Source organism: Primulina tabacum, chromosome 11 (genome assembly GCF_025594145.1).
Source record: "Primulina tabacum isolate GXHZ01 chromosome 11, ASM2559414v2, whole genome shotgun sequence".
In the NCBI taxonomy this organism is placed as follows: domain Eukaryota; kingdom Viridiplantae; phylum Streptophyta; class Magnoliopsida; order Lamiales; family Gesneriaceae; genus Primulina; species Primulina tabacum.
Window position 1 is genome coordinate 26,520,612 of NC_134560.1, and position 72,089 is coordinate 26,592,700.

Here is a 72,089-nt window from a genome sequence, read left to right on the forward strand (position 1 = left end):
GCAGCTCCATAAACGCAAAGATTACCTCGATGGACTTAATCCATCCTTCTGCTATCATCGGGTCAGTAGTCCCCGAGAACTCCTTAGGATCCATCCTCCTAAACCTCTCGTAAACTGCTTCCGGTCTGGGCCTCGCCCCTGCATCCACTGTAGCTTGGTTCCCCGCAAACTATGCGACGAACTGAGTCATCCCTACAAGCTTCTAATCCTACATATCTGGCGGTGGACGAGGAGGAGTGGCCCTCTCCCCATCCTGGGCTTCCCTATTCTCATCTCCTGCTTCACACACAATCCTACGTCTAGGAGGTATACTTTTCCCACATTTACTTAACACGTAAACCCAACATGCATGAACATGATATAGACAACATAAGATGCACGTACTTGAACTTAAAAACATGCACATGCTGAAATCAGAACTACATGCTTACTACATAACATAAATTTAAAACTTTGAAACTTACAGACTTGAGGTGTGACTTCGTGAGCTTCTTGCGACTGGCAGTTGGCGTAACCCTTTACAAGAACACCGCTCTGATACCAACTGTAACGAACCGTACTCTTACTACTTAAAATTTGCGGAAGAATTAAAAATTTTCTTGAATACGAAAATAAAATCAATACGGTCGTCACTACATCATCCATTCACCAATAAAACTTTGCTAAAAGAGAGGCTTGTTCAAAATGTCTAGCAACCAAAGCATAAAATCAGAGTATTAATATTTTCATGCTTAAAATCTTAAAATGACGTGGGCGGTCCTCGGGTCTAGCCTTCTGCTCAGTCCAAGCCGACTCCTTGGTCCCCACCCCTCGTCTCGTCATGATCATCCTCACCTGTATCGATCAAGTCTAGTGAGTCTAAAGACTCAACACGTATAAACTGGAATAGCAAGTAATACAAAATAAAATCGCATGCAACTTTAAAATAGAACATACATACTTGAAACTTGGATTTGAATTTAACTTGAACTTGCATACATACATAGGCGTGCCATAACTTAGAAGCTTTCATAAACATGCCTGCGTGCTTGTTCATACTTAAACATACATGATTTCATTTTGCGTAGAGGATGTTTCAAAGCAAGTGACCCATACATAATAAACGCCTGATCAGACAAACCACAGTACTGGGCTGACAGGGACGTATCCACTGCCACATACATGAGATCCCCGTTCATAATTTAACGGGCTGATTGGTCCCCGTTCATAATTCAACGCTTTCCAACCACGATCTAACCCGTTCATAATTTAACGGGGTGGAGAGGTCCTCGGCCACGTTCACCGACTTCCAAACCCATTCAATTTGGTCACAAGACATTTAGCATACCTCAAAAACTTAAAATATTTTCTTGCACGTCAACATACTTACTTGGCGTTGAGGGATTCATTGGACTACGATCGGGGCCGTTACTGTACATTCTAACATGAATTCATAAACTTAACGGAGTAACTTAGATGTAACAAACAAGCTTACTCACGAGTTCATACATTTTCCTAGGGCGTTCTAAAATTCCCGTGACTCGACATTATTAAACATTACACTAAACCAAGACATCAACCTCGAAGCATATCATAATATTTCCCAAAAACTCAAGTACACGGACCCCGTGCCCATGTCCAGCTCCGGGTCCGTGTAGGTGCGGTGGAATGACTCGTGAAGAAAAGGGAAAGCACGGACCCCGTGCTGAGGTCCGGGTGGGGGTCCGTGTGGGTGCGCAAAAGTGACACTTGGAAAGAAGTGAGGACACGGACCCCGTGCTAGGGTCCGTGTAGGGGTCCGGGTGGCTTCGCAAAAATGGCTACTCGAAGGAAAACAAAGGCACGGACCCCGTGTCAGGGTCCGTGTATGGGTCCGTGTGGCCTCGACTTTTCTGAACCTGCGAGGAAAGCTTACAAACTGTCTATTTTCCCAAACGAACAACTAATGGAACGAAATTAAACACCTGGAGACCATCCTAAGACACCATAGCATTGAACTAAACTCGTACGAACGCCCCAAAAATAACGACGTCCATCCTACGACACATACAACCCGAAAACACGGCAATTGACACAAAATCTTTTCTTACGACTTCTAATGAATTAAAGAGCCTAAAGACATGAAACGAAACCTCAAAAATACTCCAAACATCATTACAAGAGTTACCTATACGCAGCAATGATCACCCGTCGATCCCCAACGAAGCCTGCAACAAATAACTTCAAGAACACAATTCACTTAAAATTCGCAGTTTGAGCAGTCCTACGAAAAACGCCATAACTCACTCAATTTTCATCCAAAAATTTCGAATTTTATATCAAATCGAAGGTATCAAAATGTTCTACGTATTTTGCGTTGAAAGTTTTCCCAAAATCTTGGCCGAAAATTCGCAGTTTTAATTAGAACAGTAAAACGTGATTTAGATCCAAACTTTTCCTTCAAAATCGATCCAAACAAATAACCGCTCAAACTATGAACAACATACATGAATTTTCACGCGTAAAACAACGCAACACATAATATGACATGATCGACGCAGCAAAAGAGAGATTATACGTGCCTTTTGATGATAAACGTTACCGAAACGGCGATACCGAAGCGGAGATGGCGCGAGGATTGATCCGGAACGATGGTGGCTTGATTATCTTGAAATAAAATCGCCGAAAACTTGCTGGAAAATAGAGGAGAAGGGGGCGGCTGCTTGTTCTCTCAAGAACCCTAAGTTTTCTTTCTTTAAAAATCTGAAAATGAATGTGTAGATGTGTTGTGTGTTTTAGTGTGTGTAAAAATGTGTAAGTGTGTGTGAGTGTGTGTGACGTGTGTGAGTGTTTTTAATTAGGAGGAATTAGTGCTAAATTAACTAAATTAAATACTAATCAAAAGTTAACACACACTAATTTAATCAAACTCCCAATTTAAAATGATTACACACTAATTTTAAAAGTTCCAAACTCTTAAATTACTTAATACATAAATAAGGCTTTAAATTGCTAAAACTATATAAATTATTTAAAACGCCTCATCCTTGACTTAAAATAAAATACCATCTTTTGAAATAGCCAAAAATCGTCACCGGGTCTTTTCCTCAATCCCGCCTCGGATTATCGCCTGAAACATGAAACTCGTAAAACATTTTAACGTGCATTACATAAACATGAATAATGCAGTTTATATAAATCATGCATCACTAAATCATTTTAAACTTAAATAAAATATTTAACAATTAAATAAATGCATGGCTAAAACTCATTTAAAATTAATTAAACGATTTAATAATTAAACGAATGCATGGGTTATACGCGTACTGAATTTGGGCACTACAGTATGTTCTATAAAATCAATACGGTCGTCACTACATCATCCATTCACCAATAAAACTTTGCTAAAAGAGAGGCTTGTTCAAAATGTCTAGCAACCAAAGCATAAAATCAGAGTATTAATATTTTCATGCTTAAAATCTTAAAATGACGTGGGCGGTCCTCGGGTCTAGCCTTCTGCTCAGTCCAAGCCGGCTCCTTGGTCCCCACCCCTCGTCTCGTCATGATCATCCGCACCTGCATCGATCAAGTCTAGTGAGTCTAAAGACTCAACACGTATAAACTAAAATAGCAAGTAATACATAATAAAATCGCATGCAACTTTAAAATAGAACATACATACTTGAAACTTGGATTTGAATTGAACTTGAACTTGCATACATACATAGACGTGCCATAACTTAGAAGCTTTCATAAACATGCCTGCGTACTTGTTCATACTTAAACATACATGATTTCATTTTGCGTAGAGGATGTTTCAAAGCAAGTGACCCATACATAATAAACGCCTGATCAGACAAACCACAGTACTGGGCTGACAGGGACGTATCCACTGCCACATACATGAGATCCCCGTTCTAAATATAACGGGCTGGTTGGTCCCCATTCATAATTTAACGCTTTCCAACCACGATCTAACCCGTTCATAATTTAACGGGGTGGAGAGGTCCTCGGCCACGTTCACCGACTTCCAAACCCATTCAATTTGGTCACAAGACATTTAGCATACCTCAAAAACTTAAAATATTTTCTTGCACGTCAACATACTTACTTGGCGTTGAGGGATTCATTGGACTTTGATCGGGGCCGTTGCTGCACATTCTAACATGAATTCATAAACTTAACGGGTGTAACTTAGACGTAACAAACAAGCTTACTCACGAGTTCATACATTTTCCTAGGGCGTTCTAAAATTCCCGTGACTCGACATTATTAAACATTACACTAAACCAAGACATCAACCTCAAAGCATATCATAATATTTCCCAAAAACTTAAGTATACGGACCCCGTGCCCATGTCCGGCTCCAGGTCCGTGTAGGTGCGGTGGAATGACTCGTGAAGAAAAGGGAAGGCACGGACCCCGTGCTGAGGTCCGGGTGGGGGTCCGTGTGGGTGCGCAAAAGTGACACTTGGAAAGAAGTGAGGACACGGACCCCGTGCTAGGGTCCGTGTAGGGGTCCGGGTGGCTTCGCAAAAATGGCTACTCGAAGGAAAACAAAGGCACGGACCCCGTGTCAGGGTCCGTGTATGGGTCCGTGTGGCCTCGACTTTTCTGAACCTGCGAGGAAAGCTTACGAACCGTCTATTTTCCCAAACGAACAACTAATGGAACAAAATTAAACACCTGGAGACCATCCTAAGACACCATAGCATTGAACTAAACTCGTACGAACGCCCCAAAAATAACGATGTCCATCCTACGACACATACAACCCGAAAACACGGCAATTGACACAAAATCTTTTCTTACGACTTCTAATGAATTAAAGAGCCTAAAGACATGAAACGAAACCTCAAAAATACTCCAAACATCATTACAAGAGTTACCTATACGCAGCAATGATCACCCGTCGATCCCCAACGAAGCCTGCAACAAATAACTTCAAGAACACAATTTACTTAAAATTCGCAGTTTGAGCAGTCCCACGAAAAACGCCATAAATCACTCAATTTTCATCCAAAAATTTCGAATTTTATAACAAATTGAAGGTATCAAAATGTTCTACGTATTTTGCGTTGAAAGTTTTCCCAAAATCTTGGCCGAAAATTCGCAGTTTTAATAAGAACAGTAAAACGTGATTTAGATCTAAAACTTTTCCTTCAAAATCGATCCAAACAAATAACCGCTCAAACTATGAACAACATACATGAATTTTCACGCGTAAAACAACGCAATACATAATATGACATGATCGACGCAGCAAAAGAGAGATTATACGTGCCTTTTGATGATAAATGTTACCGAAACGGCGATACCGAAGTGGAGATGGCGCGAGGATTGATCCGGAACGATGGTGGCTCGATTATCTTGAAATAAAATCGCCGAAAACTTGCTGGAAAATAGAGGAGAAGGGGGCGGCTGCTTGTTCTCTCAAGAACCCTAAGTTTTCTTGCTTTAAAAATCTGAAAATGAATGTGTAGATGTGTTGTGTGTTTTAGTGTGTGTAAAAACATGTAAGTGTGTGTGAGTGTGTGTAACGTGTGTGTGTGTTTTTAATTAGGAAGAATTAGTGCTAAATTAACTAAATTAAATACTAATCAAAAGTTAACACACACTAATTTAATCAAACTCCGAATTTAAAATGATTACACACTAATTTTAAAAGTTCCAAACTCTTATATTACTAAATACATAAATAAGGCTTTAAATTGCTAAAACTAAATAAATTATTTAAAACGCCTCATCCTTGACTTAAAATAAAATACCATCTTTTGAAATAGCCAAAAATCGCCACCGGGTCTTTTCCTCAATCCCGCCTCGGATTATCGCCTGAAACATGAAACTCCTAAAACATTTTAACGTGCATTACATAAACATGAATAATGCAGTTTATATAAATCATGCATCACTAAATCATTTTAAACTTAAATAAAATATTTAACAATTAAATAAATGCATGGCTAAAACTCATTTAAAATTAATTAAACGATTTAATAATTAAACGAATGCATGGGTTATACGCGTACTGAATTTGGGCACTACAGTATGTTCTATATTGAAGTAAACATTTCAATTAACTCTGCTTCTTGGGTATTGGATACCGGCTGTAGCTCACATCTCTGTAATGAGTTACAGATGATGGGAAGAAGTAGAAGGCTTAGGGAAGGTGAGACCTTCCTGAGATTGGGCAATGGAGCAAGAGTTGCTGCAAAGGCCGTGGGAAATGTTTACTTATTGTTGAAAAATGATTTTAAGTTGATTTTAAGAGATGTTTTGTTTGTAAATGACTTGGTGAAAAACATTGTTTCCATTTATATGCTTGATAAAAATGGATATTCTTGTTTATTTAGCAAAGTTATTTGCAATATTTACAAGAATGAATGTTTAATTGGTACTGGAGAACTTGAAAACGATCTCTATAACTTAAAATTGAAAGATATTCCACTAAACAATGTCCAAGCTATAACAACAACAAACAAGCGAAAACAAGATACTCTAAATTCGGCACAATTGTGGCATGCTCATTTAAGGACATATTTCCTTAAGAAGGATGAACAAGCTAGTGGGAGTGGGCACGTTTGATATGTCTGATATTAATGCTCTCACGTCTTGTGAATCTTGTCTGAAAGAAAAGATGACCGAAATTCCCTTTAAGGTCCATGTGGAGCGAGCCAAAGGGTTATTGGATTTGATCCATACCGATGTGTGCGGTCCGCTTAGCATCACCACTAAGCATGGACATGCCTACTTCATCACCTTTACTGATGACTTTTCGAGGTATGGGTATATGTATTTGATGAAATACAAGTTTGAAGCATTTGAAAGGTTCAAAGAATTCAGAAGTGAAGTAGAGAAACAGTTGGGACGAAGCATCAAGACACTTCGATCGGATCGAGGTGATGAGTACTTGAGTGCCGAGTTCCAAGAGTATCTTAGGGAGAATGGGATTCTCTCGCAGTGGACTCCGCCCGCTACACCACAGTTGAATGGTGTTTCGGAGCGTCGTAACCGGACTTTGATGGACATGGTTCGGTCTATGATGGGGTTCATGGAGTTGCCGCAATCTTTTTGGGGATATGCACTTGAGACAGCGGCACTGTTGTTGATCAATGTCTATTCAAAGGCAGTTGACAAGACACCATATGAGATATGGATGGGTAAGCCTCCCAAATATTCTTATCTTAGAATATAGGGGTGCCCTGCTTATGTGAAGAAGGTAGTGGGAGATAAATTGGATAGTCGATCCATTTTATGTTACTTTGTGGGATATCCAAAGAATTCTGTTGGATAGTACTTCTATCATCCCCAAGAAACAAATGTGTTTGTTTCTAGGAATGCAACCTTTTTGGAAAGAGAATTTCTATTGGATAGAAAAGGGGAGATGATAGAACTCGAAGAGGTTCGAGAGACACCCACAATTATAGAACCCACAGCCGAAGAACCAAGAGAGAAGATACAAGCTCCTAGAAGACCCGAGAGAGTCTCGAGACCACCTATGAGGTATGGTCTGCTTCTTGAAGAGGGCCATGATGAGCCTAACCATGGATGTGATCCAAGGACCTCCAAGGAAGCGTTATCTGATGCCGATTCATCCATGTGGCTTGAAGCAATGGAATCTGAGATGAATTCCAAGCATTCAAACCAAGTGTGGAATCTCGTGGATCCACCTGAGGGAATTGTTCCCATAGAGTGTAAATGGATTTACAAGAGGAAACTTGGGGCGGATGGGAAGGTATTGACCTTCAAGGCGCGATTGGTGGCAAAAGGATATACTCAAAGACAAGGAGTTGACTTTGAGGAAACCTTTTCTCCAGTTGCAATGTTCAAGTCTATAAGGATATTGCTAGTCATAGCTGCATGGTATGACTATGAGATATGGCAGATGGATGTCAAGACAGCCTTTCTTAATGGGGATATTAAGAAAGAGATTTACATGTCTCAACCTGAAGGGTTTACATCTGTCGGAAGTGAGCATATGGTATGCAAACTTCAGAGATCTATTTATGGTCTAAAGAAGGCATCTAGGTGTTGGAACCTCAGATTCGACAGTACAATCAAAGAGTTTGGTTTTACTAAGAATCCTGAGGAACCCTGTGTGTATAAGAAGGTCAGTGGGAGTGCTGTGTCATTCCTGGTGTTGTATATTGATGGCATTCTACTCATTGGGAATGATGTAGGAATGTTGCAATCAACTAAGATATGGTTAGCGAGTAAGTTCTCGATGCAGGACTTGGGTGAAGCATCTTTTGTATTGGGAATACAGATCTATAGAGATAGATCAAGAAGATTGCTTGGTATCACCCAGTCCACATACATTGATACCATCGTGAAGAGGTTCTCGATGGATGAGTCCAAGAGAGGACATCTACCAATGTGTCATGGCGTGTCCCTATCCAAGTCTATGTCTCCCAAGACTGATGCAGAGATAGAGGCTATGACAAGCATTCCTTATGCATCTGCGATTGGTAGCATCATGTATGGGATGATATCTACACGTCCTGATGTGGCTTTCACACTAAGTGTAATGAGTAGATATCAATCGAACCCTGGTCTTCCACATTGGAAAGCTGTGAAAGACATCCTCAAGTATTTGAGAATGACCAATAAGTTGTTCTTGGTCTATGGGGTTGGAGAACTGAAATTGGAAGGCTATACCGACTCTAGCTTCCAAAGCGATATCGATGACTCGAAGTCAACCTCTGGTTTGTATTCATGCTCAATGGTGCTGCTGTCTCCTGGAAGAGTTCCAAGCAAGACAGTACTGCGGATTCCACCACTGAGGCCGAATACATTGCTGCATCAGATGCAGAAAAAGGAGGCTGTTTGGATAAGGAATTTCGTCCAAGAGTTGGGCGTCATTCTTAATAGAGTTGCTCCTGTCCCGGTGTTGTATGACAACACGGGAGCTATAGCTCAAGCAAAGGAGCCAAGGTCTCATCAGAAATCCAAACACGTATTGAGAAAGTACCACATCCTCTGAGAGATTGTGGAAAGAGGAGAAGTGTCGATTGACAAAGTCGGCTCCGCAGATTATGTTGTTGATCCACTAGCTAAGCCTTTACCTAGACCATTATTCGAGATGTATCGCGAATCAATGGGTTTGAAGCATTTGGGTAGTTGGCTCTAGTGCGAGTGGGAGATTGTTAGAGTAGGTGCCCGTCGAGCCAAGTGTTGGCCGAGTGTTCACAATGAAACTCTATGTATAAGCAATCTTTATTTTAATAATATTTGAAATTATTGTTTTGGTACATCTTTATCTGTATACCCTACAAATAGTACAAAGAATATGAGATGCTCATATGATGAGTATCATGAAACTCATATTTGGAATACTGTATATTCTAAAAAGTTCCTAGTCGATTCAGCCGCCGCTAAGAAGGATATAGGCCGCTAGAGTTCGAGACTAGTATCTGCGATGTGAGTACCATGATTCATTGGTAGGGGACATTGTGATGTCCGAACATGCAGATAGGTGCTCCTTGTAGAGTGCACTGAACAACCCTCCATAAAGGACTTTCCAAGTGATTCTTACTTATCGAGTGGAAAAGTCTTAGTTTATGGTTGTACATCATTAGTCCTTATGACCTAGGACAACATTCAGACTCTATATGCTAGAATTACACTTTGACTTGTTTATCGACTCTCAAGGGGTCATCCGGTGGCAAGGTTGGGTGTTTTGTCGAAACATATAGGAGTCGATGCATTGTAGTCGGGGATTCACCGCTTACCTTCGGGTATGGATATCCTATGTGTTCTCATGTGTATGTAGGTTGAAATCTCTGATCAGAGTATGGTGGTAATTATGAAAGGGGTTTCATAGATTACACCATCGATGCAACATGACACATAGTATCGATTCATTGACAACTCTCGATATACCAATTGTTGTCGAATCGGTCGGGATATATGAGTTGAAGGGACCGTACTGTACGCTAACCATAATTGAATGGTTCTTGCAGGCACTATCATTTGATACCTAGGGAATCATGTAAGCGATGCTGCTAGGCGTTTAACATGATTGGTTGGGTACTATCAGACTTGAGTTCTGACGTTCTTGTTATCAAAGAGTTGATAAGTAAGAATGGAGCAATTTGGGTATGCTCATATAAGGACATGTTTAGTCCGAATCACATGGAGATGTGAACCCACGGCTAGTTGTATCAATGAACCATTGAGGGCCATACAAGTACTAGCTTTCTAGATCCCGTTGAGAAGTAAAATAGTTCAATGTGTTGAACGGCTTATAAATGAGTTTATAAGCATAAGAAAAATAGAAGTATGACTTCTATGAGAGAAATGTAATTTTTAATTTATAGAAGTGTTCCTAAATTAAAAGTTGGCCAAATAAATAATGTATTTGAAAATTGTGATTTTCATAAACATTATTATAGACTAAATTAAATTAATTCAAGTGTTGAATTAATTAAACACTAGTGGGCCTAGTATAGTCCAAATAATTAAATTAATTCAAGTGTTGAATTAATTAAATCATATTGGGTCTTGTAGAGCCCAATAGTAAAATAATTATTCAACTAGTGACTTGAGCAAATTCAAGTAATGTTTAATTAGTCTCTATCGTATGTTTTACTGTTTTTGAGTGAAAAAGTATTTGAGACTCTTGTGATCGGAAGATAACTTGCATTTCTCAACGTACAAGTAGTGCCTTCATAATTTCAAGGCAAAGACAACGGTGGCTAACTCAAGATCATGAGTCGGATAATTCTTTTCATGCACCTTCAACTGTCTAGAGGCATGTGCGATTATTCGATGATGCTACATCTAAATGGCGCCTAAACCAAACTTAGATGCATCGGTAAATAACACAAAGTTACCTTGCCCTAATGGTATGGCTAAAATTGATGCTTTTATAAGAGCTTGCCTCCAAGTATCGAAGCCCTTCTGTCATTCAGCACTTCAAACAAACTTAGATTTTTTTTTGTCAGCGAGGTAAGTGGCACAAAAATCAAAGAGAATCTCTTAACGAATTTTTTTAATAACCCACCAAGCCAAGAAAATTGCGAATCTCAGATGCTTTCTTCGGTACAATCCATCCTTCATAGCTTTTACTTTGGACGAATCAACCTCAATACTACTTCTAGAGATAACATGACCCAAAAATGCTACTTTCTCCAATTAAAACTCACACTTGCTGAATTTTGTTGACAACTTTTGACTTTGCAATACCTGCAACGCTGTATGAAAATGCTGGCTATGATCATCTTGGCTCTTCGAATAAGTGAGGATGTCATCTATGAATACAACGACAAAATGATCCAAGTAAGGCTGAAACACCCAATTCATGAGATCCATGAAGATTGCTGGAGAATTGTCAACACGAACGGCATTATCAAAAACTCGTAATGCCCATAGAAAGTTTTGAAAGTTGTCTTATGGACATCTGCATCCTTCAGCTTCAGGTGATGATACCCAGAGTGGAGATCTATTTTTGAGAACAGAGTCGCTCCTTGTAACTGATCGAATAAGTACTCAATCCTTTGTAATGGGTACTTGTTCTTCACTGTAACTCTATTCAACTCACGGTAATCAATACAAAACTTCCGTCCTTTTTTCACAAATAGCACTGGTGCAGCCCAAGGTGAAAAACTAGGGCGTATAAATATCTTATATAGTAGCTCTTATATCTGCAGTTTGAGCTCTTTCATTTCTGCAGGCGCTAACCGATACGGTGGCTTTAAGATTGGCACGGTACCTCGCATAAGTACAATAGAAAACTCCACCTCATGTTCGGTTGGAATACCAACAACGTCGTCCGAAAACACGTCAGGAAAGTCTCTGACCATTGGGACAATTGATGTCGATTGACTGGTTGAAAAAGGGGCTTAAATAATGCTTACTAAGAATGCCTGATATCCTTTATGCATAAGCTTCCATTTCTGAATGCATAATATCGTCCAAGTGGTCTAACTAATACCGATCTTCGCTACAATTCGATTAACAACCCGTTCTTCTACAATCAATTCATTCACAGAATAATGTCAAACTCTGGCATCGACAGTACAGTAAGATCAGCATAGACTGTGTGGCCTTGTAGCTCGAGATCCTTGTCTCTGACCACACTGGTAGCTGAAATTTCTTCCCAGATGGGACTGTGATAGAATAATTTACGTCAAGCCTGATGGGCTTGACGCGCAAACAGTTGACAAAGTTGTCTGATATAAATGAACGAGTAGCCGTGAAATCTAACAAAGGATTCATTTCTACTCCCGTTATAAAGATCCTTCTTGAGATAATATTAACATAACAATAAACTCAACAATTCTCAAATGACTAGACTTATTGACATGCATAGAATAATCCACAAACCATAATTTTTTTATATAAAAAACATATTTTTAAATCAACATGCTATTAAGCAAAAAGTTTGAACCATGCACACAAAATTCAAATAAAATATAATGTTTTGATTTAATTATAATACATGTAAAGAGAGTAGTGTCTTGGTTTGCCTCTTCGGCATACATAACAAAGACTCGCCCCTGAGTCGACTGCTTCCACTATGGGAAATATTTGAGCATATGACCAGGAGCTCCACACTCAAAGCATTTTCCTGTACCCCATAAGCAAGCTCCCTAATGCTGGCGATTTCACTTCGAGCACACTTGATAAGCATTAGGCTTCTATGTAGCCTTTATTCTGGAATTTGCTGTCCCTTGCCTTTGAATTGTCCGTGAAATGGCTTCTTACTCGGCTGTTGAGGTAGATGATGATGCGCTTGAAAATTCCTCTTGCCATGCCTGTCATTCTCAATGTCCCTCTGATCTTGCTTGGATGCTAAGGCTCTAGTCACAGCAGCAGAAAATGTCGTAGGAACAGCCACACAAACATCACGGTGCATTATCAACCGCAAACCATCTATAAAGTGCCTCAACTGGTCTCTTGGATTATTTGCAAACATGGGCACAAAGTGACACCTGTAGAACTCGAAAATCAGATTACGTATAAGCCATGCATAATTGCTACTATTTAAATTAAAAATGAATATTTTATATAAATATGAAGTGTTTGAATTATTTTAATAATTTTAAGTCATGATTATTTATTTTAAAGATAGATGTTTACGCGAGGCCGGACCGGAGTTTGGAGGTTAAAGATAAGATTAATAATAAGAAAAATATTCCTAAATTTAATTTAACTCAAAGAATGATTTAATTTTAAGAAAAAGAATGTCTTTGGGATTTAATAAATTAATTAGAGCTAAGTTGGTAAATAAGTTCTTTAGGTTAATATTTAATTAAAGCTTAAATTAAAATATGTAAACATATGGGGGATGAATTAATCTAGGTATAATATATTCAAGAAATTAAGCATAGCATTTGAATATTTAAATTTGAGGTCATACATGCCATGCAAAATGCTAAGAAGGATTCTAAGCTAAATAAATTTGTTAATGCATAAAAATATATATAATGGAAGTTTAAAAACTTAAACAATTAAAATGCAAAGTTAAACCATAAAATACCATTCAAAACTGAGTAGCAAATTCGGTCAAAACCTTAAACCATTTCTAAAGTGATTAGTAACTCCCCATTCAAGTCAATGTTAATTGTATTCTATGGTGTGTTCATCTCCCCATTTTAATGTACTAATTATAAGTAAATTCAAATACAAAATACACCTTAATTCTTCTTTAATCCATCATGCTAGCAAATAAAACGAAAATATGCAGCAAAAATAAGAACAAGACAACGGCAACAAGAGGAAGGAGAAGCAATTCAAAACCAATCAAATTCTCACTTGTAACTGTCAACTAAATGCATGTTATGACTCATTTAACACCTCCTATAATACTCCTTTTCATTGCCTAGCAAACCTATGCTCTTAACTTCGAAAAACACCAGAAAAACAGCAGCATAGAATCGAGAGAATAGCAGCAGGAATAAGAAAAGAGATTCAACTCCGTGACGTCGCTCGTATTCATCGTATTGATTTGTTTTTGTCAAAACAAATTTACAGGCTTGTATATATTGTTTCTTTTCTCTTCAATCCAGTCCTATAGATATTTTAAAACATTATATGATCAAGATTCATGAGGCAAAACGAAATTTGACAGCAACAATTTTGAACAAAATCTGCACAAGTTCTCTCCATTGACTTATGTTTTGTTTGAGATGTTGCTTGTGGTTTACAGGTGGTTGCTCGGTTCCAGGCTTCCAAGGCTGCTTCTAGGCATAAATTAGAATGTGTTAGGGTGTTTTTGGTTCAATGGTTCAAGTCCATACACGCACACACGAAGAAATGACAGCAAGTTCTTCTTAATTGCAGAATGAGACACGATTTCTGCCATTGAGTTGTTTAAGTGGAGTGTTCGAACCTTGGCTGTCCTAGGGACTGTAGTCATGGTTAGAACCCTCCCTTAACATGTCTAGGGTGTGACCAAATCGGTATTTACAAGCTTGGTTCATGAATCCATCAGATTTTTACACCAACAATGCAAGAATCACTCGATTTTTCCCTTTTCAGTTTCTGTGTGAATGTGGTTTCGGTCTTGGTGTGTTGAGTGGATTATGGTTGGCTCCTAGCCCATAGCCATGGTTCATACAACACTCCTTCATGTCTAGATCGAGCCATGGTTGATTAAATGGCCCTTGGAACGAGACAAGACAGTAAAATATTTCAATACAAACCATCACACACCAAGTGGTGCTCTCAAGTTGGGCTGTGATTTGTCTTCGGTGGTGGCTAGGTTTGTGGTTGGCTTTTAGCCCTCCGACATGGTCCAAGTCATGCCTTAGGATGTTGGTAAGGATCTCTGAGTGGTGGTTCAAGCCAATGTCCATTTGTTTCAGAGATACACCTCACATACGCACCACAGCTGCTGCTGAAATTCTGTTTTTTTTTACAGCAACTTTGAGCTTCGGTTTTGGAGGTGGTTTGAGTTCTTGGTTGGCTTTTAGCCCATGGCCTTGGACTGGACAGTACCTCAATGAGTTAGGAAAGTCATGTTTTTGGCCGTTCGTGATTTGGTCGAGTTTAGAGGTCGTACGAGAATTTACGGTGAAAGGTGCCAAAATGACTCTCGAAAGAGTGTTTTATGTTTTTGGATTCCTTTCACCTATTTTCGTGTTTTACAGTTATTATGCATATTTTTCAGTATGTTTGGGGTATTTTTAATCATGGTTAAACGTCGGTTTAATGTTGGTTCGGGTTGGTACAAAGCCATGGTTAAAAATCAAGTTGTTGGTCCGAATCGTCTCGTTTTTGGTTCTATTGTTAAAATTTTGTCAAGTTAAGATTTATTGCATGTGTCACATATTAGTATTATGTCGCAGCAAGCCTGGGAATGATCCAACTCATCCGGTAAAAAAATAAGGTTATAATTATACGTACATAAAAATATAAAATGTTTATTTTTGAGATATATGCTATATGTCTTGTGGCCACCTTACGTTTATGGGTTTGGAAGTCGGTAGGCGCAACCGAGGACCTCTCCGCCCGGTGACTTACGACCGGTTTATGATTATGTATGGGTACGGACATCCAGTCCAAGGGCTGTGATTGATCTCTACCGCCCAATATACTGTGGTTTAGTCTGATCAGGCGCTCACGTTATGTTATGGGCCACTTACTTAGAAACATTATCTCCACTAGAAAAATTATTATATGTTATGACAGAGCTCTATTGAGCAAAGCTTTTATATATGAATTTTCAGATATGCACGTAGTTATAATTATTCATGATACGATTTTCACCATACGCTCTACGATACTTTATTTTTAAGATGCATGCGATTTTATGATATATTTACTTGTTATTCACGATATATACATGTTGAGTCTTTAGACTCACAAGACTTGATTGTTGTAGGTATTGACGAGGTCGAGACAGCGGGCGGAGACCAGTGAGCGATCTTGGGACAGCAATAGTAAACCCGAGGACCTCATGATTTAATTTATGCACCTTTTATTATTCAAACTCAGTTTTAATACGTTGGATTATTTTTAAGTTGATGTTTACGTTGGATTATTTTTAAATTGGTTGTTGAAAACAATATTTGCTTCCGCTTTTATTTGAAAGTTAAAATTATTTACATATTTATTTTAATTAAATAAGACAAGATAATTATTTATTTAGAAATATTTTAATAATTTCGCAAAATTATGAATACGAAATACGGGCCTTTACAGTTGGTATCAGAGCCTATGTTCTTGTAAAGGGTTGTACTACTACTGCTCTCGAGAAGCTCATGAAGTTACGTCTTCGGTCTATAAGTTTTACGATTACGCATTTTTTTTAAAGCATGAAATATTTTTACATCATGATTGCATGAAATATTTTATGTCAAGATTATGATTATGCAATATTTACTTAAATTTAAAGAAAATAGTGGAATTATGCATGTTAGTTACGTATGGGTTATAATGATGGAACAACATACCTCCAAGACGCCGTGTTGGACGCCCAAGAGGTGATGATGAGCGCCGTCATGAGGATGGTGAGAATCAGAGACAAGGGGAGAACGAGGAGAGAGATTTACCACCACCCCTTCCACCAGACATGAATGCCCAGATGCTAGATGGGATGACTCAGTTCTTTGCACAGTTCGCGGGGAACAATGCAGTGGGAGCCAGACAGACGGGACCGGAGGCTATCTATGAGCGGTTCATGAAGATGCAACCAAAGGTGTTCTCAGGGACGTCCGATCCTATGGCTGCTGAGGGATGTATTAAGTCCCTTGAGGTTATTTTTGACTTCATGGGGCTCGAAGATGGAGACAGGGTTCGTTGTGCTACTTATCTGTTGGGAGAAGACGCTCGCCTGTGGTGGGAAGGAGGATCTGTGGCTTTGTATTTGACTACTTTGAGCTGGGCACACTTCACAGAGAGGTATTCTATTCTAAATATTTTACTAAGGAGGTGTGTTCGAGGTTGACTACGGAGTTCATGACCCTGAGGCAGGGAGACTTGACTGTTACGGAGTTCATCCGTAAGTTCGAGAGGGGATGTCATTTTGTACCCCTAATTGCTAATGATGCTGGAGCTAAATTGAGGCATTTTTTGAATGGCCTGCGGCCGATCTTACGTCGTGATGTTAGGGTGGCTGGCCCTACTACCTATGATGTTGCTGTTTCCAGAGCGCTAGCGGCAGAGCAAGACCATAATGATATTGAGCGCGATCGCCAGGGTAAACGACCATTTCAGGCACCACACCGTCCTCCTCATCAGCAGCAACAGAATAAGAGACCTTTCCACGGTCCACCCAAGAATAGAGGGCCGCAGCAGCAATAGCTGGGACGAGCAGTCCCGAGGACAGTGGAGTATCCAGTCTGTGCCAAGTGCTCACGTCGTCATGCTGGGACTTGTATGTATGGTTCGGGAAAGTGTTACAAATGTGGTAGTATTGACCACATATTGAAGAATTGCCCTCAGAAGAATCTGCCTATCAAAGGCAGAGTTTTTGCTCTACATGCTGCGGAGACTAATCCGGAGACGATGCTCATGACAGGTATCCTAAATCCTTAAGTTGTATTTGAAGTTTAATGTTTTGGGTTAAGATTTCGAACTTAAAATTTATAATAGGAGTGCATGTTCTAATCAGTGTTAGCTACGGGAATTTAGGTTAGAAGAACTTTGACCTTTGCATGTCTACAAGCATAGTTCACTTAAAACTATTGGGTTTAGCATAATATTCCAATCTTTCAGGGAGAATTTTTATAGCCGGTTCAGCTACGAAAGCCTTGATAGATTCAGGGGCTACTCATTCGTTCATTTCAGAAACCTTTGCAAATTCTCTCAAGATCAAATCAATTGGGCTAGACATAGCGTATTCAGTAGCATTGTCTTCTGGAGAGGAGATGACAGCTACTAATGTGATCCGAGATATAGACTTGAACTTCATGGTAATCTTGTGTATGCGGATCTGATCGTTCTGCCAATGCCGTAATTTGATATAATTCTGGGGATGGTCTGGCTATTGAAGAACCGAGTTTTGATTGACTTCCAACAGAGATCTGTTCTAGTCCGACCGCCTGGGATGGAACAATTCTTATTCGAGCCAGACAGGTATTTTAATTTACCGCGTATGATATCTTGTGTCCAGGCTAGGAAGCTCATTCATCGAGGGTGCCGAGCAATTTTAGCTACTCTTGTATCAGTTCCTGAGAAGCCCAAACAGTCAGCATCCGATGTTCCTATTGTCCGGGACTTTCTAGACGTTTTTCCTGATGACGTCTCTGGTTTTCCACCGGTGCGAGAGGTGGAATTTTCTATTGAGCTTATGCAAGGTACCACACCGATATCGAAAGCACCATACCGATTAGCACCAACAGAGATGGCAGAACTTAAGAAACATATTTAGGAACTTCTTGAAAAGGAGTTCATTCGCCCGAGCTTTTCGCCATGGGGCGCACCGGTCTTCTTTGTGAAGAAAAAGGATGGTTCGATGAGGCCTCTGCATTGATTACCGGGAGTTGAACAGAGTTACAGTGAAGAACAAATACCCACTCCCGTGGATTGAAGATTTATTTGATCAGTTGCAGGGAGCTTCCGTATTCTCCAATATTGATCTGCGTTCTGGTTATCATCAGCTGAGAGTGAGAGACGCCGATGTTCTCAAGATTGCTTTTAGGACTCGGTATGGCCACTTCGAGTTTCTTGTGATGCCATTCGGTTTGACGAATGCGCCAGCGATTTTCATGGATCTCATGAATCGTGTATTTCAGCCATATCTTGATCAGTTCGTGATAGTATTCATAGATGATATTCTCATCTACTCAAAGAATCAAGAGAATCACAGCCGACATCTAACCACAGTACTGCAGACTTTACAAAAGCATAAGCTATTCGCAAAGTTCAGCAAATGCGAGTTCTGGCTAGAGAAAGTGGCGTTCTTAGGCCACGTCGTTTCTAGCAGTGGTATTGAGGTAGACCCGGCAAAAGTTGCAGCAGTCAGAGATTGGGTTGTGCCGCAAAATGCATCAGAGATCCGTAGTTTCCTTGGGTTAGCAGGATACTATCGGAAGTTTATTCGGGGATTCTCTTCCATCGCAGTTCCACTCACATCATTGACAAAGAAGAATGTTAAGTATGTGTGGAGCGAGGAATGTCAGAAGAGCTTCGATATATTGAAGCAAGCTCTTATTTCAGCACCAGTGTTGGCCATGCCTTCAGGCCCGGAGATTTTGTTCTGTATACCGATGCTTCGAAACTCGGGTTAGGCGCAGTATTGATGCAGCATGGGAAGGTGATAACATATGCTTCCCGTCAGTTGAAGATTCATGAGAAGAATTATTCTACCCATGATCTAAAGTTGGCAGCTGTAGTATTTGCATTGAAGATTTGGAGGCATTATTTGTACGGAGAGAAGTGCCAGATCTTTACCGACCACAAAATTCTCAAATACTTCTTTACACAGAAAGAGTTGAATATGCGGCAGAGGCGTTGGTTGGAGCTAGTGAATGACTATGACTGTGACATTAGCTATCATCCTGGCAAAGCTAATGTAGTTGCGGATGCGTTGAGCAGGAAAGTCGCAGGGATGGCTCATTTGGTGGTTTCGAGACCTCTTCAGTTTGAGATGCAGAGGTTTGATTTAGAGACATATCCTCGAGGTAGAGTTCCTCGTCTATCTAATTTGACGATCCAGTCTTCTCTCCTAGACCGTATTCGCAGTGGGCAGTTAGCAGACGAGCAGTTAGCTAAGTGGAGACAGAGAGATGAAGCCAAGGGCAGTATCTTGTACACAGTTAGAGACAGTATTGTCAGATATCGAGACAGAATATGGGTTCCTAACAGCGATTCTATTCGAGCAGATATTTTATATGAGGCCCATATGTCGTCGTACTCTATTCATCCAGGGAGTACGAAGATATACAAAGATCTGCAGCTATTATATTGGTGGCCAGGAATGAAGAGGGATATCAGACGTTTTGTGTCCGATTGTCTCACATGTCAACTAGTGAAAGCGGAACATCAGAGACCAGCAGGTTTGATCAAGCCTCTTCCTATTCCCGAGTGGAAGTGGGAGAATGTCACCATGGACTTCGTTGTCGGTCTGCCGAAGTCAGTCAGAGGGTCGAATGCTATATGTGTGATTGTTGATCGTCTTACGAAATCAGCTCATTTCTTGCCTATTAAGACGACTTTCTCCATGATCCAGTATGCAGAGTTATATATCCGGAAGATCGTTAGACTTCATGGCATTCCCGTTTCTATAGTGTCTGACCGAGATCCTAGATTCACTTCATCGTTTTGGAAGAGTCTGCATTCAGCCATGAGTACGAAGTTGTTGTTTAGCACAGCTTTTCACCCACAGACAGATGGTCAGTCTGAGAGAGTTATCCAGATATTGGAGGATCTTATTCGTGCATGTGTTCTTGATTTCTCCGGGAGTACGGAATCAAAATTACCATTGGTGGAGTTTACCTATAACAACAGTTTTCAGTCGTCTATAGGTGTGGCTCCATATGAAGCACTGTACGGTCATAAGTGTAGATCGCCTATTCATTGGGATGAAGTAGGGGAGAGAGCAGAATTGGGTCCGGAGATTGTGCAGCAGGCTGCTGATGTAGTAGTCAAGATCCGTGATAGAATGAGGACCGCTCAGAGTAGACAGAAGAGTTATGCGGATCAGAGGAGGAGGGATCTGGAGTTTGCTGTTGGTGACCATGTTTTATTGAAGATAGCACCGATGAAAGGTGACATGCGGTTCGGGAAGAAGGGAAAGCTCAGTCCGAGATTCATTGGACCCTTTGAGATCCTCGACAGAGTGGGGACATTAGCTTATCGTGTTGCTCTTCCGCCGAATCTGGCCGTAGTACACAATGTGTTTCATGTCTCTATGTTGAGGAAGTATATGGCGAATCCATCGCATGTCTTGAACTTTGAACCGTTACAGTTCACTCCAAACTTGTCTTATGAGGAATGACCAGTGCAAATATTAGACATGCAGGAGAAAAAGCTTCGGAACAAAATGGTCAATCTAGTGAAAGTCAAATGGCTCAATCATTCGGAGGAGGAAGCTACATGGGAATCTGAGCCAGAGATGAGGAGTCGTTATCCCGAGTTATTCGTTAAGTTTTAATTTCGGGGACAAAATTTCTTCTAAGGGGGGTAGAGTTGTAGAACTCGAAAATCAGATTACGTATAAGCCATGCATAATTGCTACTATTTAAATTAAAAATGAATATTTTATATAAATATGAAATGTTTGAATTATTTTAATAATTTTAAGTCATTATTATTTATTTTAAAGATGGATGTTTACGCGAGGCCGGATCAAAGTTTGGAGGTTAAAGATAAGATTAATAAAAAGAAAAATATTCCTAAATTTAATTTAAGTCAAAGAATGATTTAATTTAAAGAAAAAGAATGTCTTTGGGATTTAATAAATTAATTAGAGCTAAGTTGTTAAATAAGTTCTTTAGGTTAATATTTAATTAAAGCTTAAATTAAAATATGTAAACATATGGGCGATGAATTAATCTAGGTATAATATATTCAAGAAATTAAGCATAGCATTTGAATATTTAAATTTGAGGTCATACATGCCATGCAAAATGCTAAGAAGGATTCTAAGCTAAATAAATTTGTTAATGCATTAAAATATATATAATGGAAGTTTAAAAACTTAAACAATTAAAATGCAAAGTTAAACCATAAAATACCATTCAAAAATGAGTAGCAAATTCGGTCAAAACCTTAAACCGTTTCTAAAGTGACTAGTAACTCCCCATTCAAGTCAATGTTAATTGTATTCTATGGTGTGTTCATCTCCTCATTTTAATGCACTAATTACAAGTAAATTCAAATAAAAAATACACCTTAATTCTTCTTTAATCCATTATGCTAGCAAATAAAACGAAAATATGCAGCAAAAATAAGAACAAGACAACGGCAACAAGAGGAAGGAGAAGCAATTCAAAACCAATCAAATTCTCACTTGTAACTCCCAACTAAATGCATGTTATGACTCATTTAACACCTCCTATAATACTCCTTTTCATTGCCTAGCAAACCTATGCTCTTATCTTTGAAAAACACCAGAAAAACAGCAGCATAGAATCGAGAGAATAGCAGCAGGAATAAGAAAAGAGATTCAACTCCGTGACGCCGCTCGTATTCGTCGTATTGATTTGTTTTTGTCAAAACAAATTTCCAGGCATGTATATATTGTTTCCTTTCTCTTCAATCGAGTCATATAGATATTTTAAAACATTATATGATCAAGATTCATGAGGCAAAACGAAATTTGACAGCAACAATTTTGAACAAAATCTGCACAAGTTCTCTCCATTGACTTATGTTTCGTTTGAGATGTTGCTTGTGGTTTACAGGTGGTTGCTCGGTTCCAGGCTTCCAAGGCTGCTTCTAGGCATAAATTAGAATGCGTTAGGGTGTTTTTGGTTCAATGGTTCAAGTACATACACGCACACACGAAGAAATGACAGCAAGTTCTTCTTAAGTGCAGAATGAGACACGATTTCTGCCATTGAGTTGTTTAAGTGGAGTGTTCGAACCTTGGCTGTCCTAGGGACTGTAGTCATGGTTAGAACCCTCCCTTAACATGTCTAGGGTGTGTCCAAATCGGTATTTACAAGCTTGGTTCATGAATCCATCAGATTTTTACATCAACAATGCAAGAGTCACTCGATTTTTCCCTTTTCAGTTTCTGTGTGAATGTGGTTTCGGTCTTGGTGTGTTGAGTGGATTATGGTTGGCTCCTAGCCCATAGCCATGGTTCATACAACACTCCTTCATGTCTAGATCGAGCCATGGTTGATTAAATGGCCCTTGGAACGAGACAAGACAGTAAAATATTTCAATACAAACCATCACACAGCAAGTTGTGCTCTCGGGTTGGGCTGTGATTTGTCTTCGGTAGTGGCTTGTTTTGTGGTTGGCTTTTAGCCCTTAGACATGGTCCAAGTCATGCCTTAGGATGTTGGTAAGGATCTCTGAGTGGTGGTTCAAGCCAATGTCCATTTGTTTCAGAGATACACCTCAGGTATGCACCATAGCCGCTGCTGAAATTCTGTTTTTTTTTACAGCAACTTTGAGCTTCGGTTTTGGAGGTGGTTTGAGTTCTTGGTTGGCTTTTAGCCCATGGCCTTGGACTGGACAGTACCTCAATGAGTTAGGAAAGTCATGTTTTTGGCCGTTCGTGATTTGGTCGAGTTTAGAGGTCGTACGAGAATTTACGGTGAAAGGTGCCAAAATGACTCTCGAAAGAGTGTTTTATGTTTTTGGATTCCTTTCACTTATATTCGTATTTTACAGTTATTATGCATATTTTTCAGTATGTTTGGGGTATTTTTAATCATGGTTAAACGTCGGTTTAATGTTAGTTCGGGTTGTTACAAAGTCATGGTTAAAAATCAAGTTGTTGGTCCGAATCGTCTCGTTTTTGGTTCTATTGTTAAAATTTTGTCAAGTTAAGATTTATTGCATGTGTCACATATTAGTAGTATGTCGCAGCAAGCCTGGGAACGATCCAACTCATCCGGTAAAAAAATAAGGTTATAATTATATTACGTGCATAAAAATATAAAATGTTTATTTTTGAGATATATGCTATATGTCTTGTGGCCACCTTACGTTTATGGGTTTGGAAGTCGGTAGGCGCAACCGAGGACCTCTCCGCCCGGTGACTTACGACTGGTTTATGATTATGTATGGGTATGGACATCCAGTCCAAGGGCTGTGACTGATCTCTACCGCCCAGTATACTGTGGTTTAGTCTGATCAGGTGCTCACGTTATGTTATGGGCCACTTGCTTAAAAACATTATCTCTACCAAAAAAATTTTGATTTGTTATGACAGAGCTCTATTGAGCAAAGCTTTTATATATGAATTTTCAGATATGCACGTAGTTATAATTATTCATGATACGATTTTCACCATACGCTCTACGATACTTTATTTTTAAGATGCATGCGATTTTATGATATATTTACTTGTTATTCACGATATATATATGTTGAGTCTTTAGACTCACTAGACTTGATTGTTGTAGATATTGACGAGGTCGAGACCGCGGGCGGAGACCAGTGAGCGATCTTGGGACAGCAGTTGTAAACCCGAGGACCTCATGATTTAATTTATGCACCTTTTATTATTCAAACTCAGTTTTAATACGTTGGATTATTTTTAAGTTGATGTTTACGTTGGATTATTTTTAAATTGTTTGTTGAAAACAATATTTGCTTCCGCTGTTATTTTAAAGTTAAAATTATTTACATATTTATTTTAATTAAATAAGACAAGATAATTATTTATTTAGAAAAATTTTAATAATTCCGCAAAATTATGAATACGAAATACGGTCCTTTACAACACCCTTGATCGAACTTCCTCACCAACTCCGCCACTGTGCGGTCCCCTTGCCTTAGCGTCATAAACTCCCTAGTCAGACTGGAGCGAACATCATTAGTGAAGAACTTCGAATAAAACACTTTGTTGGAGTCCTCCCATGTAAGGCTCTCGAGGTTCACATTCACAAATACTCCTTCCCACCACAGTCTAGCATCATCCTTCAGCAGATAGGTGGCACATTTAACTCTGTCGGAATCCTGCAATTACATAAAGTTAAAGATAGACTCTATGGACTTAATCCAACCCTCTGCCACCATAGGATCCGTCATCCATACAAATTCCTTGGGGTCCATCTTGCCAAAGTGCTCATAAATGGCTTCCGGCCTCGTCCTGTTCCCCACCTCAGCATTGTTCCTAGCAAATTGTGCAAAGAACTGGGCCATACCAGCAATCTCTGTGCTTGACAGTCTTGTAGTGGACGTGGAGGGGAAACTCTCTCCTCCTCATGATCGTCACGATTCTCACGATCAACCATACGTCTGGGAGGCATACTGTTCCACAACCCAAACCAACACGTAATCAACATGCATAACAATAATATTCATATAACATACTAAATGTGATATATAACTTAAAAACACAACCAAAGAAACTCGTACTTTAATACTTATTACATTTAAAATAGTAAAAACTTACATACTTGAGACGTGATTTCCTGAGCTTCACGTAACCGTCAGTAGGCACAACCCTTATCAAGACCTTGCTTTGATACCAACTGTAACGACCATCACTTACTACTAAAAATATGTGGAAAATAAAATTTTTCTATCTAACTAAATCCATAATTCTTAACTTTTAAACTCAATAAAAACATACACATCATTCTCGAAAATTCCGAACAAATAAACCTAAAATTCGAAACTTTAAAAAAATATGAAAAATTCAAAATATTAATATTTTGAGGCGTAAAAAAAATGATCCACGTCGACATCCATAAAATATTTTAAAACATCTAAAGAAATAATTTGTTTCCCAATCAAAATGCAATAAAATAAATTAGAGTATTAAATCAGTTTTAACGTGTATAAAGCTCATAAACCGTAAGGCCATGGGACGTGCATTGCCTATGGTCCGAGCCTGTTCACTGGTCATCACCTCTATTCTCCTCAACAACGTGATCTGCATCAATCAAGTCTAGTGAGTCTAAAGACTAAGCGTGCATAAAACTTGAATAACTTATACTACATAATAAAAATTCATGCAATTTAAACATACTTTATACGTAAATTACATAGGTATAAAAAATATGAAGTGACTTTTCAGCATAAATATTTTCATAAAACATGTTTTGCTTGATATAATATAAACTTAAACATTTTGCACAAAGTTCCGCTCTTTGAAATGTGGAACCATACCATTATTCGTTTAATCAAACTAATACCGCAACGCTTTGCCGGCAAGGACCACCTAGCCCTTGGACTGGATATCCACTACCAAACATAAGATAATCATAATTTATGTTGGAAAGATCTCTGGACACGTTCTCCTGCATCCATACTCGTATATGCATAATTTGGCCTCAAGACAACTTACATACCTCAAAATAAATATTTTGCACGTCATATTTTTTTAAGAACACCGCGGACCTCATTGGATTGACCGCCGGACCCGCTTTCACCACTTAAAACTTACAATTCAAAGCATCCCATAAACTTGAATCTTACCCGTACGACTCCCGAATAAAATAAAACGACTTGTGACTTACCCCCATGACTTGGGACTCCACTCAACCTTGAACAACAACCTATTAGACTTTCCATAGCAATAGAATCACCTCTAGATAGTCCCAAACCATCCCGAGACAAGACAAGAGACTCTAGGCTCTATTCGGCCCCTTTTCGACACGTTCGAGTTTTATACGGCTCCAAACTTACCACGGATTGAACCAGACCTTAACCAAGCCTTATACCATGACCTTAATACCCAAAGACACGGTCCAGACCCTAGCCATGAGCCTTAGCTTAGATCAAACACACCCCATGTAGAACCCGTAAATCAGTCTACGTATAAGCCATGCATAATTCTAGATTTTTAAATTTAATTGACTTCATTGCATGATTATTTTAAATGCATTTCTTTGAAGTTAATTATTTTATTATTTCAGTTCAATAGTTTGATTTTTAGCATTTCAGTTATTTCATTGAGGCCGGACTGGAGTTGGAGTTTTGAGATAGAATTTAAGATTTGAGAAATATTTTCAGAAGTTAATTTAGCTAGCTAGTAAGTTCATTTAAGTTAATAAGAAGGTTTGAGGATTTAATTTAAGTTACTTGAGGTGAGTAGAAAATAAGCTCATTTAAGTTGCATAATTAAGGGGTTAGCTCACAAAATTAATTAAAGGATTAGTAAAGTTTTTAAGGGTTATTAATTCACTAGATAATTATTTTTCCCTTCCTTTTATTTAGTGAATTTCGGCCACCCCCTTAGACTATTAAACAATTCATTTGCCTTGCCACCTTTGACCCTTTCTTGTATTTAATTAGGAAGATAATTCTTTGATCTTTCTAGCACTATTTAATGATCTAATTAGCATTATCCTATCCTAGTCTAGCATGTTAAAATCGGCCATCACCATTCTAGAAACACCCAACATAGACTTGATATCAAACAACCATTCAAAATTCAAAAAAAAAAAGGGAGACTTGGTCAAACATTGAACCCCTTTATTATTCGATCTCCCCCTCACTCTCCTAACCATCATTCCCCCTCCATCATTCACGAAATTCAGAGAATTTTTCAGTAGAAAAACCATGGGAATTCAGTAGGAAGCAAGGGAGGAAAATCGAGAGTAAAGAAAAGAAAAGAAGCGCTCCATCTCCTCCGTGCCGCGTCGTCGTCGTTTCGTTTGTTTTCTTTCGAAACGAAACCAGGCATGTATAGATTCTTTCTAAACCTCAATCAAGTCATATTATCATTTATTTTTCAGTACATGATCATGTTTATTCAAGCAAAAAACCGAGATACATGTCAAAACATTTTGAAACAGCACATGCAGAATTTTCGATTTTTCCTTGGCAAGCTTCACGGTTTCTCTTGGTTTGTGAGTTTCAGGTGATTGGTTCGACTCCAGGCTCCCAAGGCGACTCCTAGACACGTAATAGGATGCATTAGGACCATGTTGGCCCATTCATTCAGCCCCCATGCTTGCTGGAAAACCGAAATGACAGCAAGTTTCCCATAGGCGCAGATTGGTGTTCGAAATTTCAGTTTTTATGTCAAGGGGTTGGATCTGATCTTGGCTGCCCTAAGGGCTCTTAGCCATGATTGGAGCACTTCCCTAGCATGTCTAAGACGTGACTAAGTTGCCCTTTTGATGGCTTGGTCCATGGCTCATCGGTTTTTAAATAAACAACAAGAACAGCCTCTCCCCTCTCGGTTTCCCTTCTTTTGACAGCAATATGTATTTCGAATTGTGTGGTTTGATGTGGATCTTGGTTGGCCTATGGCCCTTAGCCACGGTTCATACCATGCCCCTAGATGTCTAGATCGTGCCATGGTCAATCAAATGGCCACTGGAACGACACGAGACATCAATCGAAGCAACACACTACACACGCATACAAAAGCATTCTCGGTATGAGTTTTCAGTTGTTGCTGGAATGGTGCGAATTATGGCTGGCCAAAAACCCTTAGTCATGGTTCAAATCATTCCTTAGGATGTTGGTAAGGGTCTCTGGTGGGTGGTTCACGCCCAAATGGCCGATAGACTCGAAACCAACACAAGACGCACGGGTGCGTCTTGTTTAGAAGGCTCGTTTGAGTTCTTGGTTGGCTTTTAGCCCATGGCCTTGGACTGGACAGTGCCTCATTGAGCTAGGAAGGTCATGTTTTTGACCGTTTGTCATTCGGATCATTTTTGAGGTCGTACGAGAATTTACGGTGCGATGTGCCAAATTAACTCTCGAAAGAACGTTTCGTGTTTTGGCCTCCATTCCATCTAGATTTCGACCCTATCATTTTAGGAGCATTATTTTATGATTTTTCAGCGTATTTTAATCATGACTATACGTCGGTTCGGTGTCGGTTCAGGTTGGCTCGGAGTCATGATTAAATGCGAAGTCATTAAGCATCATAGTCGCATCTTTTGAATGTAAATTGCGTAGTTGGTCATGTTTAAGCTATTGCATATTTTTCATAGCACAGTTAGGGTGCAGCGAGCATGGGGACGATCCAATCCAATCCAGTTGGTAAAATTACAGGAATTTTCATTATGCCAGTTAATTATTTTACGTGCATTAAATAGAAAATGATTATTTTTGAGATTTATGCGATATGGCTTGTGGTTCATTCACTATGTGGGAGTGTTATTTTATACGGTCTTCAGTGACCGATCAGTTCAGTATGGTACCACCCGATCGCCAGTGACCGGCTAGCTCAGTTCAGTTTCAGCCTCCCCGGTAGCCAGTTACCGATCAGTTCAGCTTAGTGTAGTGGCCACAGACGTAAAACATAATCTCAACAGAAAATTTTACCAGTTATTTCAGTACAGGCTCCAAGGAGCAAACATTTTTACTGTGATTATCAGTTCAGTTATGCACGTATTATAATTGCTCAGTACAGATTATTTTCAGCATGCCTCAGGACAGGATATGTTATCACATGCATATTTTAATTCAGATTTTTCTCGTTACCTGCGATATATGCATGCTGAGTCTTTAGGCTCACTGGACTTGATTGTTGTAGGTACTGATGAGGCCAGGGCCGAGGGCGGGGACCAGTGAGCCAGCTTGGGTCGGCAGTAGTGGCACCCGAGGACCTCAGTGCAGCAGTTGTTATTTTATCAGTCGTTGGATATTTTTAAATTGTGATTTTTGGTAAACTTTATTTTCTTCCGCTGCGATATTTTAAACATTGAACTTGATTCATTAGTCAATTTTATGAATGAGGCCATTTAAGTTCTTTTAAAAAGAATAAAATTTTAATTTTCCGCAAATTTTCAAGCAAGAAGTTCTAGGGCCTTTACAATTGGTATCAGAGCGGTGGTTCTGTATAGGGTTTCACTACTACTGACCGCGAGAAGCTCACGAAGCCACGTCTTCGGTCTGTAAGTTTTTCAGTTCAGCATTTTGTTCAGCATTTCAGTTAAAGCATGAATTATTTTGTCAGCATACTTCCAGATTTTCAGTACTTCAGTGTTCATTTAAAATAAACTATGGAATTATGCATGTTAGTTACGTATGGGTTATGTTGGAACAGTATGCCCCCTAGACGCATTTTAGAGCGCAACAGATAGGAGGAGCCTCGCCGAGAGGACAGGGAGGAGCGTATACCGGAGGGAGACCTACCACCTCCTCCACCACCCCCACTGGACATGAGTGCCCAGATGTTAGCTGGGATGGCACAGTTCTTTGCACAGTTTGCGGGAAACAATGCCGCAGCCGCAGCCAGGCCGACAGGGCCCGAGGCTGTTTATGAGCGATTCATGAAGATGCGCCCGAAGGAATTCTGTGGGACATCTGACCCCATGGTTGCCAAGGGATGGATCAAATCCCTCGAGGTCATCTTTGAGTTTATGGAGCTGGGGGACGCAGACCGAGTCCGATGTGCCACCTACCTGTTCACTGGAGACGCCCGCTTATGGTGGGAAGGAGCTTCGGTAGCCTTGACTTTGGCTACACTTTCATGGACCCGCTTTACGGAAGTTTTCTACTCCAAGTATTTTGCTGAGGAGGTTCGCACCAGGCTGACCACCGAGTTCATGAGTCTGAGACAGGGGGATATGACGGTTACGGAGTTTATCCGTAAGTTCGAGAGGGGCTGTCACTTTGTGCCCCTGATCGCGAATGATGCCAGAGCCAACCTGATGCACTTCCTGGTGGGTTTACGGCCGATCTTGCACCGGGATGTTAGGATATCTGACCCTGCTACTTATGAGATTGCCGTCTCCAAGGCCTTAGCCGCAGAGCAGGATCTGCGGGATATCGAGAGGGATCGCCAGGGCAAGCGCCCAGTCCAGGCACCGCACCGCCCTCCTCCTCATCAGCATCAGCAGCAGAAAAAGAGGTCTTTTCATGGACTGCCTAGGAACCGAGGCCAGCAGCAGCGGGGACGCCCAGCCCCGAGGACTCAGGAGCACCCAGCCTGTCCCAGGTGCTCACGTCGCCATCCTGGAGCATGTATGGCTGGCTCAGGAAAGTGTTTTAAGTGTGGCAGTCCAGACCACATGTTGCTGCAATGTCCTCAGAGAAATCTGCCTACCCAAGGCAGAGTTTTTGCTCTCCATGCCGCGGAAACCAACCCGGAGACTATGTTGTTGACAGGTACCTTTAAACTTTAAGTTATTATTTGAACTTCCGTGTTTTGGGAATAAGGATTAAGATTGAACCTAGAACTGTGATAGGATTGCATGCTCTACTCAGTATTAGTTTGGGGATTTAAGTTAGAAGAACTTTGACTTTAGCTTGTCTATAAGTTTAGTTCTTGTAGCTACTGGATTCAACTTAGAGCTCCGCTCTTTCAGGGAGAATTTTTATATCTTGTTCCGCTACCAAGGCCTTGATAGATTTAGGGGCCACTCACTCATTTATTTCGGAGGTCTTTACAAACTTTCTCAAGATCCAGACCATTGGGCTAGATAGAGCCTTTTCAGTAGTGTTGCCGTCAGGCGAGGAGATGGCAGCCACCAATGTTATACGAGATATAGACCTTGAGCTGCACGGTAATCTTGTTTATGCGGATCTGATTGTGCTACCGATGCCGGAATTTGACATCATCCTAGGGATGGACTGGCTATTGAGGAACAGAGTGCTGATAGACTTCCAGCGGAGATCTGTTCTTGTCCGACCGCCTGGGATGGAGCAATTCTTATTTGAGCCGGACAGGTACTTTCCTTTGCCGCGCATTATTCCATATGTTCAGGATAGGAAGCTCATGCATAGAGGGTGTCGGGCATTTCTAGCGACCTTTTTATCTGTCCCCGAGGAACCAAGCCAGTCAGCCTCAAATGTTCCGATTGTCAGAGATTTCTTAGACTTTTTTCCCGAAGACGTCTCTGGTATGCCACCCGAGAGAGAGGTGGAGTTTTCCATTGAGCTTATGCCAGGTACGGCTCCGATATCCAAAGCGCCGTACCGATTAGCACCGACAGAGATGGCAGAGCTTAAGAAGCAGATTCAGGAACTTCTCGACAAGGAGTTCATTCGCCCGAGCTTTTCTCCATGGGGCGCGCCGGTCTTATTTGTGAAGAAGAAGGATGGCACGATGAGGCTTTGCATTGACTATCGGGAGTTGAACAGGGTTACAGTGAAGAATAAATACCCACTGCCGAGGATTGAGGATCTGTTTGACCAGTTGCAGGGAGCTTCGATTTTCTACAAGATAGATCTGCGTTCCGGTTATCACCAGTTGAGGGTGAGAGATGCTGATGTCTCGAAGACTGCTTTTAGGACTCATTATGGCCACTACGAGTTCCTTGTGATGCCGTTCGGACTGACGAATGCGCCAGCGATCTTCATGGATCTCATGAATCGCGTATTTCAGCCATACCTCGACCAGTTTGTGATAGTGTTCATAGATGACATTCTCGTCTACTCCAAGAGTCGGGAGGAGCACAGCAGACATCTGACCACAGTGTTGCAGACATTGCAGAAGCACAAATTATTCGCAAAGTTCAGTAAATGCGAATTCTGGTTAGAGAAGGTGGCGTTCTTGGGCCGCATTGTTTCTAGCAGTGGCATTGAGGTAGACCCGGCGAAAGTCGCTGCAGTCAGAGATTGGGTTGTGCCTCAGAATGCATCCGAGATCTGCAGTTTTCTTGGGCTAGCAGGATATTACAGGAAGTTCATTCAGGGATTCTCATCCATTGTCGTTCTACTCAGAGCACTGACCAAGAAAAATGTGAAGTTTGTGTGGAGCGAGGAGTGTTATAAGAGCTTCGATACTTTGAAGCAAGCTCTTATCTCAGCACCCGTTTTGGCTGTACCGTCAGGATCTGGTGAGTTTGTTCTGTATACCGATGCTTTGAAGCTTGGTTTAGGTGCAGTTTTGATGCAGCGTGGGAGAGTGATAGCGTATGCTTCTCGACAGCTGAAAATCCACGAGAAGAATTACCCTACCCATGATCAGGAGTTAGCGGCCGTAGTTTTTGCTTTGAAGACTTGGAGGCACTATCTGTATGCAGAGAAGTGTCAGATCTCTACCGACCATAAGAGCCTCAAGTATTTCTTTACGCAGAAGGAGCTGAACATGCGTCAGAGGCGTTGGTTGGAGCTTGTGAAAGACTACGATTGTGACATTAGCTACAACCCGGGTAAAGCTAATGCAGTTGCGGATGCTTTGAGCAGGAAAGTCGCAGTGATGGCTCATTTGACGATTCAGAAACCTCTTCAGATTGAGATTCAGAAGTTCGATCTTGAGACTTATCCTCGAGGTAGAGTTCCTCGTTTATCTACCTTGACTATCCAGTCCTCTCTTATTGACCGTATTCGCAGTGGTCAGGCAGCAGATGAGCAGTTAGCACAGTGGAAAAAGAGAGATGAAGCCAAGGGCAGTGTTTTGTATTCAGTCAGCGACGGTATTGTGAGATATCGAGATAGGATATGGGTTCCTAGCAGTGATTCTATCCGAGCAGACATCTTATCAGAGTCCCATACGTCCCCGTACTCCATTCACCCTGGGAGTACGAAGATGTACAAAGATCTGCAGCTATTGTATTGGTGGTCAGGGATGTAGAAGGACATCAGACGGTTTGTGTCCGAGTGTCTGACCTGTCAGTTAGTGAAGGCCGAGCATCAGAGACCAGCAGGTTTGCTCAAGCCTCTTCCTATTCCCGAGTGGAAGTGGGAGAACATTACCATGGATTTTGTGACCGGTTTGCCGAAGTCAGCCAGGGGATCGAATGCTATAAGGGTGATTGTAGATCGTCTTACCAAATCAGCGCACTTCTTGCCTATTAAGAGGACTTTCACAATGATTCAGTATGCAGAGCTGTATATCCGAGAGATAGTCCGACTCCATGGTATTCCAGTTTCGATCGTATCCGACAGAGATCTCAGATTCACTTCCTCATTTTGGAAGAGCTTGCATTCGACTTTGGGTACGAAGTTGCTGTTTAGCACAGCTTTCCATCTGCAGACAGATGGGCAGTCGCAGCGAGTTATTCAGATTTTGGAGGATCTTTTTCGCGCTTGCGTCATTGATTTCTCAAGGAGTTGGGAATCGAACTTGCCACTAGTTGAGTTCACCTACAACAACAGCTTCCAGTCTTCCATTGGTCGGTTCGGTGTCGGTTCAGGTTGGCTCGGAGTCATGATTAAATGCGAAGTCATTAGGCATCATAGTCGCATCTTTTGAATGTAAATTGCGTAGTTGGTCATGTTTGAGCTATTGCATATTTTTCATAGCACAGTTAGGTTGCAGCGAGCATGGGGACGATCCAATCCAATCCAGTTGGTAAAATTACAGGAATTTTCATTATGCCAGTTAATTATTTTAAGTGCATTAAATAGAAAATGATTATTTTTGAGATTTATGCGATATGGCTTGTGGTTCATTCACTATGTGGGAGTGTTATTTTATACGGTCGCCAGTGACCGATCAGTTCAGTATGGTACCACCCGGTCGCCAGTGACCGGCTAGCTCAGTTCAGTTTCAGCCTCCCCGGTAGCCAGTTACCGATCAGTTCAGCTTAGTGCAGTGGCCACAGGCGTAAAACATAATCTCAACAGAAAATTTTACCAGTTATTTCAGTACAGGCTCCAAGGAGCAAACATTTTTACTGTGATTATTAGTTAAGTTATGCACGTATTATAATTGCTCAGTACAGATTATTTTCAGCATGCCTCAGGACAGGATATGTTATCACATGCATATTTTAATTCAGATTTTTCTCGTTACCTGCGATATATGCATGCTGAGTCTTTAGGCTCACTAGACTTGATTGTTGTAGGTACTGATGAGGCCAGGGCCGAGGGCGGGGACCAGTGAGCCAGCTTGGGTCTGCAGTAGTGGCACCCGAGGACCTCAGTGCAGCAGTTGTTATTTTATTCCGCAAACATTTTATCAGTCGTTGGATATTTTTAAATTGTGATTTTTGGTAAACTTTATTTTCTTCCGCTGCGATATTTTAAACATTGAACTTGATTCATCAATCGATTTTATGAATGTGGCCATTTAAGTTCTTTTAAAAAGAAAAAAATTTTAATTTTCCGCAAATTTTCAAGCAAGAAGTTTTAGGGCCTTTACAATTGGTATCATAGCGGTGGTTCTGTATAGGGTTTCACTACTACTGACCGCGAGAAGCTCACGAAGCCACGTCTTCGGTCTGTAAGTTTTTCAGTTCAGCATTTTGTTTAGCATTTCAGTTAAAGCATGAATTATTTTGTCAGCATGCTTCCAGATTTTCAGTACTTCCGTGTTCATTTAAAATAAACTATGGAATTATGCATGTTAGTTACGTATGGGTTATGTTGGAATAGTATGCCCCCTAGACGCATTTTAGAGCGCAACAGATAGGAGGAGCCTCGCCGAGAGGACAGGGAGGAGCGTAGACCGGAGGGAGACCTACCACCTCCTCCACCACCCCACCGGACATGAGTGCCCAGATGTTAGCTGGGATGGCACAGGTCTTCGCACAGTTTGCGGGGAACAATGCCGCAGCCGCAGCCAGGCCGACAGGGCCCGAGGCTGTTTATGAGCGATTCATGAAGATGCGCCCGAAGGAATTCTCTGGGACATCTGACGCCATGGTTGCCGAGGGATGGATCAAATCCCTCGAGGTCATCTTTGAGTTTATGGAGCTGGGGGACGCAGACCGAGTCCGATGTGCCACCTACCTGTTCACTGGAGACGCCCGCTTATGGTGGGAAGGAGCTTCGGTAGCCTTGACTTTGGCTACACTTTCATGGACCCGCTTTACGGAAGTTTTCTACTCCAAGTATTTTGCTGAGGAGGTTCGCACCAGGCTGACCACCGAGTTCATGAGTCTGAGACAGGGGGATATGACGGTTACGGAGTTTATCCGTAAGTTCGAGAGGGGCTGTCACTTTGTGCCCCTGATCGCGAATGATGCCAGAGCCAACCTGATGCACTTCCTGGTGGGTTTACGGCCGATCTTGCACCGGGATGTTAGGGTGTCTGACCCTGCTACTTATGAGATTGCCGTCTCCGAGGCCTTAGCCGCAGAGCAGGATCTGCGGGATATCGAGAGGGATCGCCAGGGCAAGCGGCCAGTCCAGGCACCACACCGCCCTCCTTCTCATCAGCATCAGCAGCAGAATAAGAGGCCTTTTAATGGACAGCCCAGGAACCGAGGCCAGCAGCAGCGGGGACGCCCAGCCCCGAGGACTCAGGAGCACCCAGCCTGTCCCAGGTGCTCACGTCGCCATCCTGGAGCATGTATGGCTGGCTCAGGAAAGTGTTTTAAGTGTGGCAGTCCAGACCACATGTTGCTGCAATGTCCTCAGAGGAATCTGCCTACCCAAGGCAGAGTTTTTGCTTTCCATGCCGCGGAAACCAACCCGGAGACTATGTTGTGGACAGGTACCTTTAAACTTTAAGTTATTATTTGAACATCCGTGTTTTGGGCATAAGGATTAAGATTGAACTTAGAACTGTGATAGGATTGCATGCTCTACTCAGTATTAGTTTGGGGATTTAAGTTAGAAGAACTTTGACTTTAGCTTGTCTATAAGTTTAGTTCTTGTAGCTACTGGATTCAACTTAGAGCTCCGCTCTTTCAGGGAGAATTTTTATATCTGGTTCCGCTACCAAGGCCTTGATAGATTCAGGGGCCACTCACTCGTTTATTTCGGAGGTCTTTGCAAACTTTCTCAAGATCCAGACCATTGGGCTAGATAGAGCCTTTTCAGTAGTGTTGCCGTCAGGCGAGGAGATGGCAGCCACCAATGTTATACGGGATATAGACCTTGAGCTGCACAGTTAATCTTGTTTATGCGGATCTGATTGTGCTACCGATTCCGGAATTTGACATCATCCTAGGGATGGACTGGCTATTGAGGAATAGAGTGTTGATAGACTTCCAGCGGATATCTGTTCTTGTCCGACCGCCTGGGATGGAGCAATTCTTATTTGAGCCGGACAGGTACTTTCCTTTGCCGCGCATTATTCCATATGTTCAGGCTAGGAAGCTCATGCATAGAGGGTGTCGGGCATTTCTAGCGACCTTTTTATCTGTCCCCGAGGAACCAAGCCAGTCAGCCTCAAATGTTCCGATTGTCAGAGATTTCTTAGACTTTTTTCCCGAAGACGTCTCTGGTATGCCACCCGAGAGAGAGGTGGAGTTTTCCATTGAGCTTATGCCAGGTACGGCTCTGATATCCAAAGCGCCGTACCGATTAGCACCGACAGAGATGGCAGAGCTTAAGAAGCAGATTCAGGAACTTCTCGACAAGGAGTTCATTCGCCCGAGCTTTTCTCCATGGGGCGCGCCGGTCTTATTTGTGAAGAAGAAGGATGGCACGATGAGGCTTTGCATTGACTATCGGGAGTTGAACAGGGTTACAGTGAAGAATAAATACCCACTGCCGAGGATTGAGGATCTGTTTGACCAGTTGCAGGGAGCTTTGATTTTCTCCAAGATAGATCTGCGTTCCGGTTATCACCAGTTGAGGGTGAGAGATGCTGATGTCTCGAAGACTGCTTTTAGGACTCGTTATGGCCAGTACGAGTTCCTTGTGATGCCGTTCGGACTGACGAATGCGCCAGCGTTCTTCATGGATCTCATGAATCGCGTATTTCAGCCATACCTCGACCAGTTTGTGATAGTGTTCATAGATGACATTCTCGTCTACTCCAAAAGTCGGGGGGAGCACAGCAGACATCTGACCACAGTGTTGCAGACATTGCAGAAGCACAAATTATTCGCAAAGTTCAGTTAATGCGAATTCTGGTTAGAGAAGGTGGCGTTCTTGGGCTACATTGTTTCTTGCAGTTGCATTGAGGTAGACCCGGCGAAAGTCGCTGCAGTCAGAGATTGGGTTGTGCCTCAGAATGCATCCGAGATCCACAGTTTTCTTGGGCTAGCAGGATATTACAGGAAGTTCATTCAGGGATTCTCATCCATTGTCGTTCCACTCACAGCACTGACCAAGAAAAATGTGAAGTTTGTGTGGAGCGAGGAGTGTCAGAAGAGCTTCGATACTTTGAAGCGAGCTCTTATCTCAGCACCCGTTTTGGCTGTACCGTCAGAATCTGGTGAGTTTGTTCTGTATACCGATGCTTCGAAGCTTGGTTTAGGTGCAGTTTTGATGCAGCATGGGAGAGTGATAGCGTATGCTTCTCGACAGCTGAAAATCCACGAGAAGAATTACCCTACCCATGATCAGGAGTTAGCGGCCGTAGTTTTTGCTTTGAAAATTTGGAGGCAATATCTGTATGGAGAGAAGTGTCAGATCTTTACCGACCATAAGAGCCTCAAGTATTTCCTTACGCAGAAGGAGCTGAACATGCGTCAGAGGCGTTGGTTGGAGCTTGTGAAAGACTACGATTGTGACATTAGCTACCACCCGGGTAAAGCTAATGTAGTTGCGGATGCTTTGAGCAGGAAAGTCGCAGTGATGGCTCATTTGACGATTCAGAAACCTCTTCAGATTGAGATGCAGAAGTTCGATCTTGAGACTTATCCTCGAAGGTAGAGTTCCTCGTTTATCTACCTTGACTATCCAGTCCACTCTTATTGACCGTATTCGCAGTGTTCAGGCAGCAGATGAGTAGTTAGCACAGTGGAAGAAGAGAGATGAAGCCAAGGGCAGTGTTTTGTATTCAGTCAGCGACGGTATTGTGAGATACCGAGATAGGATATGGGTTCCTAGCAGTGATTCTATCCGAGCAGACATCTTATCAGAGTCCCATACGTCCCCGTACTCCATTCACCCTGGGAGTACGAAGATGTACAAAGATCTGCAGCTATTGTATTGGTGGCCAGGGATGAAGAAGGACATCAGACGGTTTGTGTCCGAGTGTCTGACCTGTCAGTTAGTGAAGGCCGAGTATCAGAGACCAGCAGGTTTGCTCAAGCCTCTTCCTATTCCCGAGTGGAAGTGGGAGAACATTACCATGGATTTTGTGACCGGTTTGCCGAAGTCAGCCAGGGGATCGAATGCTATCTGGGTGATTGTAGATCGCCTTACCAAATCAGCGCACTTATTGTCTATTAAGACGATTTTCACCATGATTCAGTATGCAGAGCTGTATATCCGAGAGATAGTCCGACTCCATGGTATTCCAGTTTCGATCGTATCCGACAGAGATCCCAGATTCACTTCCTCATTTGGGAAGAGCTTGCATTCGACTTTGGGTACGAAGTTGCTGTTTAGCACAGCTTTCCATCCGCAGACAGATGGGCAGTCGGAGCGAGTAATTCAGATTTTGGAGGATCTTTTTTGCGCTTGCGTCATTGATTTCTCAGAGAGTTGGGAGTCGAACTTGCCATTGGTTGAGTTCACCTACAACAACAGCTTCCAGTCTTCTATTGGTATGGCTCCGTATGAGGCACTGTATGGCCGCAAGTCCAGATCTCCTGTTCATTTGGATGAAGTAGGAGAGAGAGCAGAGTTGGGTCCAGAGATTGTCCAGCAGGCAGCAGAGGTAGTAGTCAAGATCCGTGATAGGATGAGGACTGCTCAGAGCCGACAGAAGAGTTATGCCGATCATTGGAGGAGAGATTTAGAGTTTGCAGTGGGCGATCATGTCTTTGTGAAAGTGGCACCTATGAAGGGTGTCATGAGGTTTGGCAAGAAAGGGAAGCTCAGTCCGAGATTCATTGGACCGTTTGAGATCCTTGACAGAGTTGGGACGCTAGCTTATCGTGTGGCTCTTCCGCCGAATCTGGCCGGAGTACACAATGTCTTTCACGTCTCCATGCTGAGGAAGTATATGGCAAATCCTTCGCATGTGCTGAATTTCGAGCCGTTGCAGCTTACTCCGAACTTATCTTATGAGGAGAGACCCGTGCAGATCCTAGAGCGGCAGGAGAAGAAACTTCGGAACAAGTTGGTTAAGAGAGTCAAAGTCAAATGGCTCAACAATTCAGAGGAGGAAGCTACGTGGGAGTCTGAGCCGGAGATGAGAGATCGATACCCCGAGTTATTCGGTGAGTTCTAATTTCGAGGACGAAATTTCTTTTAAGGGGGGAAGGATTGTAGAACCCGTAAATCAGTCTACGTATAAGCCATGCATAATTCTAGATTTTTAAATTTAATTGACTTCATTGCATGATTATTTTAAATGCATTTCTTTGAAGTTAATTATTTTATTATTTCAGTTCAGTAGTTTGATTTTTAGCATTTCAGTTATTTCATTGAGGCCGGACTGGAGTTGGAGTTTTGAGATAGAATTTAAGATTTGAGAAATATTTCCAGAAGTTAATTTAGCTAGCAAGTAAGTTAATTTAAGTTAATAAGAAGGTTTGAGGATTTAATTTAAGTTACTTGAGGTGAGTAGAAAATAAGCTCATTTAAGTTGCATAATTAAGGGGTTAGCTCACCAAATTAATTAAAGGATTAGTAAAGTTTTTAAGGGTTATTAATTCACTAGATAATTATTTTTCCCTTCTTTTTATTTAGTGAATTTCGGCCACCCTCTTAGACTATTAAACAATTTATTTGCCTTGCCACCTTTGACCCTTTCTTGTATTTAATTAGGAAGATAATTCTTTGATCTTTCTAGCACTATTTAATGATCTAATTAGCATTATCCTATCCTAGTCTAGCATGTTAAAATCGGCCATCACCATTCTAGAAACACCCAACATAGACTTGATATCAAACAACCATTCAAAATTCAAAAAAAAAAAGTGAGACTTGGTCATACATTGAACCCCTTTATTATTGGATCTCCCCCTCACTCTCCTAAGCATCATTCCCCCTCCCTCATTCAAGAAATTCAGAGAATTTTTCAGTAGAAAAACCGTGGGAAGCAAGGGAGGAAAATCGAGAGTAAAGAAAACAAAAGAAGCGCTCCATCTCCTCCGTGCCGCGTCGTCGTCGTTTCGTTTGTTTTCTTTCGAAACGAAACCAGGCATGTCTAGATTCTTTCTAAACCTCAATCAAGTCATATTATCATTTATTTTTCAGTACATGATCATGTTTATTCAAGCAAAAAAACCGAGATACATGTCAAAACATTTTGAAACAGCACATGCAGAATTTTCGATTTTTCCTTGGCAAGCTTCACGGTTTCTCTTTGTTTGTGAGTTTCAGGTGATTGGTTCCACTCCAGGCTCCCAAGGCAACTCCTAGACACGTAATAGGATGCATTAGGACCATGTTGGCCCATTCATTCAGCCCCCATGCTTGCTGGAAAACCGAAATGACAGCAAGTTTCCCATAGGCGCAGATTGGTGTTCGAAATTTCAGTTTTTATGTCAAGGGGTTGGATCTGATCTTGGCTGCCCTAAGGGCTCTTATCCATGGTTGGAGCACTTCCCTAGCATGTCTAAGACATGACTAAGGTGCCCTTTTGGTGGCTTGGTCCATGGCTCATCGTTTTTTAAATAAACAACAAGAACAGCCCCTCCCCTCTCGGTTTCCCTTCTTTTGACAGCAACATGTATTTCGAATTGTGTGGTTTGATGTGGATCTTGGTTGGCCTATGGCCCTTAGCCATGGTTCATAGCATGCCCCTAGATGTCTAGATTGTGCCATGGTCAATCAAATGGCCACTGGAACGACACGAGACATCAATCGAAGCAACACACTACACACGCATACAAAAGCATTCTTGGTATGAGTTTTCGGTTGTTGCTGGAATGGTGCGAATTATGGCTGGCCAAAAGCCCTTAGCCATGGTTCAAATCATTCCTTAGGATGTTGGTAAGGGTCTCTGGTGGGTGGTTCACGCCCAAATGGCCGATAGACTCGAAACCAACACAAGACGCACGGGTGCGCAGCTGCTGGAAACTTACAGCAAGTTGCTGTGTCGTTTAGAAGGCTCGTTTGAGTTCTTGATTGGCTTTTAGCCCATGGACTTGGACTGGACAGTGCCTCATTGAGCTAGGAAGGTCATGTTTTTGACCGTTTGTCATTCGGATCATTTTTGAGGTCGTACGAGAATTTACGGTGCGATGTGCCAAATTAACTCTCGAATGAGCGTTTCGTGTTTTGGCCTCCATTCCACCTAGATTTCGACCCTATCATTTTAGGAGCATTATTTTATGATTTTTCAGCGTATTTTAATCATGACTATACGTTGGTTCGGTGTCGGTTCAGGTTGGCTCGGAGTCATGATTAAATGCGAAGTCATTAGGCATCATAGTCGCATCTTTTGAATGTAAATTGCGTAGTTGGTCATGTTTAAGCTATTGCATATTTTCATAGCACAGTTAGGTTGCAGCGAGCCTGGGGACGATCCAATCCAATCCAGTTGGTAAAATTACAGGAATTTTCATTATGCCAGTTAATTATTTTACGTGCATTAAATAGAAAATGATTATTTTTGAGATTTATGCGATATGGCTTGTGGTTCATTCACTATGTGGGAGTGTTATTTTATACGGTCGCCAGTGACCAATCAGTTCAGTATGGTACCACCCGGTGGCCAGTGGCCGGCCAGCTCAGTTCAGTTTCAGCCTCCCCGGTAGCCAGTTACCGATCAGTTCAGCTTAGTGCAGTGGCCACAGGCGTAAAACATAATCTCAACAGAAAATTTTACCAGTTATTTCAGTACAGGCTCCAAGGAACAAACATTTTTACTGTGATTATCAGTTAAGTTATGCACGTATTATAATTGCTCAGTACAGATTATTTTTAGCATGCTTCAGGACAGGATATGTTATCACATGCATATTTTAATTCAGATTTTTCTCGTTACATGCGATATATGCATGCTGAGTCTTTAGGCTCACTAGACTTGATATTTGTAGGTACTGATGAGGCCAGGGCCGAGGGCGGGGACCAGTGAGCCAGCTTGGGTCGGCAGTAGTGGCACTCGAGGACCTCAGTGCAGCAGTTGTTATTTTATTCCGCAAACATTTTATCAGTCGTTGGATATTTTTAAATTGTGATTTTTGGTAAACTTTATTTTCTTCCGTTGTGATATTTTAAACATTGAACTTGATTCATCAGTCGATTTTATGAATGAGGCCATTTAAGTTCTTTTAAAAAGAAAAAAATTTTAATTTTCCGCAAATTTTCAAGCAAGAAGTTCTAGGGCCTTTTACACCCCAACCAGCCGAACACCGAAAACAGCCCTCATGCGCATATGGCGACAGCTTGCGCTCAACCTTTTTTTTCGCACGACCAGATCACTTTTGACCCTTTAAGGACTGATTATTAACACCTAAACACATCTTAATACATCTCCATACATAGCAGAAACAGCTCGGCCGATCCACACGAAGCCTACATATCAAAAACACATGAAAATTGAATGTTCTTGCGCAAATTTTTAGCACGCAAATTGATGTTTTGATTCATATATTTCATGTATAAAAACATTTTTCATGCATAAATATCATCAAAAAAACAGTATATAACAAGATTGATGCGTCAAGAAAGGTTTAGAACGTGCCTTTGTGTTTAAACGCTCGAATAAAAGAATACCGGCGCGAGGGAATGCAGAGGATGATTGGAGGATGATTGTCCCTTCAACTCATATATCGCGATCGAATCTGTAACTATTGGTATATCAAGAGTTGTATATTAATTCGATAATGATGTGATGTATCTTTGAGTACTAAAGTGGCATGGTATGTGCAACTGAGGAAACACCTTTCTAAAATGCACATCTTACTATGGTCATAGATTTCTCACACTATTAACTCATCAGATTACATAAGATATCTTCTTCTGTAGGCAAACGGTGATCCCCGACTACAATGCATTTGCTCTTACATATTTGGAAACTACACCCAACCTCGCCACCTGATGACCCTCAATAGAGTTGGTAAATGGATCAAAGTGCATGAGAGTACGTAGAGCCTCTACATTGTCCCGGGTCAAAGGACTAAGTGAAATGTCTACTACTTAAAATACTGCTAAATTTTTTTTGTAAGCTAAATCTCGAAAATGTATTTAAATGCATATATGCAATACTGCTGTAAAATACACATTTTAAATAAAAAGATTCCAATACTGGGAAAAATATTGCAGTTAAATATATGTCAAAAACCCTGTCGTACCAACAACACACAAAGTCCTGACAACCATCGACATATAAAACGAAAGTGTATAAAAAATATCCACGATTCCTATTAATTCATAAACGTGATGTGTGGAAAAATATAGTCCTCGGGTTAGCATGCGCACATCCAGCCCTGCCTACTCAGTCTTCGGCGCCTCCAGTCTCCTCATCAATATGCTCACCTGCATCATTCACATCTTGTGAGTTTAAAGATGCAACAAACCATAATCGTTATAACAAGCACATATACACAACATACAACATTGAAAAGTACTGTAATCAGCATACATTATTAGAGATTTACCAATTGAAAACTCCTACGTCGCCCCTTCTTCCACTTTCGGAGTGGCTTCATAAAAACTATTTGCAACAGCCCACTCCAGTTAGGACTTGTCACACTGCCTGTCTTGGAACTTTTAGTGATCACTTTACAATTCTGGATTTTAAGAACACTCAGTTCACCAGACAACACAAATTGAACTAATAACTGAAAGGTTACTGATATAAGTAAACAAATTGATTTTGGTAGCACGAAGATGATCCTTGAATGATCAGAGATTTTTCTGTTCAGTGCGTGCTTATGAGCGATAAAGTGTCTAGACTTTTGAGTGTGCTCAATCTTTGAAGTATGCAAGCTTGTGATAATTTCATTGTTGTGAATTTTATAATGTATCGTATGTCAACTTGCACGCCTCCTTCTCTGTTAATATATGCGATCATTCCAACGGTCGAAAAGATTGAGTAACATTAACTTGTAACAGAGAGGAGCTGTATCACTATCAGCTGCAACTGTATTTAAAGTTCTTCAGATAGGCATTAAATGTTCTCTTTGCTGATATTGTCTTGAGTCCCGTTCTTTGAAGAGTTGATACGGAGTTACCGTTTATGGCAACTACTTTGATAGGATCGGTTGATTACTGAAAGAGTGTTTAGAAGGGGGGGTTGAATAAACACTCACGGCTTTTGAAATCTTTTTAGAATGGAGTGTCAGTTTTGTGACAAACTGAAACTAGGAATCTTTTCAGTCAATGACAATAAGTTTAACTGATAACAGTTGCGGAAATAAATTGACTAAAAGAGAGAATATAAACTGAAATAAAGTAGACACAGGATTTTATGGATGTTCGGAGATTTAAATACTCCTACGTCACCCCTTCTATCACCAGGATAGGATATGGACTAAAAGAATTTGATCGATACAAAAATTGTACAGACCCACTTCAGTTTGAAATTAACACTGCCAAAACTGAACTCTTAGTTAATAACAATTATCATAGTATATAACTGATTTTAGCACAATTGAATGAATTTACAACAAAATAGCTATGTGCTAATAAGCTCGAGATATAGCCTTGAATGCTATTGATGTATCTGATAAGTGAGAGCTGACTTCGAATGTGAGAAGAGTAACAGCAAACTGAAAGTGTTAATTAGATGATATTTCTTCGACTGCTCTTCTTAGCTATTTATAGGCTTCCTTCCAACGGTAACATTAAATATAATTTGAATCTCTTTATATCCGTTGATTGCCACGTCAATATTCTTCTGACATTCGTACACTGTAGACTCTGAAATGCGGCGTTCCGCTACGAGTCACAGTCTGCTTTGTACTGTTGTTGGTTGAATGTCCTTTTCAACTGATGACGTGTACAACTGAAAGATCAGCTGATAAGCACTCGCTGGTAAGCTCATAACTGAATGTATCAATCTGATCAGTTTCCAACTGATCAGTCAGTTGTAATTTCAGTTCAGCTGGCTTCAGTTGCCTTCGATAATCTGCGCATTAATCTTAAGTAGGCAACTGTCAGTTGATTTTTATAGTTCAGTTACTTCAATTATTTTTTATCAGTTAGTCCATTTAATTAGACATTTAGTTCGTCAAATCACCAAAACTTAGTTTCCAACAATTTTTCCCTTTTTGGTGATTGACAAAACTTGGAATTTGATAAACTGATCAATCAAACTAAACAAATATTCTTCGAAACCATTGTAGATAAAATAGTTCTTTAATGTACAGAATTGTACAAAGAATAAAAATCCGAAACTAATCTATGTAAAGATTCGTACGAAGAATAAAGAATAAAGAATACAATAACTGAAGTCAGTTGATCTTTATTTCTTCTTCTTCCCTTTGTCATCTCCTTTCTCTTCTATTTCCCCCTTTTTGTCAAGCACATCAACTTTGTTGGATAAGATTCGGACATCTGCTGCAATATCCTTTACCTCATTCAACATAACTTCTTGCAGCATATCAATTCTCTCGGTGAACTTGCTCTCCAGATGACCAAAATGTCGGCCGACTAGTGCTTGAGTTTGAAAGTGGGATTCAGTTGACAGCCTATCTTTCTTGATCTCTTCCATCTGAAGATATATAGAAGTCACACTCAGATTGAGTTGATTCAGTCTGTTTGTGGTGAACTCATTGTTCGAGTTGAGCTTCAAAGTGTGTGCAAGCTGAGTTGATTGTATCACGGAAATAGCCTACATCATACTGACTAGGTTGGACTGAACGGTTTGAAGTTCTTCAAATAGGGCATCAGTGTCTGAAATTCTAGGAGACATGGCTCCGGACATTTCTGGAAGCTGTACCCTTTCCTGTTGAGTAAATACAACAATCGCAACGTCAGTTTCTTCAGTTTCATGCGCCACTATTTCTGAAATATTTTCAATTATAAGTTCCTGGGGAGGAGAAGAAACAGATGGAAGAGCAGAAGTAGTAGAGGGTTCTTCAGTGTGTTCAATTGAGAACAAAACTGGTTCTTTAGTTTGTTGAATAGCTGGCTCTTCAGCTGACACTGCTTCAGTTCTAACTGCGTTCAGCAGAGCCTCTTTATTGTTTTTGAAAACTGCTTGTTCAGTCATAACAACTGACTGAACTAGCTCTTCAATCTCTTCAAAAATAGCCTTCACGGCTGGGTCTTCAAATTTAACAGCTTGAACAGCTGACTCATCAACAAAAATAGGATCAGCTTGTTGTTCATTAACAGTTGGATGATCTGCTGGTTCCTCAGATAAAAAAGCATCTTCAACTGATTTTGATGTGTCTAGCTGAATGTCGGAGGTGACTGATTTGATGACCTCATCAAGATTCGCCAATCACAATTCAGCTTCTGAATAAATCTTCGGATCAACAGTTGAAGATAGAGTAGGTTGAGCAACTGATGTGGAGGGTTCAGTTGCCTGTTAAATAGTTTCAGCAGCTGATTCTTTGGGTGGCTCTTGAACTGACTGTTCAGCTGGCTCATCTGATGATAAATCTTGACAGGCTGCTGGAATGATCAGTTCTTGCCCCATTTCCAATTTTTGAATTCTATTTGTAAGGAAAGAAGATCCGAGTCCAGTTGATTATGCACAGCTGTATCATTGAATGTAGTTGGACTTGTCGGATCAAAATTCAGTCGCAGTTCAGCAACTATCTTCTGCAGCTTCTTGGATCTAAGTTGATTGAAAAAAAAATGCTTTCTCTCTAGAGCCTGAACAATTGTAGAAGCTTTGACTTCTCTCAGAACAAATGCCTCCAGATTGATAAATTTCTTCAGTTTAGATTTCTTCTGAAGCTGTTTGGCAAAAACTTCTGTTCTGAACTTCACCCATTCATTGTAAACTTTGAGCTTGGCCTCTGCAAATTCATTGATCTCTTACCAAATAAGATCAATGTAAGTTTGGATGGCATTGGTCGGCCTGGGTTCTTCTTGCAACTTGCCTTTGCCCTTTGGGTCAGTTAAGGCATGCGGAAGGCTAAAACCTGAAGTAGTTGAATCGATCTTATCTCTGATCACTATTCCCTTAGGTATGGCAGTGGGTAGGGAAGTGTATCCAGTAATAGTGATCAAAGGGGCCTTACTTCCATTAAGCTTCTTCTTGTTACCAGATTCAGTGACTTTCTTCTTTGGTATAACTGTAGATAGAGGCAACTGATCCTCAGTTGAGGGTTCAGTTGGAACTGCTTTCAAAGGAACAACCTTGAGAGGCAGTTGAGATCCTGACTTCAACAATCTTTCAGTTGGGATGGTCCCAACTGCAGCAACTGGCTTGGTCTTCAAGGTCCTTGGCTTTTTGATGACCTTGGGTGAAGGAGTCTTTTCTGAGTCAGTTTCACTGACAATCAGTTTTCGCTTGATCGTCTTTTTTTGAGTCTCCTTCCGAGCTTTCTTGACTGACTTGGGAGATCCTTCCATCCCAATCTCCTTCTTCACTTCAATAAACTTCTCAGCAGTCATGTCCAGTTTTTGCTTGGGAGGCTGGACATTCTTGGCGCTGAAAATCTTCAGTTTTGATGATTTCTCAGAATCATCAGTTATCATCCCTTTCACTTTCAGCAAATGGCTGAGTTGCACCGCAAAATCCTTTGACTGCTTGGACGACTGAAGCATATTCCTCAGAATGTTGAAGATGATATTCTTTCAATTCATCTTCCGTCCAGCCATAATATCAGTCATGGCTTGAAACTTCTCAAGAGTCAGTGCAGCAAAGGATCCAGCCTTTGCCAAAAGTCCCTTTGCTACTATATATGCCACCAGTTGTACTTCTGGCTTCAATTCCTTCTTGGGATCAGAAACCTTGATTTTCCGACCATCAGCAGATAGTAGGGTTTGCATCTCTTCAATATCAGATGCCTTGACTTCCGAAAGGTTGACTAGCCCATCAGCAGGCAGTTGGAAGAGGTTGCATTAGAACTCCTCCTCGATGAGCATGAGCTCACCATTCACAGTAGTAGCTATGATGCCTTCTTGTGTAACATAGCCGCTGGTGTAGATCTCCTGAATTTCTTTGACATAGATTTATTGGGAAGATAATCCCAGAAATTGTTTCAGTCCGGCTTCTTGCAATTTCAGAAAGACATTTTTGACTACTTCGTCTTTCATAGTGAAGATGGAATCAAAATCAAACACCATGGCATTCATTACATGAACAGGAATTTGGTTTGCCATTTGATTTGCTTGGGATCTGCGAGAAAGAGAATGCTTGAGTAGTTATTTGCTCTGGATGCTGAATGTGTGCATTGTCACGCCCCGTGTCCGAAGCGTCTGTGACATCCGGCATTGTTTAACAATTACTTGAAAACAATTAAGCCTCGTATCGAAATGCCAAAAACCAGTCTTTTTCATAAATAAAACATTGTCTTTACATTAGAGTTGCAAATGCGGAAACTGAACAAAAGGAAAATAAAGTCTTGATTTCTTGCATCTTTCTCATCGGCTACCATCCTCAGAAGGCTTCTTGTTCCTCCTCATTCAGTTGCTCTTCATTTTAATCTGAAATTTCTAAGGGGTGAGTGTTTTGGGAAACACTCAGCAAGTGGGGGTCGATCGATTTCCAATGATACATATAGAACTTAATCTTTAAAACATTTCTTTAACAAACTTTCAAATCATAATACTTTTAACTCATCATAATAGAAACGAAACAATTATGACACAGAGATTATCAGACGATTCAGAGCAGTTCAGAAATAGATCAGAACAATTCAGAACAGAACAGATTGGAACAGACAGAACACTGTTACTCATCTCATTTCCATGGTCAAATTGTCCCCAATATGTTAGTTCTCTAAGGGATGAGGCCAGAACTCGGTTTTATACCCACCGGTGGGGGCCAGACAGAAATGGTTTTATACCCACCATTGGGGGCCAAACGGAAATGATTTTATACCCACCATTGGAGGCCAGACAGAATCACAATTCTCGTCCCATTTCAAATTGAATCGTAACAGTGTAACAAAGATTTCAGATTTTTATCGAACAGAACTTATCAGAATTTTCAGATACCAGATTTTCAAACGAATTCAGCGGAATCAACGAATTTCGAAACATAGAAGAAAACACGTAATCGATCGAAATTTAAAAAGACGGACATCATGCTGTTTTTGAAATTGAGGACACACATTCATGCATGTCATAACTTATATATTCAAGATTTAAAAATACAAACGAAAATACATATCAAAAACCAACTTACAAAATGTGAAGGTGTACTTTGAGTTGCTCAAACTTGGACGTACGAAACTTGCCGAATTCGTACCAGATGCTGACTGAAATTTGGAAAGAGCCTCCCCTCAGTGTTGACAATAATTTCCAGCACTAAAATAACGACACAAGCTTTTCCTTCTTCTTTCTAGCTTTCGCCCGAGTTTTGGAGGGTTTATGGATTAAAGGAGACGAATTTTCTTATGGCTTTGTAGGTGTGTTTTCTTCAACACCTTGAGGTGGTATTTATAGGAAAAATATGGCCTTTCAACACCCTATGGCCGAAATCTTGGGCTCCAAGAAGTGCCATCAATGTGGTTAAAGTATCTCAAGCACCAAGAGTCATTTCCTACACCATAAATGTGTCCTAGCCTCTTAGCTCCTCCCTTAGCTCCATCATTGGTTTTCTCAATAGTCATTTCTTACATAATAAGTTTGTCCAAACCTTTAGCTCATTTAGCTCCTTCCTTGGTTAACTCAATGGTCATCTCTTGCACAATAAGTTTGTCCAAACCTTTAGCTCATCTTCTTGGTTAACTCAAAGGTCATTTATTGCACATTAAATTTGTCCAATCCTTTAGCTCTTCTCCTAGCTCCATTTTGGTTCTTTTAGGACAAGAAAGGATGAGCTTCTTAGAGCTAGGATATTGAATTAATGAGCTAGGGATTTCCTCCCAGACAATCAATGAGCTTCCTTGAGCTAAGGGTTTTAGCTTATGAGCTGAGGGTTTCTTTTCCAAGTGACGTACCCTCAATTCTCAAGGTTTTGCATTGCCTCGGTTTCTTTTTGAGCTACTTTCCGAGCTTTTTGAGGTGTTTTGCTTCGAAAAATCCGGGTTCTCACATCCCACCCTCCTTATTGAAAGTTTCGTCCTCGAAACTTTAGTTAGCTAGATCTTTAAAGTGATGAGGGTGCCGAGTGCGCATACTTTCTTCAAATTCCCAAGTTGCTTCTTATTCCATATGATTTGATCATTGTATCTTGACATATGGAATTTTTTAGCGTCTCATCACTTGGTCTTTGGTGTCCATTATTCGAATAGTGAATTCTTCCCTTCGTTTATTGGCGATGCAACTTTAAGATTCTGACTTGGATCTGAGACATGCTTCCTTAGCTGTGAGACGTGGAAGACGTTGTCAATCCTTGACATGCCTGGTGGTAAAGCCAGCCGATAAGCTAGGTTTCCCACTTTTCTCAGTATTTCGAAGGGTCCGACATACCTTGGAGTTAGCTTTCTAGATTTGCTGAATCGAACCATTCTTTTCATAGGGGAAACTTTATCGTAATCTTTCTCACCGATTTCAAACTCCAACGGTTTTCACTTTAAATCAGCCCAGCTCTTTTTTCGATCATGAGCTGCCTTGCGTTTTTCCTTGATAATAGCTACCTTATCAACAATTCAAGTACCATGATAGCTTTCTCTCTAATTTCAATACTTCCACGATAATTATTGTTATCGGCAAATTCAATCAAGGGGGGTGTTTATTTAATTCCTCCGAGGTCCATGGCACACGCCCTAAAGTATCTTCAATAGTTCGATCCACCGTCTTTGCCTCATGTTTAATTCTTTTTGTGTGAACAGTATTTGAGGCTTTGATGATCGATAAATTTCACACTTTTGATGCATCATTGTAAATTCTGAAATTCTTGCCTTCTTCGGGAAGTACTAATATTAGCGTAGAAACTAGTTTCTTTTTCAAGATCTAAAAACTCTTATCACATTCTTCACTCTAATTGAATTTAGAGTTCTTCTGAGTGAGCTTGGTGAGCGGAAGAAAATCCTTCAACACATTCTCTTATTAGCGAACTAATCCCAAGAACTTCAAATTTCTATTCCTGTATTCGATCAAGGCCAGTCTATGATTGCCTCCACCTTATTGGTGATCCACTGATATGCCCATTTCGAAGAATGTGACAATTTTTTAATCAAAATTCACATTTCTTAAATTTAGTATTTAGTTATTTTCCTCTGAGCATCGGTAGAGCAAGACGAAGATCTTCCTTGCGGTCTTACTCACTTGTTGAATATGCAAGAATGTCATCAATAAATGCTACCACAAACTTGTCGAGGAATTTTCTTGAACACTCTGTTCATGAGTTCTATGAATGTTGCTGGAGAATTGGTCAGGCCAAAAGGTATTATTGTGAACTCATAGTGTCCATACCCTTTTTTTTTTAAGGTTTTTTTAGGAATATTCTCTGCCTTGGCCTTCAATTGTGGTAGTCTGACCTTAGACAGAGCTTCGAAAAGATCTTAGCTCCTTTTAACTGATAGAAAAGGTTAGCTATTCTTGAAAGATGACATTTTTTCTTGATCCTATTGAGTTCTTTGTAGATCGACACACTATCTTGTGCTTTCATTGTGTCAATAACACTGAAGCTGTAAAGGCCCGTATTTTATATTCATATTTTAGTGGAATTATTAAAATTTTTCTAAATAAATAATTATCTTGCTTCATTTATAAAATAACCATGTAAATAATTTTAACTTTAAAATGACAGCGGAAGTCAACATTGTATTTCCAACAACAACAAAAAATAATCCAACATAATAAAATTTAGTTTGAACGCTAAAAGGTGCATAAACTAAAACATGAGGTCCACGGGTTTACTACTGTTGCCCCAAAATAGTTCACTGGTCTCCGCCCGCAGTCTCGACCTCATCAATACCTACAACAATCAAGTCTAGTGAGTCTAAAGACTCAACATGTATATATCGTGAATAACAAGTAGATATATCCTAAAAATCGCATGCAACGTAAAAATATGGTATCGAAAAGCGTACAGTGAAAGACGTATCATAATTAATTATAACTACGTGCATATATGAAAATCATACGTAAAAGCTTTGGTCAATAGAGCTCAGTCATATCATATCATAATTTTCTGGTAGAGATGATGTTTCTAAGCAAGTGGCCCATAACATAACATGAGTGCCTGATCAGACTAAACCACAGTATACTGGGCGGTAGAGATCACCACAGCCCTTGGACTGGATATCCGTACCCATACATAATCGTAAACCGGTCGTAAGTCACCGGGTGGAGAGGTCCTCGGTTGCGCCTACCGACTTCCAAACCCATAAACGTAAGGTGACCACAAGACATATCGCATATATCTCAAAAATAAACATTTTATATTTTTATGCACGTAATATAATTATAACCTTATTTTTTTACCGGATGAGTTGGATCGTTCCCAGGCTTGCTGCAACCTAATTCTATTATGTGACACATGCAAATATTCTTATCTTGTCCAAAACATAGCAATAGAACAAAAAACGAGACGATTAGAACCAATAACTTGATTTTTAATCATGGCTTCGTACCAAACCGAACCAACATTAAACCGACATTTAACCATGATTAAAATACCCCTAATATACTGAAAAATAACCATGAGGACAGCTGTACACGAAAATTGGTGAATGGAATCCAAAAACATAAAACACTCTTTCGAGAGTCATTTTGGCACATTGCACCGTAAATTCTCGTACGACCTCTAAACTCAACCGAATCACGAACGGTCAAAAACACGACTTTCCTAACTCATTGAGGTACTGTTCAGTCCAAGGCCATGGGATAAAAGCCAACCAAGAACCCAAACCACCTCCTGAACCGCAACTCACATCTGCTGTCATGAACAAAAATGGCAGCAGCAACTATTGTGCTTGTTATGATCAATTTATGAAACTAATGGCCATTGAGGCTTGCACCACCAACCAGAGACTCTTACCAACATCCTAAGGCATGGCTTGGATCATGGCTAAGAGCTAAAAGCCAACCACAACCCAAGAAAATACCTAGGACCATCACAGCACCCAAACCGAGCACGCCAATTTCTGCGTAGTGTAATGTATTGAATTATTTTTCCGTCTTGTGTCGTTACAGTGGTCATTTGATCGACCATGGCTCAATCTAGACATGTTGCTGTGTTGTATGAACCATGGATATGGGCTATAAGCCAACCATAATCCAAACAACACACTCAAAAACCGAAACCATACTCATACAAAATCAGAATTTTAAAACCGATGGGCACTTGTCATGTTTATGTAAAAATCTGAAGGATCTGTGAACCAAGCCTGGAAAAACTTATTTGGTCACGTCCTAGACATGATAAGGAAGGGTTCTAACCATGGCTACAGTCCCTAGGACAGCCAAGATTTGAACACACTCCTTAACCAACCAAGAACAAAAACCGTGGCTCAAATCTGTATCTTTTGGAAAACGTTGCTATCACTTCTGTATTTGTGAGGTTATGGGTGTAAACCAATGGACCAATAACACCCTAACACACTCTAAATTATGCCTAGAATAAGCCTTGAATGCCTGGAACCGAGCAACTCCCTGTAAGCAACAAAATACACTAAACCGTGAAGTGCAAGCCATTGGCCGAAAAGCTGTACAGATTTTTTTTTTAGGTACTTTGCTGTCAAATTTCGAGTTGTTGCTTAAATCATGAATATCTAATGGTTTAAAATTATCTATATAACTTGATTGAAGAGACAAGAAACAACATATACATTCCTGGAATTTGTTTTTACAAAAACAAATCAATACGACGAATACGAGCGGCGGAACGGAGTTAGATTTCTTTTCTTGTTTTCTACTACTATCTCACACCTCTAAGCTGCTGGTTTTCTCTTATTATTTCGGTAACAGGGATGGAGAAATGTTATCTAATGGAGGTGATGGTTACAAGAGGTGTTAAAGGTGCCATTATATGCATTAAGGTGGGAGTTACAAGTCAAGAAGTTGAAGAATTTTGAAATGTTTCCCTTCCCTAGCTGCCGTTGGTTTTTGCTTCTTATTCCTACTGCATGTGCTCTTTAATTTGCTTAGATCATGGTTTGAGGAAAATTATGTGAATTATAGTATTTGAATTTACTACTACTTAGTGAATTACAAATGGGAAATGAATATCCCATGAAGTGCAATTAGAGATGGTTTGAATTGAGAGTTACCAAACCTTTGAAATATTTTAAATGTTGGGCCAAAATTATTACTAATTTGCATAATGTATTATTGATTACCCCTTGTATTTTAGCTTCTTAATGTTTTACCACCCATTGAACATTTTAGTGAATTAACACATTTATTTAGAATAAACTCTTACCTGGCATTGCATGGTTTAAAATTTAATTTTTTAAATGCTATGTTAAATTTCTTGACTATTTGATATCTAGATTAATTCATCCTTATTTGTTTACATATTTTAATTTAAGCTTTAATTAAATATTGAACCTAAAAGAATTTATTTTACTACTTAGCTCACATAAATTTAATAGATCTTAAAACATTCTTTTTCTTTAATTTAAATTATTCTTTGACTTAAATTAAATTTAGGAATACTTTTCTTATTATTAGTCTTAACTCTAATCTCCAAACTCCGGTCCGACCTCGCGCATTTATCCTGAAAAAATAAAACTAAACATCTACTTTTAAAACAAATAAATCATGATTTAAAATTATTAAAAATGAAATAATACTTCATATATAAAATTTCATATTTAATTTAAATAATGGTAATTATGCATGGCTTATACGTAATCTGATTTTCGGGTTCTACAACTCTCCCCTCCTTCAAGGAATTTCGTCCCCGAAATTAAAACTTACCGAATAACTCGGGATATCGACTCTTCATCTCTGGCTCAGATTCCCACGTAGCTTCCTCCTCTAAATGATTAAGCCATTTGACTTTCACTAGCTTGACCATTTTGTTCCGAAGCTTTTTCTCCTGTCTGTCTAAGATTTGTACTGGTCTTTCCTCATAAGACAAGTTCGGAGAGAACTGCAAGGGTTCAAAGTTCAAGACGTGCGATGGATTTGCCATATACTTCCTCATCATGGAGACGTGAAACACGTTGTGTACTCCGGCCAGATTCGGCGGAAGAGCAACACGATAAGCTAATGTCCCAACTCTGTCGAGGATCTCAAATGGTCCAATGAATCTCGGACTGAGCTTTCCTTTCTTCCCGAACCGCATGACACCTTTCATCGGTGCAATCTTCACGAAAACATGGTCACCAACAGCAAACTCTAAATCACTCCTTCTCTGATCCGCATAACTCTTCTGTCTACTCTGAGCAGTCCTCATCCTATCACGGATCTTGACTACTACATCAGCAGCCTGCTGCACAATCTTCGGACCCAATTCTGCTCTCTCCCCTACTTCATCCCAATGAATAGGCGATCTACACTTACGACCGTACAGTGCTTCATATGGAGCCATACATATAGACGACTGAAAACTGTTATTATAGGTAAACTCCACCAACGGTAACTTTGATTCCCAACTCCTGGAGAAATCGAGGACACATGCACGAAGAAGATCCTCTAGAATCTGGATAACTCTCTCGGACTGACCATCTGTCTGTGGGTGGAAAGCTGTGCTAAACAACAACTTTGTACCCATAGCTGAATGTAGACTATTCCAAAATGAGGAAGTGAATCTAGGATCTCGTTCAGACACTATAGAAACGGGAATACCATGAAGTCTGACGATCTTCCGGATATACAACTTTGCATACTGAATCATGGAGAAAGTCGTCTTAATAGGCAAGAAATGAGCTGATTTCGTAAGACGATCAACTATCACCCATATAGCATTTGACCCTCTGACTGACTTCCGACAACGAAGTCCATGGTAACATTTTCCCACTTCCACTCGTGAATAGGAAGAGGTTTGAGCATACCTGCTGGTCTCTGATGTTCCGCTTTCACTAGCTGACACGTCAGACACTCGGATATAAATTGTCTGATATCCCTCTTCATTCCTGGCCACCAATATAATAACTGCAGGTTTTTGTACATCTTCGTACTCCCAGGATGAATAGAGTACGACGACATATGGGCCTCAGATAAGATATCCTCTTGAATAGAATCGTCGCTAGGAACCCACATTTTGTCTCGATATCTCACAATACTGTCTCTAACTGTATACAAGATACTACCCTTGGCTTCATCTCTCTGCCTCAACTTTGCCAACTGCTCGTCTGCTAACTGTCCATTGCGAATACGGTCTAGAAGAGAAGGCTGAATCGTCAAAGTAGATAGACGAGGAACTCTACCTCGAGGATATGTCCCTAGATCAAACCTCTGCATCTCAGACTGAAGAGGTCTCGAAATCACCAAATGAGCCATCACTTCGACTTTCCTGCTCAACGCATCCGCAACTACATTAGCTTTGCCAGGATGATAGCTGTAGAACCCGTAACTTAGACTACGTATAAACCATGCATAATTCTAGTATTTAAATTAAAATTATTTTTGTTGCATGAGTATTTAAAGTTAATTATTTTATTATTTCATGCAGTAGTTTGATTTTTACCATTTCAGTTATTTCAGTGAGGCCGGACTGGAGTTGGAGTTTTGAGATAGAATTTAAGATTTGAGAAACATTTCAAGGATTTATTTTAGCTAGCAAGTAAGTTAATTTAAGTTAATAAGGAAGTTTAAGGAATTATTTAAGTTAGTAGAAAATAAATTTATTTAAGTTCCTTAATTAAGGGGTTAGTTCACTAAATTATTTAGAGGATAGGTGAGGCTTTTAAGAGTTATAAATTTAGTAACTAAACAATATTTTCTTCCATTTACTAGATAAATTTTCGGCCACCCTTAGTAGATTGAGCAAGGATATGCCAACTCACCTTTGACCCATTCTTTGTCATTTTTTAGCATGATAACCTTTTTAATTATTGATCAATCTTAATTAGTTTATTAATAAGCAATATCCTATTCTAATTATCATGGATAATATCGGCCATGCTCCCCCTAAAAAGACTTGATCAAACCAATTCAAAATTTGAATGAGAGGTAGACTTGGTCTTGATTTTCTTCCCTATATTTTGCACCCATTCTCCTCACCCTCTTAACCACCATTCCCCCTCACTTAGTCTCGAAATTCAGAGTGATTTTGGAGAGAAAAATCGTGGCTAGCAATAGAGGAAACTAGAGAGAAAAATTGAGTATGAAGCAAGGTAGAAGAGAAAGCGCTCCACCTCCTCCGCGCCGGATCGTCTCTTCTTTTCGTTTTTCTTTCAAACGAAACCAGGCATGCATATATTCTTCCTTGACTCTTCAATCAAGTCCTAATACCATTTATTTTCATTACATGATCATGATTTATTAAGCAAAAACCGAAATACATCAAGAATTTTTCAGAAAATAAGAATGCAGAATTTTCGATTTTCATGATGCTCTTCACGGGTTCTCTTGTTTTGATGTTTCAGGTGGATGGCTCGACTCCAGGCTCACTAGGCTACATCTAGACACATACTAGGGTGTGTCAAGACCATGTTGGTCCATTCAAACAAGCCCCATGCATTATAGAATTCGAATTTGACAGCAACTCTTCAATCTTGGCCCTTTTAGTTTTCGAAAAATCTGTTGTCTGCTGTCAAGGAGATGGATCTCATCTGGGCTGCCACAAGGCATATAGCCATGGTTAGATCACTTTCCTAGCATTTCTAAGACGTGACTAAGTCTCCCTTTTGGTGGCTCGGTCCATGGTGCATTGGTTTTTAAATCAAACGCAAGAACAGCCCCTTTCCCCATTTCGGCCCTTCCTTGGTACAGCATATGAGTTTCGGTTTTGGGTGGTTTGGTGTGGATCTTGGTTGGCCTATGGCCCTTAGCCAAGGTTCATACTATACCGTTAGATGTCTACGTCGTGCCATGGTCAATCAAATGGCCACTGGAACGACACGAAACAGCAAGCAGAGCTAAACACCACACGCGCATGCAAAGGTGCTCTCGGGTGAATCTTTTCGATTTTGCTGGAATATTCCGAATTTTTGCTGGTTTAAAGCCCTTAGCCATGGTTCGAATCATTCCCTGGGACGTTGGTAAGAGGTTCTGGTTGGTGGTTCAAGCCCCAATGGCCATTAGCCTCGCAAAAGACGCAAGCAAACCAAGCACAGCTGCTGTATTTTTGGAACAGCAACTTGCTGTGACGGTTCAGTGGCTCGTTAGAGTTCTCGGTCGGCTTTTACCCTATGGCCTTGGACTGGACAGTGCCTCATTGAGTTAGGAAGGTCATTTTTTTGACCGTTTGTCATTCGGTTCATTTTTGAGGTCGTACGAGAATTTACGGTGCGATGTGCCAAATTGACTCTCGAAAGAGCGTTTCTTGTTTTGGCCTCCATTCACCTAGATTTCGGCCCTCACCATTTTAGGAGCATTATTTTATCATTTTTAGGCGTATTTTAATCATGACTACATGACGGTTCAGTGTTGGTTCGGGTTGGTTCGGAGTCATGATTTAATACGAAGTCGGTAGGCGTAATTGTCACATTTTAGAATGTTATTGCATAGTTTGGTCCCATAAATCTATTGCATATTTTTCATGACATATTTAGGTTGCAGCGTGCCTGGGAGCGATCCAATCCAAGCAGTAAATTCTTACATGATATTTAATTTTGCCATTTAATTATATTACGTGCATAAATATTTAAAATGTTTATTTTTGAGATTATGCGATATTGCTTGTGGCCATTACACTATCATGGGATTATTGCTAAATCCGGTCGCCAGTTACCGGTCAGTTGAGTTTGTTTCACCCAGTATACTCTGGCTACAGTCTTATCAGACGTTTACTATTTTATCTGGTCGCCAGTTACCGGTCATGTGAGCATTTTATTATCCGGTCGCCAGTTACCGGTCAGTTTCAGTGCAGGGGCCACTTGCGTATACCATAATCTCACCAGGAAAATTATTACAGGCTATTTCAGTACAGGGCTCCAAGGAGCAAACATTTTTACCATGATATTTTCAGTTCAGTTATGCACGTATTATAATTAATCATGACACGACCCTTTTACGATATGCCTCATGACACGATCTTTTTACTCCATGAAATTTTACTATAGTATTTACTCGTTATTTACGATATATGCATGTTGAGTCTTTAGAATCACTAGACTTGATTGTTGTAGGTTCTGATGATGCCGGGGCCGAGGGCGGGGACCAGTGAGCAGGCTCGAATCGGCAGTAGTAGGACCCGAGGACCTCAGTTCAGCATTTATTTTTAATTGATGACTCAAATGTTTTAATTATTGTTGGAAAAACATTTTACTGTTATTTCAAAAATGTTAATTCTTCCGTTGCCACATTGAACATCAAACTTTATTTATAAGTTCATTTATGAAGGAGGCAATTTTAATTATTTAAAAAGAAAAATTTTAAATTTTCCGCAAATTTCCAAGTAAGGATTCTAGGCCTTTTACAGATGGTATCAGAGCGGTGGTTCTGTATAAGGTTGTACTACTACTGACGAAGAGAAGCTCACGAAGTCACGTCTTCGGTCTGTAAATTTATATTTACGCATTTTCTTTAAAGCATGAATTATTTTCTTAACGGCATGATTTCATGAAGCATTGTTTGTCCAGATTCATTTTATTTGTTCAGTATTTAAATTTAAATAAATTATGGAATTATGCATGTTAGTTACGTATGGGTTATGTATGGAACAGTATGCCCCCTAGATGCACCCTTGAGCGCCCTTGTAGAACCCGTAAATCAGTAGACGTATAAGCCATGCATAATTCTAGATTTTAAATTTAATTGACTTCATTGCATGATTATTTTAAATGCATTTGTTTGAAGTTAATTATTTATTATTTCAGTTCAGCAGTTTGATTTTTAGCATTTCAGTATTTTCAGTGAGGCCGGACCGGAGTTGGAGTTTTGAGATAGAATTTAAGATTCGAGAAATATTTCCAGAAGTTAATTTAGCTAGTAACTAAGTTCATTTAAGTTAGAAAGGAAGGTTTGAAGATTTAATTTAATTATTTGAGGTGATTAAGAAATGAACTCATTTAAGTTATTAAATTAAGGGGTTAGCTCACTAAATTATTTAAAGGATTAGTAAGGCTTTCAAGGATTATTAGTTGACTAGATAATCAACATTTCCCTTTATTTTATCATGCTTTTTTCGGCCACCCTTAGTGCTAGAAGATTCATTTTTCCAACTCACCAACTTTGACCAATTCTTTGCATGTAATTAGTAGGATAATTCTAGGATTTTTGGGAGCACAATTTAATTAAATAAATGGACATATCCTAGTCTAGAATCAAGCTAAATTTCGGCCACCACCTCCTAGAAGCATCCACCAACTCATTTGATATCAATTCAAAATTCAAAATTCAAATGCATGAAGACTTGGTCTTGATATGATCCTATTTTTGTGCACCCTTCTCCTCACCTTCATAACCATCACTCCCCCTCCACCTCCACCGAAAATAAGACCCCTTTTCAGTAGAAAAAACGTGGATAGCAGCTAGGGAGAAAGGGAGAAAAATCGAGAGCCAAGAAAGGTAGAGAAGCAAGCCACTCCGTCTCCTCCGCGCCGTCTCGTCTCTTCTTTTCGTTTTCTTTCGAAACGAAACAAGGCATGTCTAGATTTCTTTCAAACCTCAATCAAGTCATATTATCATTTATTTTTCAGTACATGATCATGTTTATTCAAGTAAAAATCGAGATCCATGTCAAAACATTTTGGAACCACACATGCAGAATTTTCGATTTCCTTGGCAAGCTTCACGGTTTCTTTTGGTTTGTGAGTTTCAGGTATTGGATCGACTCCAGGCTCCCAAGGCGGCTTATATACATGTAGTAGGATGCATTAGGACCATGTTGGTCCATTCAAACCAGCCCCATGCTTGCTGGAAATTTAGAATGACAGCAAGTCCCCATAGGTGCAGAAAATGTTGTTCGAAAAATTCAGTTTGGATGTCATGGAGGAGGGATCTGATCTTGGCTGCCCCAAGGGCCTATAGCCATGGTTGGATCACTTCCCTATCATGTCTAAGACGTGACTAAGTCGCCCTTTTGGTGGCTTGGTCCATGGCTCATCGGTTTTTAAATAATCAACAAGAACAGCCCCTTTCCCCATTCGGCCCTTCCATTTTTCAGCATATGGTTCGTTTCTTTTGTGGCTTGGTGTGGATCTTGGTTGGCCTATGGCCCTTAGCCACGGTTCATATCATGCTCCTAGATGTCTAGATCGTGCCATGGTCAATCAAATGGCCACTGGAACGACGCAAGACATCGATCATAGCATAAACACTACACACGAATGCACGTTGCTCTCGGTTGGACCCTTCGGTTAAGATTTGGTGTGATGCGGATTGTGGCTGGCCTAGGGACCGTTCGTCATTCGGATCATTTTTGAGGTCGTACGAGAATTTACGGTGCAATGTGCCAAATTGACTCTCGAAAGAGCGTTTCGTGTTTTGGCCTCCATTTCACCTAGATTTCGACCCTATCATTTTAGGAGCATTATTTTATGATTTTTCAGCGTATTTTAATCATGACTATACGTCGGTTCAGTGTCGGTTCAGGTTTGCTCGGAGTCATGATTAAATGCGAAGTCATTAGGCGTCATAGTCGCATCTTTTGAACGTAAATTGCATCGTTGGTCAAGTTTAAGCTATTGCATAATTTTCATGGCATAGTTAGGTTGCAGCGAGCCTGGGAACGATCCAATCCAATCCAGTTGGTAAAATTTACAGGAATTTTCATTACGCCAGTTAATTATTTTACGTGCATTAAACAGAAAATGATTATTTTTGAGATTTATGCGATATGGCTTGTGGTTCATTCACTATGTGGGAGTGTTATTTTTATACGGTCGCCAGTGACCGATCAGTTCAGTATGGTACCACCCGGTCGCCAGTGACCGGCCAGCTCAGATCAGTTTCAGCCTCCCCGGTAGCCAGTTACCGATCAGTTCAGCTTAGTGCAAAGGCCACAGGCGTAAAACATAATCTCAACAGAAAATTTTACCAGATATTTCAGTGCAGGCTCCAAGGAGCAAATATTTTTACAGTGATTTCCAGTTCAGTTATGCACGTATTATAATTGCTCAGTACAGATTATTTTCAGTATGCCTCAGGACAGGATATTTTATCACATGCATATTTTAAATTCAGATTTTTACTCGTTACCTGCGATTTATGCATGCTGAGTCTTTAGGCTCACTAGACTTGATTGTTGTAGGTACTGATGAGGCCAGGGCCGAGGGCGGGGACCAGTGAGCCAGCTTGGGTCGGCAGTAGTGGCACCCGAGGACCTCAGAGCAGCAGTTGTTATTTTCTTCGCAAACAATTTTTATCAGTTGTTGGATATTTTTAAATCGTTGTTGTTGGCAAAACTTTATTTTCTTCCGCTGCTATTATTTTAAACATTGAACTTGATTCCCCAGTGATTTTATGAATGAGGCCATTTAAGTTCTTTTAAAAAGAAAATTTTTAATTTTCCGCAAATTCTCAAGAAAGGAGTTTTAGGCCCCTTCACAGTTGGTATCAGAGCGGTGGTTCTGTATTGGGTTTCACTACTACTGACCGCGAGAAGCTCACGAAGCCACGCCTTTGGTCTGTAAGTTTTTCAGTTCAGCATTTTGTTCAGCATTTTAGTTAAAGCATGAATTAGTTTGTCAGCATGCTTCCAGATTTTCAGTATTTCAGAGTTCATTTAAAATAAAGTATGGAATTATGCATGTTAGTTACGTATGGGTTATGTTGGAACAGTATGCCCCCTAGACGCATCTTAGAGCGCAACAGAGAGGTGGAGCCTCGCCGAGAGGACAGGGAGGAACGTAGACCTGAGGGAGACCTACCACCTCCTCCACCGCCCCCACCGGACATGAGTGCCCAGATGTTAGCTGGGATGGCACAGTTCTTCGCACAGTTTGCGGGGGGCAACGCCGCAGCCGTAGCCGCAGCCGCAGCCAGGCCGACAGGGCCCGAGGCTGTTTATGAGCGATTCATGAAGATGCGCCCGAAGGAATTCTCTGGGGCATCCGACCCCATGGTTGCCGAGGGATGGATCAAATCCCTCGAGGTTATCTTCGATTTTATGGAGCTGGGGGACGCAGACCGAGTCCGATGTGCCACCTACTTGTTCACTGGAGACGCCCGCTTATGGTGGGAAGGAACTTCGGTAGCCCTGACATTGGCTACACTTTCTTGGACCCGCTTTACGGAGGTTTTCTACTCCAAGTATTTTGCTGAGGAGGTTCGCACCAGGCTGACCACCGAGTTCATGAGTCTGAGACAGGGGGATATGTCGGTTACGGAGTTTATCCGTAAGTTCGAGAGGGGCTGTCACTTTGTGCCTCTGATAGCGAATGATGCCAGAGCCAAGCTGATGCACTTCCTGGTGGGTTTACTGCCGATCTTGCGCCGGGATGTTAGGGTATCTGACCCTGCTACTTATGAGATTGCCGTCTCCAAAGCCTTAGCCGCAGAGCAGGATCTGCGGGATATCGAGAGGGATCGCCAGGGCAAGCGCCCAGTCCAGGCACCGCACCGCCCTCCTCCTCATCAGCATCAGCAGCAGAATAAGAGGCCTTTTCATGGACCGCCCAGGAACCGAGGCCAGCAGCAGCAGCGGGGACGCCCAGCCCCGAGGACTCAGGAGCACCCAGTCTGTCCCAGGTGCTCACGTTGCCATCCTGGAGCATGTATGGCTGGCTCAGGAAAGTGTTTTAAGTGTGGCAGTCCAGACCACATGTTGCTGCAGTGCCCTCAGAGGAATCTGCCTACCCAAGGCAGGGTTTTTGCTCTCCATGCCGCGGAAACCAACCCGGAGACTATGTTGTTGACAGGTACCTTTAAACTTTAAGTTATTATTTGAATTTCAGCGTTTTGGGAATCGGGATTTAGATTTTTGAACTTAGAACTGTTATAGGATTGCATGCTCTACTCAGATTTATTTCGGGGAAATTAAGCTAGAGGAACCTTGACCTTTGCATGTCTATAAGTTTAGATCTTGTAGTGGGATTCAACTTAGAGCTCCGCTCTTTCAGGGAGAATTTTTATATCTGGTTCCGCTACCAAGGCCTTGATAGATTCAGGGGCCACTCACTCGTTTATTTCGGAGGTCTTTGCTAACTTCCTCAAGATCCAGACCATTGGGCTAGATACAGCCTTTTCAGTAGTGTTGCCGTCAGGCGAGGAGATGGCAGCTACCAATGTTATCCGAGATATAGACCTTGAGCTGCACGGTAATCTTGTTTATGCGGATCTGATTGTGCTACCGATGCCGGAATTTGACATCATTCTAGGGATGGATTGGCTATTGAGGAACAGAGTGTTGATAGACTTCCAGCGGAGATCTGTTCTTGTCCGACCGCCTGGAATGGAGCAGTTCTTATTTGAGCCGGACAGGTACTTTCCTTTACCGCGCATTATTCCTTATGTTCAGGCTAGGAAGCTCATGCATAGAGGGTGTCGGGCATTTCTAGCAACCTTTTTATCTGTCCCCGAGGAACCCAGCCAGTCAGCCTCAGATGTTCCGGTTGTCAGAGATTTCTTAGACGTTTTTCCCGAAGACGTCTATGGTATGCCACCAGAGAGAGAGGTGGAGTTTTCCATTGAGCTTATGCCAGGTACGGCTCAGATATCCAAAGCGCCATACCGACTAGCACCGACAGAGATGGCAGAGCTTAAGAAGCAGATCCAGGAACTTCTCGACAAGGAGTTCATTCGCCCGAGCTTTTCTCCATGGGGCGCGCCAGTCTTATTTGTGAAAAAGAAGGATGGCTCGATGAGGCTTTGCATTGACTACCGGGAGTTGAACAGGGTTACAGTGAAGAATAAATACCCACTGCCGAGGATTGAGGATCTGTTTGACCAGTTGCAGGGAGCTTCGATTTTCTCCAAGATAGATCTGCGTTCGGGTTATCACCAGTTGAGGGTGAGAGGTGCTGATGTTTCGAAGACAGCTTTCAGGACTCGTTATGGTCACTACGAGTTCCTAGTGATGCCGTTCGGTCTGACGAATGCGCCAGCGATCTTCATGGATCTCATGAATCGCGTATTTCAGCCGTACCTCGACCAGTTTGTGATAGTGTTCATAGATGACATTCTCGTCTACTCCAAGAGTCGGGAGGAGCACAGCAGGCATCTGACCACAGTGTTGCAGACATTGCAGAAACATAAACTATTCGCAAAGTTCAGTAAGTGCGAATTCTGGTTAGAGAAGGTGGCGTTCTTGGGCCACATTGTTTCTAGCAGTGGCATTGAGGTAGACCCGGCGAAAGTTGCAGCAGTCAGAGATTGGGTTGTGCCTCAGAATGCATCAGAGATCCGCAGTTTTCTTGGGCTAGCAGGATATTACAGGAAGTTCATTCAGGGATTCTCATCCATTGCCGTTCCACTCACAGCACTGACAAAGAAAAATGTGAAGTTTGTGTGGAGCGAGGAGTGTCAGAATAGCTTCGATACTTTGAAGCAAGCTCTTATCTCAGCACCCGTTTTGGCTGTACCGTCAGGATCTGGTGAGTTTGTCCTTTATACCGATGCTTCGAAGCTTGGTTTAGGTGCAGTTTTGATGCAGCATGGGAGAGTGATAGCGTATGCTTCTCGACAGCTGAAAATCCATGAGAAGAATTACCCTACCCATGATCTGGAGTTAGCGGCCGTAGTTTTTGCTTTGAAGATTTGGAGGCACTATCTGTATGGAGAGAAGTGTCAGATCTTTACCGACCATATGAGCCTCAAGTATTTCTTTACGCAGAAGGAGCTGAACATGCGTCAGAGACGTTGGTTGGAGCTTGTGAAAGACTACGATTGTGACATTAGCTACCACCCGGGTAAAGCTAATGTAGTTGCGGATGCTTTGAGCAGGAAAGTCGCAGTGATGGCTCATTTGACGATGCAGAAACCTCTTCAGATTGAGATGCAGAGGTTTGATCTTGAGACTTACCCTCGAGGTAGAGTTCCTCGTTTATCTACCTTGACTATCCAGTCCTCTCTTTTTGACCGTATTCGCAGCGGTCAGGCAGCAGATGAGCAGTTGGCACAGTGGAAGAAGAGAGATGAAGCTAAGGGCAGTGTTTTGTATACAGTCAGCGACGGTATTGTGAGATACCGAGATAGGATATGGGTTCCTAGCAGTGATTCTATCCGAGCAGACATCTTATCAGAGGCCCATACGTCCCCGTACTCTATTCACCCTGGGAGTACGAAGATGTACAAAGATCTGCAGCTATTGTATTGGTGGCCAGGAATGAAGAAGGACATCAGGCGTTTTGTATCCGAGTGCCTGACTTGCCAGTTAGTGAAGGCCGAGCATCAGAGACCAGCAGGTTTGCTCAAGCCTCTTCCTATTCCCGAGTGGAAGTGGGAGAACATTACCATGGACTTTGTGACTGGATTGCCGAGGTCAGCCAGAGGATCGAATGCTATCTGGGTGATTGTAGATCGTCTTACCAAATCAGCGCACTTCTTGCCTATTAAGACGACTTTCACCATGGTTCAGTATGCAGAGCTGTATATCCGAGAGATAGTCCGACTCCATGGTATTCCAGTTTCGATCGTATCCGACAGAGATCCCAGATTCACTTCCTCGTTTTGGAAGAGTTTGCATTCGACTATGGGTACGAAGTTGCTGTTTAGCACAGCTTTCCATCCGCAGACAGATGGACAGTCGGAGCGAGTTATTCAGATCTTAGAGGATCTTCTCCGTGCTTGCGTCATTGATTTCTCTGGGAGTTGGGAGTCGAACTTACCATTGGTAGAGTTCACCTATAACATCAGTTTCCAGTCGTCTATAGGTATGGCTCCGTATGAGGCACTGTTTGGCCGCAAGTGTAGATCTCATGTTCATTGGGATGAAGTAGGAGAGAGAGCAGAGTTGGGTCCAGAGATTGTTCAGCAGGCAGCAGATGTAGTAGTCAAGATCCGTGATAGAATGAGGACTGCTCAGAGTCGACAGAAGAGTTATGCCGATCAGCGGAGGAGAGAGTTAGAGTTTGCAGTGGGCGATCATGTCTTCGTGAAAGTGGCACCTATGAAGGGTGTCATGAGATTTGGCAAGAAAGGGAAGCTCAGTCCGAGATTCATTGGACCGTTTGAGATCCTCGACAGAGTTGGGACGCTAGCGTACCGTGTGGCTCTTCCGCCAAATCTGGCCGGAGTACACAATGTCTTTCATGTCTCCATGCTGAGGAAGTATATGGCAAATCCTTCGCATGTGCTGAATTTCGAGCCGTTGCAGCTTACTCTGAACTTATCTTATGAGGAGAGACCCGTGCAGATCCTAGACAGACAGGAGAAGAAACTTCGGAACAAGTTGGTTAAGCGAGTCAAAGTAAAATGGCTCAACCATTCAGAGGAGGAAGCTACGTGGGAGTCTGAGCCGGAGATGAGAAGTCGATACCCTGAGTTATTCGGTGAGTTCTAATTTCGAGGACGAAATTTATTTAAGGGGGGGAGGATTGTAGAACCCGTAAATCAGTAGACGTATAAGCCATGCATAATTCTAGATTTTAAATTTAATTGACTTCATTGCATGATTATTTTAAATGCATTTGTTTGAAGTTAATTATTTATTATTTCAGTTCAGCAGTTTGATTTTTAGCATTTCAGTATTTTCAGTGAGGCCGGACCGGAGTTGGAGTTTTGAGATAGAATTTAAGATTCGAGAAATATTTCCAGAAGTTAATTTAGCTAGTAACTAAGTTCATTTAAGTTAGAAAGGAAGGTTTGAAGATTTAATTTATTTATTTGAGGTGATTAAGAAATGAACTCATTTAAGTTATTAAATTAAGGGGTTAGCTCACTAAATTATTTAAAGGATTAGTAAGGCTTTCAAGGATTATTAGTTGACTAGATAATCAACATTTCCCTTTATTTTATCATGCATTTTTCGGCCACCCTTAGTGCTAGAAGATTCATTTTTCCAACTCACCAACTTTGACCAATTCTTTGCATGTAATTAGTAGGATAATTCTAGGATTTTTGGGAGCACAATTTAATTAAATAAATGGACATATCCTAGTCTAGAATCAAGCTAAATTTCGGCCACCACCTCCTAGAAGCATCCACCAACTCATTTGATATCAATTCAAAATTCAAAATTCAAATGCATGAAGACTTGGTCTTGATATGATCCTATTTTTGTGCACCCTTCTCCTCACCTTCATAACCATCACTCCCCCTCCACCTCCACCGAAAATAAGACCCCTTTTCAGTAGAAAAAACGTGGATAGCAGCTAGGGAGAAAGGGAGAAAAATCGAGAGCCAAGAAAGGTAGAGAAGCAAGCCACTCCGTCTCCTCCGCGCCGTCTCGTCTCTTCTTTTCGTTTTCTTTCGAAACGAAACCAGGCATGTCTAGATTTCTTTCAAACCTCAATCAAGTCATATTATCATTTATTTTTCAGTACATGATCATGTTTATTCAAGTAAAAATCGAGATCCATGTCAAAACATTTTGGAACCACACATGCAGAATTTTCGATTTCCTTGGCAAGCTTCACGGTTTCTTTTGGTTTGTGAGTTTCAGGTATTGGATCGACTCCAGGCTCCCAAGGCGGCTTATATACATGTAGTAGGATGCATTAGGACCATGTTGGTCCATTCAAACCAGCCCCATGCTTGCTGGAAATTCAGAATGACAGCAAGTCCCCATAGGTGCAGAAAATGTTGTTCGAAAATTCAGTTTGTTGTCATGGAGGAGGGATCTGATCTTGGCTGCCCCAAGGGCCTATATCCATGGTTGGATCACTTCCCTAGCAAGTCTAAGACGTGACTAAGTTGCCCTTTTGGTGGCTTGGTCCATGGCTCATCGGTTTTTAAATAATCAACAAGAACAGCCCCTTTCCCCATTCGGCCCCTTCCATTTTTCAGCATATGGTTTCGTTTCTTTTGTTGCTTGGTATGGATCTTGGTTGGCCTATGGCCCTTAGCCACGGTTCATATCATGCTCCTAGATGTCTAGATCGTGCCATGGTCAATCAAATGGCCATTGGAATGACACGAGACATCGATCATAGCATAAACACTACACACGCATGCAGGTTGCTCTCGGTTGGACCCTTCGGTTAAGATTTGATGTGATGCGGATTGTGGCTGGCCTATGGCCCTTAGCCATGGTTCAAATCATTCCTTGGGATGTTGGTAAGAGTCTCTGGTCGGTGGTTAACGCCCCTAATGGCCGATAGTCTCGAAACCAACGCGAGTCTTGTAGTTGCGCAGCTGCTGGAAATTACAGCAAGTTGCTGTGTCGTTTAGAAGGCTCGTTTGAGTTCTTGGTTGGCTTTTAGCCCATGGCCTTGGACTGGACAGTGCCTCATTGAGTTGGGAAGGTCATGTTTTTGACCGTTTGTCATTCGGATCATTTTCGAGGTCGTACGAGAATTTACGGTGCAATGTGGCAAATTGACTCTCGAAAGAGCGTTTCGTGTTTTGGCCTCCATTCCACCTAGATTTCGACCCTATCATTTTAGGAGCATTATTTTATGATTTTTCAGCGTATTTTAATCATGACTATACGTCGGTTCAGTGTCAGTTCAGGTTGGCTCGGAGTCATGATTAAATGCGAAGTCATTAGGCGTCATAGTCGCATCTTTTGAATGTAAATTGCATAGTTGGTCATGTTTAAGCTATTGCATATTTTTCATGGCACAGTTAGGTTGCAGCGAGCCTGGGAACGATCCAATCCAATCCAGTTGGTAAAAATTACAGGAATTTTCATTACGCCAGTTAATTATTTTACGTGCATTAAATAGAAAATGATTATTTTTGAGATTTATGCGATATGGCTTGTGGTTCATTCACTATGTGGGAGTGTTATTTTATACGGTCGCCAGTGACCGATCAGTTCAGTATGGTACCACCCGGTCGCCAGTGACCGGCCAGCTCAGTTCAGTTTCAGCCTCCCCGGTAGCCAGTTACCGATCAGTTCAGCTTAGTGCAGTGGCCACAGGCGTAAAACATAATCTCAACAGAAAATTTTACCAGTTATTTCAGTACAGGCTCCCAGGAGCAAATATTTTTACTGTGATTATCAGTTCAGTTATGCACGTATTATAATTGCTCAGTACATATTATTTTCAGTGTGCCTCAGGACATGATAATTTACCCCATGCATATTTTAAATTCAGATTTTAACTCGTTAGATGCGATTTATGCATGCTGAGTCTTTAGGCTCACTAGACTTGATTGTTGTAGGTACTGATGAGGCCAGGGCCGAGGGCGGGGACCAGTGAGCCAGCTTGGGTCGGCAGTAGTGGCACCCGAGAACCTCAGTGCAGCAATTGTTATTTTATTCCGCAAACAATTTTTATCAGTCGTTGGATAATTTTTAAATTGTTATTGTTGGCAAAACTTTATTTTCTTCCGCTGCTATTATTTTAAACATTGAACTTGATTCCCCAATGATTTTATGAATGAGGCCATTTAAGTTCTTTTAAAAAGAAAATTTTTAATTTTCCGCAAATTTTCAAGAAAGGAGTTTTAGGCCCCTTCACAGCCCTACTGGGGAGGACCCTTGTCGAGAGGACAGAGAGGAGCCGAGGCAGGAGAGAGACTTACCACCTCCACCTCCACCGGACTTGAATGCCCAGATCTTAGCTGGGATGACTCAGTTCTTCGTACAGTTTGCGGGGAACAATTTTGTGGCGACCAGGCCGACAGGGCCCGAGGCTGTCTACGAAAGATTCATGAAGATGCGTCCGAAAGAGTTTTCTGGGACGTCTGACCCCATGATTGCCGAGGGCTGGATCAAGTCCCTCGAGGTTATTTTTGATTTCATGGAGCTTGGCGATGCGGATCGAGTTCGTTGTGCCTCTTATCTTTTGGAGGAGACGCCCGCTTATGGTGGGAAGGAGCTTCAGTAGCCCTTGACTTGGCTACCCTGACTTGGGCACGTTTCACGGAGGTGTTCTACTCCAAATACTTTGCTGAGGAAGTGCGCACCAGGTTGACCACTGAGTTTATGAGCTTGAGGCAAGGAGATATGACTGTTACGGAGTTCATCCGTAAGTTCGAGAGGGGTTGTCATTTTGTACCCCTGATCGTAAACGATGCTAGAGCCAAGATGATGCATTTTCTGGTGGGTCTACGGCCGATCTTGCGCCGTGATGTTAGGATGTCTGACCCAACTTCTAATGAGGTCACTGTCTCCAAAGCCCTAGCTGCAGAGCAGGATCAGCGTGATATCGAGAGGGATCGCTTGGGAAAGCGACCAGCCCAGGTACCGCACCGCCCTCCTCCTCAGCAGCATCAGCAGCAAAACAAGAGGACTTTTCGCGGACCGCCTAGAAACAGAGGCCAGCAGCAGTGGGGACGCCCAGCCCCGAGGGCTCCTGAGCGCCCAGTCTGTCCTAAGTGTTCACGTCGCCATCCTTGAGCATGTTTGTACGGCTCAGGAAAGTGTTATAGGTGTGGTAGTCCAGACCACTTATTTCTGCAGTGCCCTCAAAGGAATCTGTCTACCCAGGGCAGAGTGTTTGCTCTCCATGCGACGGAGACGAACCCCGATACTATGCTGATGACAGGTACCTTAAGCTTTGAGTCTGCATTTGGAACTTAATGTTTTGGGTTAATATTTTGAACATAGAATTGCGTTAGGATTGCATGCTCTACTTTGTAATATTTTGGAAATTTAAGTTAGAAGAATTTCAACCTTTGCATGTCTATAAGTTTAGCCTTTGTAACTATTGGGTTCAACTTAGAGTTCCGATCTTTCAGGGAGAATTTTTATATCCGGTTTCGCTACGAAGGCCTTGATAGATTAAGGGGCCACTCACTCATTCATTTCAGAGGTCTTTGCTAATTTCCTTAAAGTTAAGACCATTGGGCTAGATATAGCCTATTCCGTAGTACTGCCGTCTGGCGAGGAGATGGCAGCCACCAATGTGATCCGAGACATAGATCTTGAGCTCCATGGCAACCTTGTTTATGTGGATCTGATCGTACTGCCGATGCCAGAGTTTGACATTATTCTAGGGATGGATTGGCTA